The sequence below is a fragment of the Ochotona curzoniae genome, unplaced genomic scaffold (genome assembly GCF_017591425.1).
Source record: "Ochotona curzoniae isolate NIBS_2020 unplaced genomic scaffold, NIBS_Ocur_1.0 scaffold_4937, whole genome shotgun sequence".
Classification (NCBI taxonomy): Eukaryota; Metazoa; Chordata; class Mammalia; order Lagomorpha; family Ochotonidae; genus Ochotona; species Ochotona curzoniae.
This window is the reverse complement of record NW_024467126.1, coordinates 2,948,807-3,014,090: the sequence shown is the minus strand read 5'-3', so window position 1 is coordinate 3,014,090 and position 65,284 is coordinate 2,948,807. Positions and strand designations below refer to the sequence as shown.

The 65,284-nt window shown below is 58.5% G+C and overlaps 5 protein-coding genes across 12 annotated transcripts; 4 read left to right on the top strand and 1 right to left on the bottom strand.

The window, feature by feature from the left end:
- Nucleotides 1-26,075: 26,075 nt before the first annotated feature.
- On the top strand, nucleotides 26,076-29,723 carry CABP2 (calcium binding protein 2). Of its 2 annotated transcripts, none has more exons than XM_040970989.1 (6): nucleotides 26,076-26,240; nucleotides 27,580-27,610; nucleotides 28,199-28,333; nucleotides 28,854-28,963; nucleotides 29,077-29,224; nucleotides 29,645-29,723. In XM_040970989.1, the coding sequence occupies exons 1-6, from the start codon at nucleotides 26,076-26,078 to the stop codon at nucleotides 29,668-29,670; spliced, it is 615 nt and encodes a 204-aa protein (XP_040826923.1). In that variant the 3' UTR covers nucleotides 29,671-29,723. The 2 variants fall into 2 exon arrangements, with proteins under 2 accessions (XP_040826923.1, XP_040826924.1); XM_040970990.1 differs by lacking the exon at nucleotides 26,076-26,240 and adding an exon at nucleotides 26,507-26,563.
- Nucleotides 29,724-34,366: 4,643 nt separating this feature from the next.
- Nucleotides 34,367-36,270, top strand: CDK2AP2 (cyclin dependent kinase 2 associated protein 2). Of its 2 annotated transcripts, XM_040970677.1 has the most exons (4): nucleotides 34,367-34,873; nucleotides 35,047-35,147; nucleotides 35,559-35,691; nucleotides 35,815-36,270. In XM_040970677.1, exons 1-4 carry the CDS (start codon nucleotides 34,792-34,794, stop codon nucleotides 35,880-35,882), a joined length of 384 nt encoding a protein of 127 aa, XP_040826611.1. In that variant the 5' UTR covers nucleotides 34,367-34,791; the 3' UTR covers nucleotides 35,883-36,270. The 2 variants fall into 2 exon arrangements, with proteins under 2 accessions (XP_040826611.1, XP_040826612.1); XM_040970678.1 differs by lacking the exons at nucleotides 34,367-34,873; nucleotides 35,047-35,147 and adding an exon at nucleotides 35,182-35,196.
- Nucleotides 36,271-37,256: 986 nt separating this feature from the next.
- Nucleotides 37,257-47,980, top strand: PITPNM1 (phosphatidylinositol transfer protein membrane associated 1). Of its 3 annotated transcripts, none has more exons than XM_040970637.1 (24): nucleotides 37,257-37,379; nucleotides 38,236-38,353; nucleotides 39,353-39,567; nucleotides 39,639-39,760; nucleotides 39,955-40,179; nucleotides 41,141-41,467; nucleotides 41,548-41,643; nucleotides 41,723-41,830; nucleotides 42,355-42,416; nucleotides 42,578-42,828; nucleotides 43,043-43,232; nucleotides 43,326-43,433; nucleotides 43,673-43,830; nucleotides 43,926-44,116; nucleotides 44,334-44,504; nucleotides 44,815-44,982; nucleotides 45,169-45,317; nucleotides 45,418-45,528; nucleotides 45,883-45,999; nucleotides 46,097-46,245; nucleotides 46,340-46,489; nucleotides 46,588-46,771; nucleotides 46,931-47,059; nucleotides 47,527-47,980. In XM_040970637.1, the coding sequence occupies exons 2-24, from the start codon at nucleotides 38,276-38,278 to the stop codon at nucleotides 47,791-47,793; spliced, it is 3,726 nt and encodes a 1,241-aa protein (XP_040826571.1). In that variant the 5' UTR covers nucleotides 37,257-37,379; nucleotides 38,236-38,275; the 3' UTR covers nucleotides 47,794-47,980. The 3 variants fall into 3 exon arrangements, with proteins under 3 accessions (XP_040826571.1, XP_040826572.1, XP_040826573.1); XM_040970638.1 differs by having other exon boundaries at nucleotides 37,361-37,379; nucleotides 38,240-38,353; XM_040970639.1 differs by lacking the exons at nucleotides 37,257-37,379; nucleotides 38,236-38,353; nucleotides 39,353-39,567; nucleotides 39,639-39,760; nucleotides 39,955-40,179 and adding an exon at nucleotides 40,716-41,052.
- Nucleotides 47,981-48,455: 475 nt separating this feature from the next.
- On the bottom strand, nucleotides 48,456-52,093 carry LOC121150011 (aryl hydrocarbon receptor interacting protein). Of its 2 annotated transcripts, none has more exons than XM_040970641.1 (6): nucleotides 51,852-52,093; nucleotides 49,974-50,153; nucleotides 49,444-49,632; nucleotides 49,164-49,340; nucleotides 48,938-49,079; nucleotides 48,456-48,753 (listed from the first exon to the last, which is right to left on the bottom strand). In XM_040970641.1, exons 1-6 carry the CDS (start codon nucleotides 51,948-51,950, stop codon nucleotides 48,548-48,550), a joined length of 993 nt encoding a protein of 330 aa, XP_040826575.1. In that variant the 5' UTR covers nucleotides 51,951-52,093; the 3' UTR covers nucleotides 48,456-48,547. The 2 variants fall into 2 exon arrangements, with proteins under 2 accessions (XP_040826575.1, XP_040826576.1); XM_040970642.1 differs by having other exon boundaries at nucleotides 48,946-49,079; nucleotides 51,852-52,087.
- A 7,494-nt stretch (nucleotides 52,094-59,587) lies between these two features.
- Nucleotides 59,588-62,658, top strand: TMEM134 (transmembrane protein 134). Of its 3 annotated transcripts, none has more exons than XM_040970727.1 (7): nucleotides 59,588-59,807; nucleotides 60,433-60,496; nucleotides 60,656-60,719; nucleotides 60,807-60,883; nucleotides 62,069-62,113; nucleotides 62,263-62,316; nucleotides 62,387-62,658. In XM_040970727.1, exons 1-7 carry the CDS (start codon nucleotides 59,634-59,636, stop codon nucleotides 62,467-62,469), a joined length of 561 nt encoding a protein of 186 aa, XP_040826661.1. In that variant the 5' UTR covers nucleotides 59,588-59,633; the 3' UTR covers nucleotides 62,470-62,658. The 3 variants fall into 3 exon arrangements, with proteins under 3 accessions (XP_040826661.1, XP_040826659.1, XP_040826660.1); XM_040970725.1 differs by having other exon boundaries at nucleotides 60,433-60,497; nucleotides 60,630-60,719; XM_040970726.1 differs by lacking the exon at nucleotides 62,069-62,113 and having other exon boundaries at nucleotides 60,433-60,497; nucleotides 60,630-60,719.
- The last annotated feature ends 2,626 nt before the right edge of the window (nucleotides 62,659-65,284 follow it).

Genomic DNA, 65,284 nt, shown 5'->3' with positions numbered 1-65,284 from the left:
GGGGCAGGGCCCAATGCTACCCGGCTGTGCAAGCCACCCACAACTGCTCACTCCTCTGCTTTCCCACGCGATCGCAAGTCACCTGCTCACTCCCGGATGCCATCACATGCCCAGTGCACCGGGGCAGCCTGTCTGGTGAAGGGTCCCATTCCCAGGGGTCTCCTCCCCAGCTTGCAGCATGAGGCCGGGCTAGCCAAGCTGCTGGGGTTCTGGCCCGGCGCCAGCCACCCATGCCCCTCCTTTGCTGCCACCACCCAGCTCTGCTCTCTGGCCTCCTCTGACCTCCTCCACTCCAGGAGTCTGACGCCACTCCCAGCTGGCACTGCTTGGGCAGGTGCAGTCCCCACCCCTACTGTCCCTGTGCCCTGCAGACCTGGGATCACGGCAGGCATGTCGTCACCTGCCTTCCACCATGAAGTCACAGCCTAGGCATGGGCTGTTCTGCCTGCGCGTGCTGAGAGCTCGGATATGTGTGTGTGTGTGCACCTGCGTGTGTTGGAGGTGGCCAGGGGTTCATGTTGTCCTCAGCTGTGCCCCCTTTCCTGGCTGCCTGGGACAGGATCTCTCTTGCCCTCTTGGTTGGGCTCACTGTTTCTGTCACTGCCTCCCACTTATATTTCTGTCTTCTCTCACCTCTGCAGGCGGTGTGGGTCTGTGAGATGCATACCCCGGGCGGGAGCCACAGTCTCCCGAGTACGGGACTTCGGATTTCCAAGGTGGAGACTGGTGGCCCTGCAGGAGAGGTAGCACACACACAGCTGTTCCCTCAGCGCACACACACACACACACAGCAGCTCCCCCAGCACACACACACACACACACACACACACACACACACACCCAGCAGCTCCCCCAGCACACACACATACACACACACTTCACTTTCCCCTTCTGGAACTGCGAGCTCACATCCATGGCTGTTTTTCTTGACTCGCTGTCTGCTTCCTGGAGGCCACCTCCGTGTTAGACACGACTCTTGTCCCTTGCTGTCTCTCTGCATCCCGATGCCTCCTATTTCCTTGCTCTCCTTTCTCTTTGCGCGGGGTGTGTTTCATTCAACAAAGCTCCTTGATTTTAGTGCAAATCCATTTGGTCTTACTTATTTTTATGAAACTTGGGGTTTATTCTCTGCTTTTGAGACTTCGCTTAAACTTCTGTTCCGTCTGCTCAGTCACAGAGTTCTCCTGTGTGGGCTTCTGTTAATTGTGTCTTTAATTTTACTTTTTAAGAATTGATTTATGTGAGCCTGGCATGATAGCTAGGTGGTTAAATCTTTGCCTGGCATGCACCAAGATCCTATATGGTGCTGGTTTGTGTCTGGCAGCTCCACTTTCCATCCAGCTCCCTGCCTGTGGCCTGGGAAAGCAGTCGAGGACGGCCCAAAGCCTTGGGACTCGGCACCCATGTGGGAGACCCAGAAGCTTTTGGCTCCTGGCTTCAGATTAGCTCAGCTCTGGCTGTTGCGGCCACTTGGGGAGTAAACCAGCAAATGGAAGATCTCTGTCTTTTCTTCACTCTGTATATCTGCCTTTCCAAATAAAATTAAATAAATCTGTAAAAAAGAATTGATTTATCTGAAACTCAGAGATTTTCCATTGCTAGTCCACTCCACAGATGACCAGGAAAGGCAGAGCTCGGCCAGGCTAAAGCCAGGAGCCAGGAACTCCTTCCAGGTCTCTCCCGCGGATAGCAGGAGGCCAAACATGTCAGCCACCATCTGCTGCCCCACAGGCGCATGTGCAGGGAGATGGGTCTGAAACAGAGCAGCCAGAACATCCTGAGGGGCAGCTTCCTCTGCCACCACTAATTTTGTCTTGTCTTTTAAGAAAAAAGTCTCTATTCGAGGGATGAAAGAGACAATGGGGAGAGAGAGGGAGCAAGATCGGTCCCATCCGCTGGTTTACTCCCCGGGTGCAGCCAGGGCTTGGGCTGGGCCAGACTGAAACCAGGAACTCAATCCGGGTCTCCCATGAGGGCGGCAGGAACCCAGTGACTTGATGCCATGCAGTCTGCAGTGTGGGGGCTGGGGAGAAAGCGGGGATACTCTGAAGTGGGGGTGTGCAAGGCTTAGCCACTGTTTGGGCTAGGGAACACTCACTCTATTTGTGTCTTAATGAGAACAATTAGGAGAGAGAGAGAGAGAGAGAGAGAGAGAGAGAGAGAGCTCTCCCATCACTCCCTAGATGGCTGCAAAGGCCAGGGCAGAAGGCAGGAGCTTCTGGGTCTCCCACGTCACCGCAGGAGCCCAAGGACTTGGGGTCGTCCTCTGCTGCGTTCCCAGGTCGTAAGCACTCCCTGTCTCTTTCACTTACTTGTACTCTGGACTCCACTCTGGCTAGTGAAGGCCGTGGGGAGCAGCAGGGATGGCTCAAGTGACCAGTTTTCTTGTCATCAAGTGGGGGACCTCAGAGAGTGAAGCAACAGCATGGGGCTGTGGTCTCTGCCCTTCAAAGAAATGAATGAAAAATAAGCACAATTTATACTGTTTAAAAATTCATGCAGTAATTACTCTTAACCTAGAGACTTAGTAGAGGATATATATATTTTTTTGGTAAGTCTAGGGGATCACCAGGGACATATAAAAGCTGATGCCTCCTCCCCATACTAAGATTGTTGGTCCCATTTCGTCCCATAATACGGATATTATCTAGAACTCTTCTCCCGGACTATGATGGTTTTATAGCCTTTCTTTGTTCCATCTTTGAGGCTTTAAAAATTTATTTTCTCCATCTTCATTACATGGGAAGGGTAGAGACGCAGAGAAGCAGACATGGGGAGACCTTCACCCTGGGCCGGGCTGAAGCCAGGAGCCAAGGACACAGTGTAGTTTCTGCATGGGGGTGGCTGACACATGACCTTGAGCCACCACGACTGCCCCCCAGGATGCACATGAGCGTGTCTCTCTTTGATTCGCTTCTTTCCTGAAACTCGTGTCTCCCGGTGCAGATTCCCTGGTATGGCTGGGCCGCCGCTGAACGCAGGCTCTGTGTACCACGGACCTTGGCCCACTGCATCGCTTGTAAATGAGATTTTATTGGCGCTCAGCCAGAGCTGCTCATTTACACAGTATCTGTTTGGCTATCAGAATCTCAATTACAGTAACTAATAAAAGATTGAAAAGAACCCAAATGAATGGGCTAATAAATAACAAAAGGGATCCACCATCTGTGGTACCTGCACCCCAAGTGGGCAATGGTTTGAGTCCTGGCTGTTCCACTTCTGGTCCAGCTCCCTGCTAACTCACTTGGGAAAGTGTGGAATTAAGTCACAAAATGGAGTCACTTTGGTTCAGGCCTGTATAAGTTTGTTAACTTGCTCATTATGCTTCTGTAAAAAAAGCTTTGCCAGCTTCCTGCTTTGGGGGCCAGGCCACAAAGTTGTAACATGCCCAGCCAGCAACCCTCAGTCCCAGAAGTTTGTGTCTAGCTACCTGCATTGTCCTCGCGGCTGCCCTGTTTCCCTGGTTCCCCTGGTTACCTAACTCACCCATTCTATAACAACTCTGTAACCTTTATCCCAGAGTCACTCTCTGAAGGAAAGGAGAGCTGGCCCCAGCCGGTTGGTCTGTTTACCTGCCTCCTCCACAAACCCGGCTGCTTAGCAGTTGTTTGGGCTGCACTTTAGTGGAGAGGCTCAGGTTGGATACAACAAAAACAGAGGGGAGATGGCCCCAGTGCCTGGGCCCTCGACCCCACGCTGGAAACCCTGATGGAACTGTGGGCTCCTGGGTCCAGCCTGCCCTTTCCTGGCCATTGCTGCCATTTGGGGAGTGAACCTGCACAAGAAAAGATCTCCCTCTTTGTCTCCCTCTCGCTGTGTAACTCGGCCGTTCAAATAAACAAATCTTGTTAAAAATAGTGACAGAGAGAGAGAAGCTCTCGGAGGAGAATCAGACAGAAATAGAGAGTTTGTCTTCAGGAAGTGGGACGAGGCGGGATGGGTGGGGCGGTGGAGGAGTTCTGGTCCTCGGCTCTCACCTGTGAATGAGTTTTACAAAACTAGCTCCAAGACAGGAGCTTCCAGAACATTCCTGAGACTCTGGACCTTGTCCCATGCTGCTTGCTCAGCCTGGCCGTCTTTTTAATTTTATTTTTAATGGCATTTACATAGTTGAGAAGGATGCATGCTCATGTGGGGTCTCCGATTAGGGTGACAGAGGCATGGAGGAAGATGAGTGGGACATATATTTAAAAAAATTTTTTTCTGGGCCCAGCACAGTAGCCTAGCGACTAAAGGCCTCGCCTTGAACGTGCCAGGATTCCATATGGGCACCAGTTCTAATCCCGGCAGCCCCTCTTCCCATCTAGCTGCCTGCTTGTGGCTTGGGAAAGCAGTGGAGGACGGCCCAAAGCCTTGGGAGACCCAAGTGGAAGACCTGGAAGAAGCTCTTGGTTCCTGGCTTTGGATGCACTGAGTGTAAAGCAAGGTTATGGCAGAGTCCACCCCCGGTCCCAGCCTTTGTTCGTTCTGGTGTGTGCTGCAGCCAGGCCTGCCCCTGGATCCAGTTCTCAGCTGTGCCTGGGGTGCTGCCCCCTGTGCCAGTCCAGCCTGCTCCCAGCATCAGTTCCCATGAGTGTGTATCAGCTCTGTGGTCATGCTGAGCTTGAAGCATCACCAGCCCCAGCTCTCACTGCAGTACCACAGGGTGAACCCACAGATTCTCTACAAAATCTGCCCCAGACCAATGATTTCACGTGCTGGATGGTGTCATGCCCCAGCACGCACTGGCAGGTACTGTGGTCTAGCCCTGCCAGGCAGACCCTCTAGCCCTACTTTTTGTATGTGCCGGTATGTGGCAGGTGATGCCAGCTCAGGTCCCCCACGTCTTTGGGTGCATTGGTCTGACCCAAGCAGGTCCTCCAGTGTCCCTCTCTAAACTACCCGGTTTTAGCCCCCTTGTTCACCTGCGAGTGCAGTGGCCTGGTCTGTGCAAGACCCTGTAAGACATTGCACACCTATAAAACACTCCCTCGGCACTCCCCAATCCCAAACCCCCTAACCCAGGCAAACCCCCAGACTCTGTACCTGGTGTGAGTCCTGGGCCTGGTGTCCCAGTGGTGCGCTGGCCTGCCATGTTGTTGGTAGTGCCAGCAGCTGCACCCGACTTGACTCGGCTTGGGTTGGAGTCAGCTACCCACAAAGAGTGAGAACAGCTCCAGAGTCGGTCCCAGCTTCTGCAGCAGAAAGGACAGAGGGCATGAAAGTGCCAGGGCACCCCCATCCCTGGCCCTGGGCATCTCTCCACCAGAGCTGAGTCCTCCATCACTCACGGAGAAGTGTGGGTGAGGTGCCAAGTTCTAGCAAACTCCAGAGTCCAGAGGATGAACTAAAGACGCCAGCTCCTGTGGCTGGGGCCAGGAATGGGGGAGGGCAGATCTAGGAGCTGGGGCCCTACACCTGTGGGGCCCGAGTGAACCTTAGCTGGGAAGCAGCAGAATAAAGTTGAATTGTTAAAACCTCAGCAGGTCTCTGGGGAATCAGACAACTGATCTACCTGTGTGAGCCTGCTGACTGTGAATATGATTAAAACAGAGTTTTCATAGCTTGGAAGGTTCCCAGTCCAAGACAGGGTAGATCCCCTGGGCTTGTTCACCCGGGGAGGCCATGGGGTGATGGTGGATGGAAGCCATGTGGAGCAAAGTCACACGGCCAACCAGCAAGCAGAGTGACCACCAGGCCCTGTGGCTCACTCAGCTGGTACGACCAACCGTCCAGCCACCTCCCGACAGGCTGGAGCTGTATCACATCTCCTTCAACCATCAACCACCGGCACGGAATATTACAGCCCGAGCTCTCAGGGCCAAACTGTAGCACACCAAGACCACAACCTCGCTTTACACTCAGAAAACATGGAAGAAACGATGACCTATAGAGCTCTGCCCTCGGTCAGTGTGAAGGCCAGCTCCCAGGCCACTGGAGCCCGCTTCCCTCCTCTTCCTGGGAGCCCATCAGGCCTGCCCTTCCCTCCCCTCTTCAGGCCCTACAATGGAGAAGTCAGGTCTGCATCACCCCCAAGAAATGCTGCTGTGCCAGGTGCTGGGGAGGTGTGCACCAAGGGCCGGGCACAGCTCGCCCCCTCCCCGGGTCCCATCCACCCCAGGAGGACTGTCCACCAGACGCCCAAGACCCCGGCATGCAGACACTGCTCTCTGGCCAGTCTGCAGTCTCCCTAGGAATTCTGCATGTCACAGCTCAAATCGGAGAAGGGCCTTGGCTTGAGGTCGATGGGCCAGATGGCACCTGAGGGCCTTGCTGGCCAAGTATCCCCTGTCCCTTCCCTTGCCACCAGCACTGCTCTTTCCCGGGAGGAACCAAATCTGCGTGTTAAACACAAATTTCTGTCGTTCCTTTGGAAGTCAGACGGGCATAGAGAGCTCTCCCATGCACTGCGTCCTTCATCCATCACCCACACCAATGACAAGCCCCATCAGTTGTCACTCTCTTTGCCCCTGCCACAGCAGCAACTGCCCATGGCAAGGTAGCCCCCCACGTCCTTGACCCTGCTTTGATTCGCTGCTTCCCAGTTCTGGAACCCTGAGCAGAATCCCATGGGAGTCTGTATGGCTGTAGTCAGTTTTGGTGTTGGAACCCCTGGATGAACCAGCCTGTGGCAGGAGGGACACTGGAGGAACCCCCTCATTCCCAGCAAAGACCAGGAATTGCTTCCTGAGGCCAGACCCTATTCTCTTGGCAACGGCCTCTGAGCTAGTCCCGAATTAGGCTGCTGTGAGCCACAGAGCGAGCAGGTGGCTTTAAGCAGGTGTGGTGGGTGATGAGTCATTGGGCCGTGACAGAAGCAGGCTGGGCAGGCAGGGCAGGAGGCTTCAGGTATCCCATAGGGTCCCACAGAAGCAGATCTCGGTTCAGATGGCCCAGGAGAAGTCAGAGCCAAAGATGGCAGGCAATGGAGGAGGTGGCAGCTTAACCCAGTATGCCCCAGTGCCAGCCCCGAAGGGCAAGAATTTCTAAAATGATTCTGCAAAAAAAAAAAAAATTGTTTTTCTCTCTTTTTAAAGATTTGTTTGTTTTCATTGGAAAGGCAGATGGACAAAGAAAAAGATCTTCCATTTTCTGGTTCACTCCCCAAGTGGCCGCCAACAGTCGAAGCCAAGCTGATCTGAAGCCAGAAGCCAGGAGCTTCTTCCATGTCTCCCACGTGCATACAAGGCCCAAAGGCTTGGGTCATTCTCTATTGCTTTCCCAGGCCACAAGCAGGGAGCTGGATGGAAAATGGAACAGCTGGGACTCAAACTGGTGTACATATGGGATGCTGGCAGCACAGGTGGGTTAGCCTGATACTGTCAGCATACTGACCCCTAAAAGGCTCTTTACAAAATGCAAATAAACAGCTTAAGCCTTAAGGGGCTCAGTGCTGTGGCACAACACGTTAAGCTGCCACTACAATACCTGTATCCCATAGGGGCGCCAGGTGGAGTCCAGCTGCTCCACTTTCCATACAGTGCATTGTCCATGTATCTGGGAAAGCAACAGAGGACGGCCCAAAGCATTGAGACCCTGCACCACGTGGGAGACCCAGAAGAAGCCCCTGGCTCCTGGCTTGGGACCTGACCCAGCCTTGGTCCCTGGGGCCTTTAGTGAGGGAAGCAGCAGACGTGTTCCTCTTCGTGACTCTGTAACTCCGTCTTTCTAATGAACACAAATGAATCCGGAGGAAAGCCTAGGGCAGTCAGCTGCCGGGGGAACCTGGTGCACAAAGGTGGCTGTGCTTCTGGTCTCTCTGACCTGCTCCACCTGACCCCATCCCGACAGCGCTCCTGCCTGACTTGCCCAGCGTCTCTCTGGAAGCCGAGCCCACCGAGCGAGCGCCGGGATCTATGCCTTGCTGCCTTGGTGGAAGCTGCCAGCTCAGCACAGCCGGAAGACTCTGTCCTCGAAAGCAGTCTCACCTTTGGCCGTGTGCTTTTGCTCGGCCGACCTGGAGAGAGGTGACCGGACCTGGTATCTGACAGCTGCTGCAGCAGAGCTAATAATTGCTTAGGGCAGGAAAGGAGCTGGGTGGATCGCAGGAGGGCGGCGGCCCGAGACTCCACCTGCTTTCAGGAGGGAGGGAGGGTCCACGCAGGTATGGTTTTCTGAGACCTCTGTGCCCCCAGTGGTGCCTGCCCGGCTCTGCCTGGGCTGTGCTGGGACCTGCTCTCCTGTAGTAAGCGTACCCTTTCGAGGAGCTACGAGCTCCAAATATCACTGGTTTTTTTTATGTACAGACTACTCCAACGTTGGTACTTCAATTTATTTACTCTTATTGGAAAGGTATATTTACAGAGAGAAAGTGGGACAGAAAATAAGATCCGTCCACTGGTTCACTCCCCTGGCAGCCACAATCTGCGGAAATGACCTGATCCGAAGCCAGGAGCCAGGAGCTTTCTCTGTCTCCCACATGGGTACAGGGTCCCAAGGTCTTGGTCTGTCCTCAGCTGCTTTCCCAGGCCACAAATTGGAAGGGAAGTGGAGCATCCAGGACATTAACCAGCATATATATGGGATCCCAGTGCTGGTATGCGAAGGATTAGCTTGCTATACTACAACGCTGACCCCCAAAAGTTACTTTGTATTTGGAAGAAGTGCCCGGCCAGTTGGGTTGACAAGCCACATGGGACCCCCATGTGGGCTTGAGTCTCAGTTCTGCTCCGTTTCGGCTGTCACACAGCATAGCAAGCAGTACTCAAGCCTCTCTCACTGGGTCCCTGGCAAACACAAAGAAACCTGTGGAGTTCCTGGCTTCCACCTGATGCACCCAGCGTGGCAGGCATTTCAAGGAGTGAACCGGCAGGTATGAGCTCTCTCTCTTAAAGAAACACGTTATTAGGCACCACATGGTGGCCTAGCGGCTAAAGCCCTCGCCTTGCATGCGCCAGGATCCCTTATGAGCACTGGTTCTAGTCCCAGCAGCTCCACTTCCCATCCAGCTCCCTGCTTGTAGCCTGGGAAAGCAGTCGAGGATGGCCCAAAGCCTTGGGACCCTGCACCTGTGTGGGAGACCCAGAGAAGCTCCTGGCTCCTGGCTTCGGATGGGCTCAGCAACAACTGTTGCGGCTACTTGGGGAGTGAATCAACAGTTGGAAGCTCTTCCTCTCTGTCCATCCTCTCTGTCCATCCTCTTCCTTGTATATGTAACTTTCCAATAAAAATAAAATCTTTTAAAAAAAAAAGAAAAGAAATGCATTATTTAGAGCCAACACAATAGCTCAATTGGCTAGTCCTCTGCTTATAAGCATCAGAATCCCATTTGTGCACCGGTTTAAGTTTCAAACCTAACTAACCAGCAACTAACCCTGACCTGCAGGCCAGACACCTGCCCTGAAGACCGAGTTTCTTTGTAGAATCTTGCACTCAGCACCTCGGCCCACATGCCTTCTGTCCCCTGTGCTCCAGTGTGTGTAAGTTCGGGGGTGGCATTTCCTGAACACCTTCCAAGCCGTCCTTGTTAATAATGGCAATTAAATCCACAAACGGGGGGGGGGGGGCGACTCTGTGTGCAAAGATTCCCCCAAGGCATGCTGGGAGGGGGGAGTGATGCGCCCTTGAAAGGGGTCCGAGTGTGATGTCATAGCGGGAAGGATCACCATTGTTTCCAGGGGAGAGAAAAAGGAGGGGCATCAAGAGCTGACCTGAGTGTGACCATGTTGGGATTCAAGTGGTCCCCAGAGGTGCATGGGCTGGAGCCTGTGGGAGTCGTTGGGACCCCCTCCCGGGCGGTTATGGTGATTCTTGGGGGGCTCTGAGCCTGGCTCCCACCTCCTTCTCCAGCTCCCTGTTCTGTGGTGTGACGCCCCACTCCACACGTCTCAGGGAGCAACGTGCGGTGCTGGGGCTGTGCCTCCCGGACTGTGAGCCAAAAAAAACACTCCTCCTGCTGCTCGATTCCTTATTGTTGTTTATTTAAAAAGCAGAACAATCTAGAGAAGGAGAGAGACAGGTCTTCCTCCTGCTGCTCCCCTGCCCACACGTCCATCACAGTGAGGGCAGGCCAGCACCGGAGCCGGGAGCTTCCTCCGGGTCTCCGACGTGAGCAGCAAGGTCCAAGGCCTTGAGTAGCCACCTGCTTCCTCCAGAGTGCACATCAGCAGGAAGTTGGAGCGAGAGTGTAGGGTGCTGGGAGTTGAACCAGGCTCTCAACCCCTCTGTGCAGACACTCTTATGGGCCACGCTGTCCGCCCCTAAACCTCTTTTCTCTATAAAGCTCCCAGCCTCACTTTGTTGTATAGTAGAACAAATCCAGAACTACTCATATGTGGTTCTGAAAATTGAAATAGACAGTGAGAAACTGTCTCAGTTGGCCGTACAGAGCTGCCCCAGGGGACAGAGCTGCTCCTAGCGGGAAGCCTGCGGGGCCATCACAGAGCTCGGGGTTACCGGGAGGACCCCTCTCCCTGCCTGGCTCTCCCTGGGCTGATGCTGAGAGCACAGGCGTTGCCTGCAGCTGGGAGCCTCTGCTCCCCCCCATCTGTAATTAACGCTGGGTTCAGCGAGCAGCTGATTTCACGGTGACCTGTAAATTGATTCGGATCACGGGTTTGAAGTCTTTGATGTCCCTGATGGATTTCCTGAAGTGTAATTCTACATTAAATCTTTGACCTCAAATTACCACTGGGATTTAATATTAAACCATAGAAGCTACATTGCCAAAGAGTGGTAATATCTTTCTTGAGTTTTAGCTGTGACTAGTATGAGCTTCAGAAACGTAAAATTCATGAAAATCCCATAGTCTTCCTATAACAGGAGTCATACTCCTTTTTAATTGTATTAATTTTTTTAGATTTATATTTTAGTAGTGGAAGACTTGCAGAGAGAAAGAGCTTCCATCCACTGGGTTCACTCCCCAAATGGCTGCAACAGCCAGAGCTGGGCTGATCTGAAGCCAGGAGCCAGGAGCTTTTTCCAGATCTCAAATGCAGATTTCATCCTGTCCACCTCATGGAGTTGGATATGAATTCTCATCACCTATACGAAGAAACCGATTCAGAAAGCTTGCGAACTCAACATCACGCAGAGCATGACTTTGCTCCAGCAGAAGGAAATGCACCGGCCGTTTTCCTGATATCAGCCGGTGCTGACGGTGCTGACGTAGCTAAGATACACATCTGGAATGACCTCAGCAGCCTCAATCCACGCTGAGATAACCTGCGCTGCCGGAACAAAGCTGCTGCATTTAAAGGGTGTGAACGCAGCGCTCAGCGGCTGCGCGGGGTTGCCTGCCGCCTGCCATCTCCCGGATCCCCAAGTTCCCATCACTGTGGGTTCCCTGCTCCGTAAGAAGCCATTTTGTCTAGTGACCCCGCGTCCCCGTGGGAGCCGCTGGCCAGCTTCCCAGGAACACAGACCCTGGGAAGTGACTGATGGCTCAAATAGTTGAGTCCCTTGAGCTGGCATGGTAGGTCAACAGGCTAATCCTCTACCTGTAAGCACCATCACCCCATAGGGACATGAGTTTGAGTCCCAGTTGCTCCACTTCCCATCCAGCTCCCTGTTTGTAGCCTGGGAAAGCGGTCGAGGTCGGCCCAAGCCTTGGGCTCCTGCATCTGTTCCTGACTTCTGGCTTTGGATCGGCGCAGCTCCAGCTGTTGCAGCCATTTGGCTAGGGGTGTTCCCCCACCACACGTTCCTCGCTCTGTAACACACGTGTCCCATGATTACACTCTCTGCAGGAGACGACACCCTCCAGGCAGGTAACCCCAAGCCCCCAGGCACCTCCCACTCACGCATTCCCACTTGGCTCAGGCGAGCCCAGCTCTCACGCGCTGTCCACAGTGCACAAGGAAGCGTTCTATGAGCCCTGGCTGCCACAGCCGTGTTCCTCCAGAGCCTCAGGGCTGGGAAGACACTGCCCTGGAATGCCCGGGCCATGGTCTTCACCGGCTTCAGGATCCAGTTTATACGTGTCAGAATACATCCGAGCCTTTATTATTATTATTGAGAGCTATCTTCCGTCCACAGGTTCACTCCCTGAAGGATTGCACTGGCAGGGACTGGCCCAGGATGCAGCCAGGACCTTCTTCTGGGTCTCCCCAGCACTTGGGCCATCCTCTGCTGCTTTCTCAGGCACTTTCAGGGAAGTGGAGCAGCCAGGGCTTTCGCAGGTTCCGTAGTACGGATGCCAGGCCTGCAGGAGGTGGGTTCATCTGCTATGCTGCAATAGCGGCCCCCTGCTTCAGTCTTTTGATGTTGTTCTCCTCCAGGCTATGAGAATAGCCCCCCAGCACATTCCATCCTCTCAGAGCCTGAGTGTGGCCATCTGCTGACTGCCTCGTGGTCGCATGCAGCAGGCCTGGAAAAGGTCAAGAACTGCGTGATAAGGAAGACACTGTAATGTGTGGGTGACATGCTGATGGGTCACGCACCTTCAGGACCAAAGGGGGTGAGCCATTCACTTAAATTTTTTTTTTAAGGATTTATTTGTTTTTATTGGAAAGTCAGATTTGCAAAGAAGGAGAGACAGGAAGATCAATCAGCGCTGAGCTTATCTGAAGCCAGGAGTTCTTCCAGGTCTGCCATGCGGGTGCAGGGTCCCAAGGCTGTGGGCCACCCTTGACTGCTTTCCCAGGCCACAGGCAGGGAAGTGGGGCAACTGGGACACGAACCACCACCCAGCGCTTTCAAGGCAAGGACTGTAGTGTCTAGGCCATGTGCCGGGCCCCTAGTCACTTAATTTAAAATCAGGCCTTTGTATTTGAGCCCTCATATAGCAACCCTCCGCCCCGACCCCCCTACTCAGGGCAGGCGAGTGGTCAGCCGGAGCTGAGCCACAGGTCCTGTGGACAGCTGATGGACACACAAGGCAATGCCGAGCAGTAGTAACCAAGTCGGCCGTCCAGGAAGTCATGTCCATTTGCTGCAAACTTGAGTGAGGGTAAGGGAAGGCCTTCAAGTTTGCAGTCATATTGGTCTGGGGAACCTTTTCTGTTTTATGGTTGAGACACACACAAGGTTAGAAAGGAAGAGGACTCTTTTGCTGGCTCACTTTCCCCAGGTTGCCAGGGCAGGGCCAGGCTGGAGCCAGGGACCCACCCGGCTCTGTCTCTAGGTGTGTGGCATGGACCCAAAGACTTGAGTCATCCCGGCCACCTCCCAGCAGGAAGCTTGGCTGGGGATTAAAGCTGTGGAGAGTCACACATGGGAAGCCCACCTTCCACGCAGAGGCCAGGATGGAACTCCAGACTCCCAGCTTCTGCCCGGCCCCGCCTGGGCTGCAGTGGCCATCTGCGGGGTGAAGTCGCACACAGAGGACCGGGCTGCCGGTGTCCGCAGCATCTCTCCGCCTCTGAGAAGGTTCCATCCTTCTCTGCTGAGTCAGGCCCCTGCAGCCTCTGCGTCTGCTTGGGCGGGGTTTCACCACCCAACGGAAGTTATCTTAGGCCGAGGGCTGCCCTAGAAAGCGGGCTCCGGCGAGCCTGTCCACGGGCTCTCGCTGAAATCTAAATATTTGCTCTGCGGCTCTCGTGGTTGCCTCAGACTGCACTCATCTGCTCTCAGTTCACCCGAGGGCACCGACTTCCCTGCAAGGGTTGGCCAGCAGTTTGGGCTCTCCACACAGGCCCCCGCACCTGGGCGTGTACCTGCGATGGTGAATTCTGAGTGTCAGCATGACTAGGCCGTTCTGCTGGGCAGCTGTGGTCTATGCTGCCTAGTTGGGGCATTTTTGCATTTACCAAACCTTCACAATGCTCAATTTCTCTCTCTGTCTGAAGAACCCCGACCATACAATGCAATACTCTGCAGAGTGCAGACGACCAGCAAAACACCTGGGCATGAATTCGAATTCTCTGTGGCACTGTGACACAGTGGATGCGGTGCCAGAATCCCGTGTGACACTGGTTTGAGTCCCAGCTGTTCCACTTCTGGTCCAGCTCCCTGCTAAAGCTCTTGGAGAAGCTTCAGAGGATGCCACAGGTACTCAGGCCTACACGCACACAGGAGACCCTGGCCCAGGAACACACACACACACACTGACTTTCAAAATAATTTAATTTTTAAAAAAATAGCAGTGTTGGACCCGGCAGCATGGCCTAGTGGCTAAAGTCCTCGCCTTGAACGTGCTGGGATCTCATATGGGCGCCAGTTCTAACCCCAGCAGCTCCACTTCCATCCAGCTCCCTGCTTGTGGCCTGGGAAAGCAGTCGAGGACGGCCCAGGGCTTTGGGACCCTGCACCCACGTGGGAGACCCGGAAGAGGTTCCAGATTCCTGGCTTCAGATCAGCACAGCACTGGCCATTGTAGTCACTTGGGGAGTGAATCATTGGACAGAAGATCTTCCTCTCTGTCTCTCCTCCTCTCTGCATATCTGACTTTGTACTGGAAATAAATAAATCTTGTAGAAAAAAAAATAAATAAAATTAGCAGTGTCCTTTATATGTGCAATAGAATTCAACAACAACAGATGCTAAATCAGATCTCTAGCACCCGGAAGCGCCCTTTGAGCTCTGCAGCGAAAGGTGCCGCCGTGGTCTGGCCTATTCAAGGATCAAATCAACACGTGGGCTTGGAAAGAAGCGGTGCTCAAATGTTTAATATTCTGACCGTGTTCTTTGTTCCATCATTTACTGACTGTAGAAGGACACTGTGACTGTAGAGGGACAGTGAGCACAGGATTACAGTTGATAGGATAACATTTATATGAGGACAACTGAGGGATGCCATTTGTATAACTGACTGGATATTACGTGCATGAGAACAGCTGAGTGGACAGCGTGTGAATGAGAACACTCAGTGGGACACACAGAACGAAAGGAGTTCCAGACAAGAGTGTGGGGACCATTGATGGGGCCGTTAGCTCAATACCTCCTCGCTTATCCTGCGTGACCCTCAGTGTGTGAAAGTCTGATGGCCCTAATCAGCTTCGGCTACTGACCATCAGCCCGTAGTTCACGTGTGTTATAATCGCCTCCGAGCACCAGGTACACTGCTGTAGGACAGTGAAGAACTGACGTGTCAGAGACCCCACTAGCAGGGAGACGGGGGAGAGGCAAAACAATAACACAGAGACACAGCCTCAGCCGCGGCATCGTCACAGGGCGAGTTGCCGTGTTATGTATGTCTCATCCTAACCCTGCTGTTTCCTTGTATAGTTTGTAGTCATGCTACTAGGAGAATTTTCAAAACTTCCTGGTAAAGATTGAACTTTTTCCATCGTCAAAGTCTCCACAAAGTATCTTTGTTTAAATTTTGTTTTCTAAATATTTATTTCGGAGGCAGTTACAGACGCACACGCACACACAAAGAGATCTTCCGTCTACTGCTTCACTCCCCGGATGGCCACACTGGCCAGGACTGGACCAGGCTGAAGCCAGGAGCCAGGAACTCCTCCCAGGTCTCCCACGTGGGTGCAGGGGCAGGTCCTGTGCTTGAGCCGATCTGCCGCCTGCCAGGAGCATCCGCAGGAAGCTGGGTGAGAAATGGAGCAGCTAGAACTCTAACCGCGGGGGAGTGGGGGGACGGAGCAGACACCCCAGAGAACCACGGGGGGCAGACACCCCAGGAGTGCTTGGCCAACTTCAGTCTCTGAATTCTAACTGGATCTATTCAATCTGTTTGCATGTGTAATCTTTTTGAGATAACAACTTGAGAAAGCCTGGTGCCAACCTTAAATTGACATTGGTTCAATCAATCTATCGATCTTGTTCGGATTACCCTGATTTTGCTTGGATATGTGTGTGTGTGTGTGTGTGTGTGTGTGTGCGTGTTTAGGTCCAGGCAGCTCTGTCACCTGGGGAGGCAGGCACTCCCACCACCACAGCCCAGACACTGAGCAGTTCGGTCCCCACTCGCCCCTGCTCAAGGTCCCTCCTCTCCGCTTCTCCCACCCTTGGCCTCTGGATTTCCACCCTTTCCTCGAGCCCCGTGACACCCTGGAGATCCGCATTAATCTGCTCAGAGCCGTCCCAGAGGTTCAGCCCACTGACTCCGTGTCCGTGCTTTATTCCGGGCAGTGCTGTGACCAGTAGAGTAAGCCTGGCCTGCAAGCCCGCATCTCCTCTGTCTGTGCACCTGCGAGAGAAGCAGAAGATGGGCTAAGTGCTCAGCCACTGCCGCCCACAGGAAACAGGTGGAAAAACCACCTGGATCCTGGCTTCGGATCAGCTCAGCTTGGGCCACTGCAGCCATTTGGGGAGTAAACCAGTGGCTAAAAGATCTTTCTGTCTATATCTCCTTCTCTCTGTAAAAGTAAATCTTAAAAAAAAAAAATAAAGAACTTGCTATTTTTGTTACTGAGTAGATGAGCAGTTGGCAAAAGTTGGTGGACAAAATGCGTTTTGGAAAAAAAAAATACACAGATTTAAGAACCTTTTGCATACCAACACACTTGTTAATCTCATTCTCCCATCAACTCCCCACTCACTGAAGGACAGCTGAACTTTGCCCACTGCGGAGCTATTGTGAGTAAAACTTCCGGGATCATAGAGCCAACACTCTCACTTTCAGGAGATGAAATTTCTCCATCGTTCCTTTCACGTGTAGAGACAAAGGATTCTCTGCCCGGCTCTCATGCCTGCACGTGGGTGCTGGTCTTCTCCCTGTAGGCCGTGGAACCTTCCAGTGCCCATAAATAAATAAGACGTATTCATGCACCTTCGGAAAGGTGGAGAGACGCGGAGAGCGCTCCTCCGTCTGCTGGTTCACTCCCCAAACGGCTGCAACAAGCAGGACTGTGTCAGGCCAAAGCCAGGAGCCAGACGCTTCTCTGGATCTCCCATGCATTATGTGTGTTTCACCAAAATTCAAAAAAAAAAAAAAATCGCACTTGCCTGGACCTTCCAGCAGCCGTGGGTTTCTGCACCACCTGTCTCAGGCATTGCTGGTGTCCCACCTGCCTGGTGTGCACTCCTGCCACCTTCACCGGCCGCCCCTGCCCCCTGCCCCCTGCCCCAGGACACAGGCAGTGTCTGTCCTCACAGCGCTGCCTGAAAACCACCCACCTTACCCTCCTGTTCACATCCTTTCTTAAACAGTTATTTTTATGACAGATGATGGAGGCGGGAGAATTAGCCATCTGCTGATTTACTCCCCTAAGTGGCTGCAATTGCCAGACCAAAGCCACATGCCTGGAGCCCCCCTTCCAGGTCTCGCACATGGGTGCAGGGCCCCAAGCACTTGCACCATCTTCCACTGCTTACCAGGTGCAGAAGCAGGGAGCTGGATTGGGAGCTGAGCAACCGAGGTTCAATCCGGTTCTCCGTCGCACCAGGACGTGGCCTAACACCAGGACGTGTGCCACATTGTGAGGCCCTTTCTGGGTTCTTTGCTTCTTTTTTTTTTAACAGACACGTTTTTTTTTTCTTTTTCTTTTTTTCCTGAGATTTATTTATTTTTATTGGAAAGGCAGATATAAGGAGAGGAGGAGAGACAGAGAGGAAGATCTTCTGTCTGATGATTCACTTCCCAAGCGGCCGCAATGACTGCAGCTGAGTCAATCCGAAGCCAGGAGCCTCTTCCACGTCTCCCATGTAGGTGCAGGGTTCAAAGCTTTAGGCCATCCTCAACTGCTTTCCCAGGCCACAAGCAGCAAACTGGATGGGAAGTGAAGCCGCTGGAATTAGAACCAGAGCCCATATGGGATTCCGGCATGTTCAAGGCGAGGACTTTAACCACTACGCTATCACGCCAGGCCCACATTTTTTCCTAATTGTAAAGTCAGATATACAGAGAGGAGGAGACACAGAGAGAAAAATCTTCCTTCCGATTATTCACTCCCCAAGTGACCGCAACGGCCAGAGCTGAGCCAATCCGAAGCCAGGAACCAGGAGCTTTCTCTGGGTCTCTCATGCAGATGTAGGGGCCCAATGCTTTGGACCATCACTTTCCCAGGCCACAAGCAGGGAGCTGGATGGGGAGTGGAGCTGCTGGGATTACAACTGGCGCCCATATGGAATCCCAGCACATGCAAGGTGAGGACTCTAGCTGCTAGGTTACTGCGCCGGGCACAGTTCTTTGTTTCTTTATGCCTCTGATCTCTCTGTGGTCTTTCACCTTGTGTCTGAAGACTCTCTGTGGCCGGCCGCAGTGGCCACGTGCCCTCCACATTCCTGTGGTCAAGCCTTGAGTCCTATGACTCCAGAACCGAAGTCTCTCCACCTGCTGAACCAGGGGTAAGTCTCGGAGCTTTGTGAAACGGGTCTGTGCCGTTCCACTGCTCACCTGGGAGCTGGAGCTGGGGACGGGACCAGGAAGGGGTGGGACTTCCAGCCACGGTGGCTGGGAGGCCTCGGGACAGGGGCATCTCATGCCTGGATCACACGTGGCAGCTACCACGCGCATGTGGGGAGCTGTCCCTGGGCGGCCATTGCGCCATTTGGCACTAGGCTCTGCCTGCTGACCATCCGGCCAGGGAGCTCTGGGATTTTGGTTCTTTGCTGCTTGGATAGCTCCATGCTGAACCCGCAGGGCTTTGGGGACGTGAATCAATCCTAAGGACTCCCAATGACAGTAACTCTTCCTCAGATGAACCTGTAATTAATACTGCCTCAACCCATGTGTTTTGAAAAATTGTAAAACCTGATATACTTTCAAAACCTTGTGCTACTCAGAAATGGTGTGGGGGAGCAAAGAAATCTTCCATCTCCTTTGAATGTGTGAGGAAGCCGTGTAGTGTAACCTATCAGGAACGTAACAGGTAACTTATAGACAATAGATTCAAGACAACATTAGACAACAGTAAAACTATAAAAACATACAGGGGGAACCAAGAGCGACCCTGACAACCTATTAACAGGAGGTCACATGCACAGAGCAGGGGGGGGACCACAGAGTGGAGCAGGTGGACAGGAGGAGGCTTGTATCCCAACCCTGGAGACTCCAGGATCCCCACCAAGACTCAGCACGGGCACCAAGGACCAACTGCCAAAGAGACCACGGGGGACTGGAATGCCTTCAGAGGCCGAGAACTCAGAGGACATCCCCCCCGCTTTGGACCTACCACATGGGATGGAAGAAGCCCGAATCCTTCCTCATAGGATCTAAGGTCATAGGAACAACAGCCAGGAACCCTGAGAGGTCCTCAGAATCAGAACAGTAAACTTCCTTCGTGACTAGGGAGAGGAGCTTTCTCTGGTCCTTACTTAGTTCCAACTTTGGGTCCCCACCCTCTCTGCAATGACCATCAGGGTCGCTCCAGAGCCCCCCAACACACACACACGCACACACACACAAATTAGAATAGATAGGCAGAGAACAACAAGGAAAGCTTGGTCAGCATGGACTCACACACACCTTACTAGGTAGGACACAAAGAGTAAGTACTCCTCACCAAGGTATTGAAGATTTCTCTGCACACCCCTCCTAAAACTGTTTTGTATCTCAATTGTTGAAATGTCATTGAAGTAGTCACAGGATGTTGTTAAGAACTTGCATTTAATTTTAACATATTGTTTACTCAATACTATGTCAATTAATTCTATAACTTATATATTGTTGCTGATGTTATGTTGGGGCTTTTAATTGATTGGGATTTTACTCTGATGGCTCTACCTTCAGACCAGAGAAGGTCTCCCCAAGAAGCAGTTGAACTTATCTGGACAATAAGATGCTGGACTCTATGCTTGGTATATGCTTGCAATGAAAGAATCTCAACTGAACTTGAACTGTGGTTATGCAACAAGGTGGAGGAATCCACCATGGGGGGAGGGTTAGAGAAGGGATGGGGGGAATCCCAGTACCTATAAAAATGTGTCACATAATACAATGTAATTAATAATAAAAAAAAAATTTAAATCTGCCCCTGGCTTAGTATCCTAGTGGCTAAAGCCCTTGCCTTGCATGTGCCTGGATCCCAAGGCTTTGGGCCGTCCTCGACTGCTTTCCCAGGCTACAAGCAGGGAGCTGAAGGAAGTAGCTGGGACACAAAATAGTACCCAAATGGGATCCTGGTGCTTGCAAAGTAGGGATTTAGTCATTGAACCATTGCTCTAACCCTTCTAGCAGCCTCTTGACCAACCTTGCCACTCCTGGCCACGCAGGGAGCTCCTGGCCAGTGACTCCGGGCCGGGCCGGGGGGGCACTACCGGGCTCAGCTCTGTCCAACCCCTGCTGCCAGAGCTGAGGTTCTGAGACTGGCCAGGGCATGGGTTGCACATCCACGCCCATGTCTAGAGGACCAGGCCTGGGACACTGTCTCCTAGGACAGTGTTGTGGGGCAGTGGGGGTCGGGGGAGGAAGAAACACGGCCAGCCCCGAGCTGGGTGGCCAGGCCTGAGGTGGCCAGTCCCGCAGCCCAAGGTCCTAGTGACCTGTGTCAGCAACAGCAAGAGAAAGTGACTTCCAGCCCCGACAGTGGGAACTTCCCAGGTCTGTGGGAAGGTTCAATGGCCCTGAACTTGAAGCTCTGGGGAGGCAGCAGCAGGGGACCTCGGGCAGGGGTCTTTGTTTTAGCTTCTCTCCTGAGTGGGGGGAGAGCAGGCTCAGCTCTCAACCCCAGGGGGAAGGCTTGGAGTTGGGGCGGGGGGATACAGGGACAGGAGCTGGGGAGTTGGGAGCAGCAGGTCTCTCTAAGCTAACATCAGCATTAGGGAGAATGTGGGTCTTCCCCTTACCCAGTGAACCCAGCATGGCCCTAGTCCCCTCCCCAAGTCAGCTGGCGTCCCCTGCCTCCTGGGCACTCATAGGCCCAGGGTGCCTCCCCGCTCTCAAGGCTGCATGACTGCCACCCGTGCCCTCTGCCACTCCCAGTTCCCGCCCAGGCCTGGGTTCTCTCAGCTCTGCTCCCAGACCCCCTCCCAGCCCCTCTGCCTTTCTGAAGGCCACCCACGAAGATTCCATCCCAGCTCTGCCATGCCTGCGCTGTGTGCCCCACAAGTCTCCTCGTGTTAGATGAAGTCAGGATTACCGCCCATCTCCCCGGGGCCAGGCCAGCCCGGGGTGGGGACAGACGGCCTGGGATCCAGGGCAGGGCTCCGTGAGAGACACTGAGAAGGGGGGAGGGAGGGGGCGAGCCGCCTTGCCTGCCGCAGGAGAATGCCAGTGGCTGCAGGGCCGGGTCAGCTCTCACTGATAGGTCAGCATGAATCAGCAAACTTGTGGCGAGAGACCCAGAGATGAAGCCGACCCTGACAGGGTGTGGTGGAAAGAAGCTTGGTGAGCCAGCCGGCCTCCAGGGGGAGGATGAGGGAGCCACAGACACCTGGTCAGGGGGAGTGTGTGCAGAGGGCACCCCTGGGACCAAGGCTAGGAGGCCAGCTGTGGGGCTGTCTAGAGAGAGGAGCTCAGAGAGGGATCTAAGACTGAGAAGAGCAGAGAATGTTCTGGAGCTTTCTGGAACTGACTCCGGAATGTCCCATAAGCCAGCAGCAATCCAATTTGGGGGGACCTCAGCAGCAGGTGGTGACATCCATTCAGGAGGGAGGAGTGGGGCTGCTGCAGGCTCCTTGGAGCTGGGGTACCCGGGGTGCTTCACAGAAGGCCATGAAGAGCTGCCGCCCTGCCCTCGCTCCCTGCCACCCGGCCCTGGGCAGCAGGTGTGACCGTGACCATGACGCATACCACACGCGGTCCCTCCTGAGGACACCTGTACACACTGCGTCTCAGTGTGCAGGGGGCCATCCTGGGTGTGTCCCAAGGATGGGATGTGACTCATGCTGTGGCGGGTGGGGTGGCGCAAGACTTCCTCTGGGGGGGCTCTGCAGCTTTGTGGGGACTCACTCCTCAGAATCTACACTTGCCTAGGACCACAGCTGGGTCCCTGACACATGAATGCCCTGCCCACACGACACCAGGCCATGGCCCCAGGTCTATCCCCTCACCCAGGGACAGCCAAGCCTCAGCTGTGCACCTCAGAGGCCAACACTTGGATGGTGTCAGTCGAGAGGGGGACGGAGACAGATGCCAACGCCACAAGCAGCCTGGAGTGAACCCGAGCCAGCTGTGTCTCAGGCCCCTGCAGGATTGCAAATCCTAGCCCCGTCCAGCTGGCACAGGCCCCGCCCCTAGTCGGCCAGTGCCCACGCATGGTCCTTTCCTAGAGATGGGCCCGCGCCACCGATCGGGACGTGGACGGCCGCCCTGGGAGAGTGGGATGAACACTCAGGGCCCAGAGCAGGCTACGTAGACCCCGTCTGGTCCGGCCGGATGGTGGCCCTGGTCTTTGGCTTTGTTCCCTGGCTGAGCTCCGGGAATGTGTGAGTCATGTGCTGGAGCTTAGCAGCTAAAAGTCCTCGCCTTGCATGCGCTGGGATCTCATAAGAGCACCAGTTCTAATCCTGGAGGCCCTGCTTCCCCTCCAGCTCCCTGCTTGTGGCCTGGGAAAGCAGCCGAGGACGGCCCAAGGCCTTGGGACCCTGCATTTAGTTGGGAGATGTGGAAGAAGCTCCTGGCTCCTGGCTTCGGATTGGCTCAGCTCCAGCCGTTGTGGCCGCTTTGGGAGTAAACCATCAAGCAGAAGGTCTTCCTCTCTGCCTTTCATCTCTGTATATCTACCTTTCCAATAAAAATAAATAAATCTTAAAAAGAAGAAGATTTATTGTTGGAAGGTAGAGGCAGAGAGGAAGGCAGAGCTCTTCTAGCCTCTGGTTCACTCCCCAAATGGCTGCAGCAGTCTGAAGCCAGGAGCTCCTTCCAGGTCTCCCGCCTGAGTGCAGGGTCCCTAGGCTTTGGGCCGTCCTTCCCTGCTTTCCCAGGCCACATGAACAACGAGTTGGATGGGAAGTGGAGCAGCCATGACATGAACCGGTGCCCACATGGGATGCTGGCATTGCAGGCAGTGGCTCAACCTGACCAGCACAGCGCCCGGCCTCCAGGGGTCCTCACTTTGGACTCCCAAACGAGAACCCGTCATTCTACAGTGTGCCACGTGCCCACTGCTCTCCTGAGGCTTCTGTGAGGCACACAGGTGCACAGGGCACCCCTCATCCTCCTGCTGTGCCATCCTCGTTCCTGCCACGTGCCCACTGCTCTCCTGAGGCTTCTGCCTTAAGCAGGCTTCTCCCTCATCATTCCCGCAGCTTGCCTTCCTCCCGTCCAGGTTGCCTCCACCAGCTTCTAGACCGAGCCTGTGCTTCATGTCCTTCCCATAGGGCTGAGCCCAGGGGACCCTGGCGGGACACACAGGCCAGAATGGGCAGAGCCTCGGTGACCTGGGCAGCCTGCCCCACTCCCCAGACCTGGCTGCCCCCCAGCACAGGGGGCGGAGCCTGCAGTTGAGTGGGTGTTGGGGGGACTCCGGTGGGAAGCAGTTTCCAGTCCTGAGCCTTGTGGGAGCCCCCAGCTGCCAGGAGGGGGCGCAGGGAGTGCCAGAGCTCAGCTCTCATCCCAGACTCGCAGCTGAAGGAACATCTGCCCAAGCTTGGAGAGCTTGCAGGCAAGCCGGGGGAGGAAAGAGCGGGGTCTCTCCCTTCCTTTATGCTAAAGCATCCCACCCTAGGGCAGGGGAGGGGAGGGGAGCTCCCCTGGCGTCCTGCTGTAGACCTGTCCCTGCAGACGGAAGGGCTGTGCTGCTATTTTGACCCACAGACCCTGTGGCCAGCCTGCAACCTCCTCGGTGAGCCAGGTCCACGGGCCAGGCGCCTGCCTTCAGATATCCCCCGGCTCCACTCTGTGTAGACACGGGCACTGTCATCGCAAAGCACAGAAACAACCTACCATGGAACACACACACGGAGTGCTGTGGTCATCCTGGTGTCTTATTCCTGAAGGTTCCGGCACACTAAGGAGAAAGGCCACCTTCCTGTGCAGGCACACTCGCTGACAACCGGAGAGTCTAGCCCTGTGGATGTGCCACGTGGAGGAATCCTAAGACATGGGTGCTTGTGCCCGGGGCTTCAAGCATGCATGGGACACGTTTCACTTCCTGTCAGTGCGAGTGTCGGCGCTTGGCTGTTGTTCCAAGGTGCCTCCGTGGACAGATGGCTGCATGCTCGGCCTGTTTCTGCCCCTCCACGACCACTGGAGTGGACATAGCGCTCTCCACTCCCTCATGCACAGGATGGCATCATGGCATCGGACGCTACAGCCTTCCAGAGGCTGCCCAGCTTTATCAGAGCGTCCCTAGCCTTTGGTAAGCCCTGCAGGTGTGCAGTCCGCACAGCCTCCCCAGCACTCGTTGCTGTCTTCCGTGGCAGCTGTCCTGGCGATTCCGGCCCTGCGGCTCTCTGAGTGCCCAGCCCTGGGTTCAGCTTTCCCGTGGGGGTGGTCACAGCTCGGACAGAAGTCTTCAGGCGAGGACCTCGGAGAAGTTCATTGCAAACCCACGCTGTGGAAAAGCCATGCATGGAGTTACAAATGTGTTTTTGCAGCTCTGAATTCTACTGTTTTTCCTCTCTCTCAAGACACAGAGATGGGTCAGTAACTAGCTAACCCTCTACCAGTAAGCATCGACATTTCATAAGGGCCCCAGTTCATATCCAGGCTCCACTTCCTGTCCAGCTCCCTGCTTGTGGCCTGGGAAGGCAATCAAGGACGGCCCAAAGCCTTGGGACCTGCACCCATGTGGGAGACCCGAGAGAAGCTCCTGGCTCCTGACTTTGGGTTGGCTCAGCTTCGGCTGCTGCAGCCACTTGGGAAGTAAACCAATGCATGGAAGATCTTTCTGTCTCTCCTTCTCTCTGTATATCTGACTTTCTAACAAATATAAATAAATCATTTTTAAAAAGAGAAGAAGAAGCCAAGAGACAGAGAGAGAGCTGCCTTCCTCCCAGGCACCCCCATACACCCACCCCAGCTGGGACAGGGCCAGGCTGTGTGGGGATGTATGCCAGGCCACCCCTGACCCTGTCAGGCTCCGACTGTCTCAGGTGTCAGCCGTGCGCTGGGCGTGATGCAGGCTGCAGCTCCCGCCCGCACAGCCAGTGGCCTGCTTCTTGGCTCGCTCTTGCCGCCAGCAGCCTCTGATCCCCCTCATCACACCTGTGGGTCCTGGCAAGCAGCCCTGCCTCAGGCCGTTCTGCGGGGCCACAGGCACATCCCCACCGAGGCACCCAGGAAGCAAGGAGGCACAGCTGGAGTTTCTGGTCCCCCTCCCTGCTCCAGAGGCTGCCAACCTCTGCCCTCCCTCCTACACTTCCCTGCCCCCACCGCCTCCCCACCCCCCACTCCTGCCCCAGGGCCTTTTTCATCCAACAGGCCCTGTAGGCGTTGGATCACTCCAAGTTCATGGCTGAACCAGGGCACAGGTTAAACACAGATGCTGATGCCTGGAGCTTTGCCTCCTCCAGGAAGCCCTCCCCCAAGCCTGCGTCGGGGGTCCCCAGCACATGCAGCCTGTCCAGTGGCCATGGTCCAAGTTAGATACTCCCCAAGAGCGGTGGGCTCAGGGCAGGTGGCAAGATGGACCAGGTGCCTGCTGTGCAGGGCTGGCTCCCAGTGGGCCCCAGGGCTGGGTGAATGGTGGCAGCACATGGCCGGGAGGCAGAGCTACCAGCTCAAGTGGCAGGTGTCTGGCCAGATCTGGTTCCTATAGACAAAGGCCAGTGTTGAGGGGGCGGGGGAAGGGGACAGGTAAATAAATCATGAGGGGCCTGGCTGGCCAGGGGCAGGGCAGCTGGCCTCATTCGGGGAGCCAAGGAGCGGGGCACAGAGTGGCCCCACAACAGGGCACGGGGAGCACAGGCCACCAGGACCACTTCCTGGAGAAGCCAGAGGCCAGAGGTGGGTATGCCCAGGTGGGAAAGCCTAGCAGGATCAGGGAGGTGGGCACCCTGGCACTGCCTGTCCAGATCCCTGGAGCTACTTGGGAGGGGGCGGCAGGCACAGCTGGGGGGTGGGAGAGGACCCCAGAATGGAGGAGGAGACTAGAGCGAGGGCTCCCGAGAGGGCAGGTAGAGCAGGCCACTGGGGAGGGCACGAGTGCAGGACCCCGGGGTCGGGGAGCCAGAGTGTGGACGCTGGGGTGGGACGCAGCCAGGGCTCCGTGTGGCAGGTATACAGACTAGCAGGTGGCAGCATGGAGCGAGGCAAGGACTCCGGAGAGGGGGCTGTACCTGCCAGCAGGCTGTGTGAGGGCTGGAGGGAGGGACCAGGACAGGAGCCTCAAAGACCCCGATACTGGAGGTGTGGGAGGAACGGCACACAACTTGCCCTCTAAGTTGTCCTCCCACAGGACCAGGAGGCCCAAGGCAGAGGTGCCAGGCCCGTGCCCATGGCCCTGCCTCAGGACCCAGCAGATGGCAGCCCCCCTCCAGAGGACCCCAGCCCTTCTGAGGGAACCTCGGGGCCTAGCCAGGCCGCAGCCAGCCCAGCAGCCAGCAGGCGACGGGTACTGCTCCGGGAGCTGGAGGCGCAGGTGCAGGCGGCCTACGGGCAGGTAACGGGCCAGGCTGTAGGGGCGGGTCCAGGGAGGGCCGGTAGCCACGTCCCCCTCAGCTCCAGGGCGCCTTGGTCCCCAAGTGGCCCCCCTCACGCCAGAAATGCTAAAAGATAATCCCGGATTAGGACCTGGGGCCCCCCGCCCGCCCACCCGCCCCCGATCTTGCCCACAAAACCCTGGGAAAATCCCCAGTGCTGCTCGCTGGGAGTGGCTGGGGGCTGCCAGCGTGCACAGCCTCTGTGCCGTGGGGCTCCAGGCCGGGCATGGTGCAGGGGCCCATGGGGAACTGTGCCAAGTGGCCCCGGCGCCGAGGGCCTAAGGTAGGGGGACCGTGGGGCGGGCGCAGGGCCAGGCTAGGGTGGGAGCAGGGTGGGGCCACAGGCTCAAGGGGTTGCTTGTCCACCGCCCTGGAGGGAGGGTTTGTTTTAATTTTCCTGAATGTTCCTACCCCCAATTCCAACTGGTCATGGTTCATGCAGACCCCTGGGTCTCCCCGGTGGGCTGGAACAGGGGCCCTGGCCACCCACCATCCTCCCCAGCAGACAGCAGCCAGACTTACCATCCACCATGCTGCTGGCCTGGGTGACCTCGGCCTAGTCCCTCCCCTTCTCTGGGCCTTGGTTTGTCCAGGAGCAGAAAGAGACTTCTATTCTAACTGTTCGTGGGTGAGGAGTCTCTTGCCCACCAATGCCCGCTGGGCTCCAAAGAACAGGGCAGCTGCCGAGGAGTGCCAGGCAGGGTCTGCGCCTGCTCATGGCCCACTCTGCCGCAGGACCGCCAGCAGTGGTCCAGCCTCTCGCCAGGGAGCTCCCAGCCCTGGCGTGGTCCTGGCCCCAGCTCCAGCCTCAGCCCCAGCCCCGAGGAGCCAGGGGGCGTCCAGGGCTACTCGGTGCTTGGCAATCTGGTGGGGCCAGCCTGCATCTTCCTGCGGCCCAGCATCGCCGCCACCCAGCTCGTATGTACGGCCACAGCCGCCAGCCCTGGGCTCTGCCCCTCCTTGGCCAGGAGGCAGAGGCTAGAAGCTGGACCCACCAGCAGACACACGGACCCCGGGGCTGGGGGCGTGGGATCCATGCCAAGAGGGGACCCAGGGTCAGAGAGAGTCCCAGAGGGGAGGTGTGGGGCACCAACAGAGGGTCCTGACCCCTCAATCCACCTGCTGTAAAGGGAGCTCTAGGGATGGAGGCCAAGAGGCTGGGGTCATGGCTAGGTGTAAGCAGGTCCAGATAGACCATATTCAGGGGTGGGGGTCCCCCAAGGAACAAGGAGGAGGAGGACAGACTAAGTGGGGCCACCTTGTGCTCCAGGCAGCCCCTAACCCTTCTGCATCCCTCAGGACCGAGAGCTGCGGCCCGAGGAGATCGAAGGTAAAGAAAGGGCACGGGTACAGACTCCTGGAGCCGGGGCTGGGGGTGGGCAGGGGCTAGAGGACACAACAAAGAGGGGTCAGCAGAAACTACCCCCCAATAACCACCCAGCTGGCAGTGCCTCAGCCTCGTTCTCAGGCTCCCCTGCCCCACTTCTGGACACTCCCTGAAGGGCTGGCCCACTCAGACAGATGTGCCCCCTGCCCTCTGGGCACAGCCAACAGCTGCAAGCACAGAGGGTGCCAAGCCCCCTCAGGCAGTGCCCAAGCAGGCTGGAGGTCTGCCAGAAGCAAGTGACAGAACCGGAGAAGAGAATATTCTAGAACACAGGTTTCCATGAGGTCAGAGACTTGCTTTCCTTCCTTCCTTTGCTTAATCCTTAGTGCCAGGACTCAACACATTGCAAATGCACTCAATAGTTTGCTGCAAGAAGAAATACAATTACAGCACGTGCAAAGGCCCTGAGGCATCCAAGAAGGGGAAGGAATAGCAAGATTGAGGAGAGAAGGGTGGGCTGGGCCAGGCCAGGATTGGGGTCAGGGGTGGGAGGAGAGCAGGGGACAGGACTGACCCCACCCTGCTCCGTAGAGCTGCAGGTCGCCTTCCAGGAGTTTGACCGGGATCGGGACGGCTACATAGGCTACCGGGAGCTGGGTGCCTGCATGAGGACGCTGGGTTACATGCCCACCGAGATGGAGCTCATCGAGATCTCTCAGCAGATCAGTAGGTGTCACGCCCCTGCCCAGCCAAGCCCCGCCCAGCCCGGGGAGGCCCCGCCCAGCCCGGGGAAGCCCCGCCCAGCCCGGGAAGCCCCGCCCAGTCCAGGGAAGCCCCACCCAGCCCGGGAGGCCCCGCCCAGCCCGGGGAGGCCCTGCCCAGCCCAGCCCAGCCCCGCCCAGCCCGGGGAGGCCCTGCCCAGCCCAGCCAAGCCCCGCCCAGCCCAGGGAGGCCCCGCCCAGCCCGGGGAAGCCCCACCCAGCCCGGGGAGGCCCCGCCCAGCCCTGGGAAGCCCCGCCCAGCCCGGGGAAGCCCCGCCCAGCCCGGGGAGGCCCCGTCCAGCACAGGGTAGCGGGGTAGTCTAGACCCAGAGCCCAGGACCCCCTGTTATAAGCAGCCTGTTGACCACCATCCATGGAGCAGGTGAGGCTTCTTCCTGCAGCCCCTGGCCACATCCCATCAGGCAGTGGGCCTGGCAACACCAGCACGTGGGTATAGAGGGGTCTCTGATGGGCGTGACCCCCAGGTGGCGGGAAGGTAGACTTTGAAGATTTTGTGGAGCTGATGGGCCCCAAGCTGCTGGCAGAGACAGCCGACATGATCGGGGTCAGGGAGCTACGGGACGCCTTCAGGGAGGTATGGCAGGACTGTGGGCGGGACAGGGCCGCAGGGGAGGGCCGGGCAGGGTGGGCTGAGTGAGGGGTCGACTGGGACCCCACTCCCACGGCCGACCGTGGCCACTGCCACAGTTCGACACCAACCGGGACGGCTGCATCAGTGTGGGCGAGCTCCGGGCAGCACTGAAGGCCTTGCTGGGGACGCGGCTCAGCCAGCGGGAAGTGGACGAGATCTTGCAGGACATGGACCTCAACGGGGACGGCCTGGTGGACTTCGAAGGTACAGCCGGGACTGGGGCTGGGGAAGGAGTAGAGGACGACACAGCCCAGAAACACCAGAAAAAAGGGCCTGTGACTGTCCTCATCCGTGGGAAAGAGGATCAGTTCCCAGGAAACTTAGGTCTTAGCAAAAGATCACTCAAGGAAAGGAAGTCAAAGAAGAAGTATAGAAACGGAGTCCCCAAAGTCAACTTTAAATTGCACCTTGAGCATCCTAGCAGCCCAAGCAAAGAAGGAAACAAGTTCCTTTTCTGTTATTCTTACTATCGGCCATGACAGACAGCCCTGGTCTCCCAGCCCTGCCAGACCCAGAGCGCCCCAGTGACCCTCCCCTCAACCCTGTCCCTGCCCACCTGAGGCTGGTGAACTGGCCTATGATCTCTGAAGGAACAGACCACCCACCTTGGCTTTGTCCCGGCAGAGTTTGTGCGAATGATGTCTCGCTGAGCTGGTGCCCGTGGCTGGAGGCGGCAGACAGGACCAGGAGCACAGCCCTGCCCGTCCGTGCCTTCCTCGGAGTCTCTGGTCTCCCGCCCCACCCGTAGGCACCACCCTTGCTTCTCTGGTGGACAATAAAATATTTCTAGGTCTGGAGAGCTGGCTTTTGTCTTTGAGGTCCCCAAGAGCTGTGTCCAGTGCTTCAGGTAGATGGAGATTCTTTTCCTCTCTCGACCCTGGGCCTGGCCCAGAGCAAGCCCCGCTGCCCGACCTCTCCCAGGGCCCAGAGATGCAGGACGTGCCCTGCCTCTGCCCCACTCCTCTCCTGCTGGGACCCCTGGCCCCCCACGGACTGAGGGGTAACGCATGCAGGAAGTGCCATGGCCAGACAAGAGTTGTTCTCAAGCTCGCTCCAATGGACTCCGGCCATGACCTTGGCATGGGGGCTGCTGGGAGCTCAACTGGAGGCCCTGGCTGAGATAGTTGGGGTCTCGAGGTTGGCCCCTGCAGGAGACCCCACAGCTTCTGAGCCAACGTCCTAACTCCTCCCAGGAGCCCCAGCAGGGAGCTGGACGATTCTGCCCAATACGAAGTCCTTCAGCGGGTCAGCTGAGGCCGGCCAAGGCCAGCCAGGCAGGACTGCCTCCACTCGGAATCAGAATTTCTCTGCCCTTTCTCTATTTTAAAACACTGCCTTCTGTGAGAGGCGGAGTGACAGAGAGAGAGAGAAGGTGAAACCTCCCAATTCTGTCTCAGTCCCAAAATGGCCAGCCAGGGCCAGGCCAGGTGGAAGCCAGGAGCCCAGCACTCCCTCCAGGTCTTCCATGTGGGTGGCAGCAGCCCAAGCACTTGAACTTGGCTGCTTCCCTGGGGTGTGTCGGCAGGGAACTGGATGGGAAACAGAGCAGCCCTCCCCTCCCATCTTCTGGCACCTGCCTCCGGAGGAACCCCCCACCCTGGCTCGGGCTCCCAAGCCTGCCTCAGGCCCGGCTCACAGCCTGGGGCATCAGAAGGGGCCATGTCCCTCAGTCCCCACTGCTGGCACGGAGCAGCTCAGGCTAGATGCACCCAGTTAGCGTAAATCTCCCGCTCCCCTAGCCAGGACGCTCCTCCCATCACCACTCAGATTGACCCAGCCCCTTTGCCCCACATAGGAGGCTCCAGAGCACCAAGGATGGCATAAAGTCATGCACCACTGGCCGAAGGCAGGCAGAACTTGCACTCAAGCCTGAGTGGCAGGCAGGGAGGTGCCTCACACCCAGGGTGAGTCGGCCTGGGTCTCAGCCTCCTCCAGCCACGGTGTGGGAGGAGCCCCAGGCCCCCATTTCCCCTGCTCCGGGTCTGGTCCTCACAGCAGCACCACCGCCCACACATGGCTCTGCATGACCTGGGCCTGGCTGCAAGGTGCCCAGGGCTGGCTGCAGCCGCCTCAGCACCACTCGCCTGGCAGATTCCAATTAATCCTTAATCCTCAATTAGGCGCGTGCTCCTGCCAAGCAGAGTCTCCCCAGGGAGCTCTGCCCCCACCACGAATGGCGCAGATGGCACCAATGCCCTAGACAATGGCTGTGCCTCCAGCAGGGGCTGGGTGGGGAAATGGACGCAAGCCAGGGAAGACGGAAGCCTTGGCATGTCCACCCCGCTGCACCCCCTTAAGCCCCAGCCCCAGCCTGGCGAGCCATGTGGTGAGGAAAGCCAGAGTGGGGCACTAATGGGAACATTTTAATCAGCTGCAGAACACACACCCCACCCCCAGTCTCAAAGTCTTAACCGAAGAACCACCGGAAGGAGCAGGGCCAGGCAGGCACACACGCTGACCCAGGAGCCCCCTGAAGGAAGCACTGTCACTGGCCCAACAACCCCAGCCAGCTCTGGCAAGAGTGGGCTGAGCCGTGAGAACTCACGGCGTTCCAAGCTTGTCATTTGAGAGACCAGAAGCATAACTTGCACGGCCACGACAGCACGGCCCCTACCTTAGCCGTGCAACCCGACGGACGTGACTCACACACATCCTCTCACTGCAGAACAGCTTTAGGCCTCTGGAGCCATGCTGGGGGCTGCCCAAGGAGCATCTCCAAGGGGCACAGCCAGCGTCTCCAGAAAGTAGCACCCACAAATTATCTGTGGACACCAGTCACTCACTGAGCTCTTTCAATCGCCTCCCTTTCCACACTCCCCCCCACGCACCCCACACACACACTCTCCCCCACACACACCACACACACACACACACACACCTTGCCACTGCTGGCCTAGACGAGGCCACTTCTGGCAGGAGCCCTGCTGTGTGTCCCCAGGTCTGGGAGACCCACATCGAGGCTGGCTGTGGCTACCAGGTGGGGATGACGGCTTCGAGGCACTCCTAGCAGATACAGTGAGGTATGGATGCATGTGCAGACCCGTGGTTGCACCCTACTAAGGCACACTTACATTTTTAACAATTTATTTATGGCCGAGAAGCAGAGTTACTGAGACAGGAACACACGGAACGAGAGAACACAGCCGTGGCACAGCGAGTTAAGCCGCTGCCTGCACTGAAAGGCCGGCAGATCTAAGATTTCCCTCTCTCTCTCTCTGTAACTCTGTCTTTCAAATCAATAAATCAAACAGGACCCAGTGCAATGGCTTAGCGGCTAAATCCTTGCCTTGTAGGACCTGGAAGAAGCTACTGGCTCTTGGCTTTGGATCAGCTCAGCTCTGGCTCTGGCAGCCACGTGGGGAGTGAACCAGCAGATGAAGATCTTTCTGTCTCTCCTTCTCTTTGTAAACTTCCCTTCCCAAGAAAAATCAATCAGATTTTTTAAAAAAGGGGGGACTTGGAGCTGGTGCAATAGCCTAGTGGCTGAATCCTTGCTGTGCATGTACCAGGGTGGCATATGGGCACCAGTTCGTACCCCGGCATCTCCACTTCCCATCCAGCTCCCTGCCTGTGGCCTGGGAAAGCAGCTGAGGACGGCCCAAAGCCTTGGGACCCTGCACCTATGTGGGAGACCTGGAGGAAGTTCCTGGCTCCTGGCTTTGGATCAGCGCAGCTCTGGTTGTAGCAGCCACTTGCAGAGTGAACCAGTGAATGAAAGCTCTTTTTTCTCTGTCTCTCCTTCTCTCTGTAAATCTGCCTTTTTGAAAAAATAAATAAACAACAACATAAATCTGAGATAAGTCTACCTTGCATTTGTGGGTTCATCCACATCCCGTGCGGGCTGCAGAGACCCCAGGACAGCATCAGGTCTTGAAGAAGCCACAAACACCTCCACAGTTACAGCACCAGGACCCCCACCCACAGCCACGACCGTGACTTCCCGCACTGCAGGCACTGGCCAGCGGTGGGCGTGCTCAGCTCTGGGATTTAGTTGCTCTGACAAGTGTGCACAGAGATCTCTGGGTAGCATGTCCATTCATTTTTCACCTTTTATTAGGAAATGTTTCAAACGCATAGTTGAAAGGATTTTATAGAAATACAAGGTTAGGGCCCACCACGGTAGCCTAGTGGCTAAAGTCCTCACCTTGAACATGCCGGGATCCCATATGGGCACTAGTTCAAATCCTGGTGGCCCTGCTTCCCGTCCAGCTCCCTGCTTGTTGCCTGGGAAAGGAGTGGAGGACGGCCCAAGGCCTTGGGCCTTTGTACGCATGTGGGAGACCTGGCTTTGGACAGGCCCTGCTCTGGCTTAGCCTTCAAGTGGGGGGTGAACTAGTGGATGAAAGGTTTTCTCTCTCAGCAATTCAGACTTTCAGGTAAAATAAATGTTTTTAAAGTACTTATTCGTTTATTTGTTTATTCACTGATAGGCAAAGTGACAGAGAAACCTTTATCTACTGGTTAAGCTGCTGTACCTCAATGCTGTCCCTAAACCCCACTTTCATTTTCTGATTTTAAGGCTGCAATGCTGAAAGGTTCCAAGATCCAGGCAGAGGGCGCCCCTGACACATCCAGTGCCCATCGCCTCGAAGGCAGAGTCCTCCCCGCAACAGGCCCCAGTGAGTCCCCCTTCCCCAGGAGCGCGCCCAACGAGGCTGCGAGCAGGGTCCGGAGCCGCAGCCCCCGCCGCCAGCACGCCCAGCTCGGGGCAGGCAGGAACTGGACACGTCCTAGCACAACCTCCGGTGCTGGGGCTGGGCTGCGAGGAATCACCCTGGGAAGGACCACTCCCTGCTTTTCCCTTCCATTTAAAGTTTTCAAAACATGCGTTGCCTTAAAGGAAAGGCAAGCAGACAGCAGCCAAGACTGACCAAGGAGTTTCATGCCTAGTTGAAGTTGGGCTCAGGCCCAAAGCAAGGTTAACTGAGCAGCTTTCCATGCCGGCTCCAGAAAAGTGAGCGGCTCGCCCCCTGACGTGCCCACCGGACAAGGCCCCTCCGGTCTGAGCTCCCACTGAGGGTACCTGACCTAGCCGGTTAAGCAGACCAAGCGCCGGGGCCGGCACGGTGGCAGCCTGGCTGAGAGGCCGGGGCACACGGTTCTGGGGTGCAGGTGGAAGGGCTCGCCGAGGTCGCCCCGCGCACCTCGCGTCCTCCCGAGAAGGCCGACGTGAACGAGGAACGAGGGACGCGTTACCATAGAAACCCACGCCGAGGGTGCGTGCGCATGCGCAGACCGCGTGCGGCGCCGATGACAGATGACGTCAGAGCGCACGGGGTGGAGCGCGGGGCTCGGAACGTCAAAGCGCTGCGTCCGTCCGTGGGCGCCGGGCGCGGAGAAGCGGCGCGCGGGGAGGCCTGAGGCGCCCGGCTGGGGAGCGGACGCGGCGCCCCGACTGCGAAGACCCTCCCCGGCGCGCAGTCCGCGGCCGGCCTGGCCCAGGTCCGCCTCTCGGGCTTTGGGGCTAATCGGAGTGAGAGCGCGCCGGCCTCGGGCCGCGAACTTGCCAATTGAGGAAGGGAGGCGGCCACCGCCCAATCGGGAGCAGACAGGTGCGAGGTCCGGAAGACGGCGGCCAATCGGCAGGCGTTGCGGCTCGAGTGACGTCTCGGCGCGCCAATCGGGAGTGGCCGAACATCCGTGCCCGCCGCCCTTCCGGCCCCCCGGCTCTATTTACCAGGGGTGTGCGCTCCGCTTTGGAGTGCCCGGCGGGACCCCCGGGAGCCGACCCCCGAGGAGCGGCCGGTGGCCGCCGCACCCAGGCCCCGGGCATGTCCTACAAGCCCATCGCCCCCGCTCCCAGCAGCACCCCGGGCTCCAGCACGCCCGGGCCCGGCACCCCGGTGCCCACAGGTGAGGACCCGGCTGCGTCCCTGCGTGGTGGGGATGGGAAGGGGCCCGAGCCCGCCGCTCACCCGCGCAGGGGGCGTGCACGGAGCGCCTCCGGTTGGTCAGCGCGGGACGAGGCCGCAGGGAGGCGGCGTTCCCGGTTCCGCGTTGACCTCTCCCTCCACGCCTGCTTGCAGCCGGAAGTGTCCCGTCGCCGTCGGGCTCGGTGCCAGGAGCTGCTGCCCCTTTCCGACCCCTGTTCAACGACTTTGGACCCCCCTCCATGGGCTACGTGCAGGTGGGTAGTCAGGGGGCTTGGGGGACCTCTCTCCATGGGCTACGTGCAGGTGGGTGGTCAGGGGGCTTGGGGGACCCCCCTCCATGGGCTACGTGTAGTAGTCCCCCTGTACTTCCTGCCCGGGGGTCACTTTGGTTTCTGGGATGGTGGGTTGATTTTTGGTTCCCATCTCCTGGTTCGCTGCCCGTGTTGCCCAGCATGGCCAGCTTTGGGCTGGGGGAGCTATGTTCAAGTCCCTCCACCTGGAGGAGGGGTGGGGCAGGGAGCCAGCTACTTGAGAGCCCGCTGCCCCTCCGGGTGTGCATGGACCCGAAGCAGTCTGATACAGAGCCATTGGGCATCTGAACCAGTAGCCTGCCAGGTCCAAATAGCCACCTTCCCCACCGCACCCCACTTTCTCCTTGGATGTAGGCCATGAAGCCCCCCGGCGCCCAGGGCTCCCAGAGCACTTACACGGACCTGCTGTCGGTCATTGAGGAGATGGGGAAGGAAATCCGGCCCACCTACGCAGGCAGCAAGAGCGCCATGGAGCGGCTGAAGCGAGGTGAGTCACTGGGAGAGCACCATGGACCGCTGGCCAAGCCGCGAGTCTCCTCTAGCCCCTTCTTCGAGGAGGTGGGCAAGGGGTATTGGGGTGCCGCTGATGCCCTGCCTGCCCTCCCCTCAGGCATCATCCACGCCCGGGCCCTGGTCAGAGAATGCCTGGCCGAGACAGAGCGGAACGCCCGCACGTAACCGGAGCACCTCCTCGGCCCCTTGCACACAGCACCTGCCCTTCCAGGCCTCAGCCCCAAGTCGCACGTCCCGTCCTGGGGTGGGGAGCCCAGAAACCAGGGGGCGGCCCTGGCCGCAGCCCACAGCACTCACCGGGCCCCCTTCCCCACGGAGCGGGCAGTGAGGTCACCATGTCCCCTTGCCCAGGTGACCTACCCACAGTGTTGATTCTCACCCGCCGGCCCCTCTCCCACCCCAGCTTTTCTCCTGCTCCATCTGGGGCCTGGGCCGGGGTTCAGCAGGCTGGCACCTCCCTGCCTTGCCTCCTGGGTCACAGCCCCCCTTTTGTTCGTGTGTCTTTTGCTAAATATTCCCCTTTTTATATCAATAAAAGATGATTTGCAGTTGTTCTCCGTGTTCTCCCAGCCTTCCTGGGTCTGGTTTTTCTAAGCCTCGAGGGGGGCAGGGGAGGCAAGGCCGCTGGACTTGGGGGTCCGCTGGCCTGCGTGGCGGCACCCTGCTGCCCCAGCGCTGGGCAGGGAAGGAGCTGACCCAGTCGGGGGTGGCCAGGCACCCGCTGACCTTGACGGGCCACCGCCAGGGGGCAGCGCCGGCCTGGGAGCCGCACCGCTGGAGGCACTGACCGGCAGGAGTCCGGTGGACCTCTCCAGGCAGCTGGGCGTTGGCACCGGCAGGGTTCAAATGTCAGAATTGGGAGCCAATGGTGCCCCAGCATGCGGCCAACATCTATGACAACCTCCCAGGGGCGCTCTGAATATGCACCCCACCTCTAAGTGCAGGGGCAGGGGGGAGCTGGTTTTGGACACGGGGAGACCCAGCCCAGCCCGGGGCTGCCACTCGTGTGCCAGCACATTCTGGCCGGATGGGCATGGTTGCATGGCTGGTTCTTGGGGTCTCAGCCTTTGCCCAGAGTCTAGGTGGCTCCAAGGAAGACTTTAGAGTACTCGCTTTGGTGTGTGTGTGTGTTGGGGGGATGCTAGCCCAAAGACCTGGAGGCACAGCAGTGGCACTGGCGCCCTGGAACCCCCAACCCCAGGTAAGAGCAAGTCAGACCCTGGCCCTGGTCCCGGGGTTCGGGGGAGGAGACAGCGAAGTAGGGCCCGGGGCCCCCCCCTTCGCTGCCCCTGGGAGGGCCGGGTCAGGGTGCAGACAGCTGCGGGGGCGTCTCGGGGACTCGGGAAAGGTCACCAAGCTGCGCGTGTGCGTGTGCCGGGGAGGCCCGAGGCCCTCCTCCGCCGCGGGGCGGGGCGCCCGGGACCCTGCCGGGCCCAGGAAGGGGGCGGGGCGGCCGCAGTGACGCGGCGGGGAGGGGCAGCAGGGGCGCGGGCGGGCGGGCGGACCGGGAGAAAGGTCGGGGCCATGGGCCCGCGCTGCGCCTCCAGAGGGTCCGGCCACCGCTGGAACCCGAGGCCTGGGCTGGGGGCGCTCGGGGCTCCGACCCGCGGCCCGGCCGCCCCCGCATGAGCCGGCTGAGGGGCGGCCTGCGGCAAGCTAGAGGTGAGCGTGCAGGCGGGCCGAGAGCCCGGCAGGGGACGCGGGGACGCGGGGACGCTGGGGCGCAGAGCGAAGTGGGGACAGCGGGGCCTCTAGCCCGCCCGCTGGGAGAGGGATGGCGGTGCGCAAGAAGGGGAAGCAGGGAGCCCGTGGCGGAACCTTGGCCCTAGTCAATTCGCAGGTAGGCGGAGCGGCCTCCCAGGAGCCGCTGGTGCCTGAGCCCAGAGCGGAAGGGTGATGGGGTGGATGCTTGGGCCAGGGAAACGTCCGCCTGGGGTGGGCACGGGTCCTGCAAGGATGCTGGAAGGTGGGTTCGGGCGCGGCGCGGGGCGGGGTCGCAGCCCCGGATGCTAGGACACACAGGAGCACTCCATGGGGAGAGACGGAGGCAAGGTTTTGGGGTGGACACCGGATCCCTCAAACCCAGGCAAGGGGGCGCAGGGGGCCGGGTCCCCGGGAGGCTGGACTGGGAGGGCGGGCCCAGAAGGAGGGGCTCGGGGCCTTCTAGGTGCGCGCCCCCAAGGGATACTGTTCTCAGGGGGGCTGAGTGCAAGGCTCTCGGTTGGAGAGACCAGATCAGTTGCTTCCCCATTTGCTGGCCCGCGCCCCGCGCCCGCGGCTCCAGGAGCTTGGGGGGGGGCGCGTCCACGCGCCGTTGCCATGGCGACAGGCGGGAGGGGCGAGGGCTGCGTGGAAAAGAGGTCAGCGCGCTCGCCCTGGAGGCAGCCCCGGCCCCTCTGCACCTCCCCGCGGAGGACCGGGCATGGGCTCCTGCGGCCCGAGCCCCTCGGCCGGGACGCAGGGCTCGGGGCCACGCGCCGCCGCCCCGCACTGACAGCTGCGCCGTGCCCTGCGCCAGACAGAGCCGAGGCCGTGCACGGCCCGCGGGTGCCTTCAGGATGCTCATCAAGGAGTACCACATCTTGCTGCCCATGAGCCTGGACGAGTACCAGGTGGCCCAGCTGTACATGATCCAGGTGAGGGTGAAGGGAGGGGCGCCAGGAGGACCGAGTTGGGGGGCCTGGCCCAACCCCAACCACTCCTGCTGCGGGGCTTGGGGAGGGCTTGGAGCACCAAGGAGGCAAAGCCCCTGTTGGATGGGGGGTAAGGGCTGAGGAGAAAGGGGCAGAAGGGCCGGGTGGCAGCCCCTACTGCTGCTTACCCACATCTGATCCCCTCTAATCCCCTGAGCTATAATCCCTAGGGACGGGCAGGCGCTGGGGAGTGGGCCGGGTGGGGATGAGAACCAGGTCCCCAAACAATGACAGGGAGGTGCATGGGGTTTAGGGGGACCCTGGGTGGAGGGAGGGAGAGAGCAGAGGATTGCCTAGGTGGGGCTGGAGGAAGCAGAGTCTGGGGTACACAGTGGGTCCTCCCAGAGCTGAGAGAGGGTGGGCTCTCCAGCTGTGAGCACAGCCTGAGGCAGGAGCTGGGATTGGGGGCCCAGAGAGACGAGGGACCTGGTCCGGTGCTCCCCGAGCCTGTCGCCTCCCAGATCCTCCCTGCAGCAAGCAGCTTTGCACCCCAGGGCCTGCACCTGCTGTCCCCTAGGTCTTCAGTACTGCCTCCTGCCCTGGTCATGTTCACAGCAGGCTCAGGTGGTCATGGCAATGAGGCCTTCCCCTTTGTGCCAAAGCTGCAGTTCCCAGCTCTGAGTGCCCGTCTGGGCTGCCCTGCCCGCCTCACCTCCCATCCCGTGTTCTGACTCCCTCCACTGCAGAGCAGAGACCTTGATCTGCTCTTTGGCGAGATCTCAGATCAGCAGGCTCCTGGCAGTGGTGGGGATGGAGCACAGCCCAAAACTTGAATGACTGAGCTTAGCATGCTGGGGACGGAAGAGCCAGCAGCTCCCCAGAGAGTTAGAAAGTGAAAAGGCTGTGCAAGTGCAGGGGCAGGGAGGGTCCAGGCCAGAGTTGGGGTGCTGAGGCGCCATGCTGAGGCTGAGCTGCCTGCCCTGCTGTGCCCTTGGGCTGCAGAAAAAAAGCCGGGAGGAGTCGAGCGGTGAGGGCAGCGGCGTTGAGATCCTGGCCAACCGACCCTACACGGACGGGCCTGGGGGCAGCGGGCAGTACACTCACAAGGTCTACCACGTGGGCTCCCACATCCCAGGCTGGTTCCGGGCACTGCTGCCCAAAGCCGCCCTGCAGGTGGAGGAGGAATCGTGGAATGCCTACCCTTACACACGGACTCGGTGAGTGGACAGGGTGCGGGGATGGAGTGTCCTCGGTGGGCACAGGTGTGTGACCCTCGGCCTGTGCCCAGGTACACCTGCCCCTTCGTGGAAAAATTCTCCATTGAGATTGAGACCTATTACCTGCCCGATGGGGGGCAGCAGCCAAACGTGTTCAACCTCAGTGGGGCTGAGAGAAGACAGCGCATCCTGGGTAAGGCCTGCGGCTGCGGAGATCTCTCCATGCCCCCTGCTCCCCCCTCTCCCATCCCTGGGAGACCTCTGGACAAGCCCCAGCAGCCTAGGGACCTGGCCACCTCCCTGTGGAAGGGAGACAGGTCCTGTTCAGGGTGGGCATCTGCCAACACCTGCCCGCCTGACACCCCCCCACGCATTGCTCTCCACCAGACACCATTGACATCGTGCGTGATGCGGTGGCCCCGGGCGAGTACAAGGCAGAAGAGGATCCCCGGCTGTACCGCTCGGTCAAGACGGGGCGGGGACCGCTGGCGGATGACTGGGCCCAGACGGCGGCTCAGACGGGGCCCCTCATGTGCGCCTACAAGCTGTGCAAGGTGGAATTTCGCTACTGGGGCATGCAGGCCAAGATCGAGCAGTTCATCCATGATGTCGGTGAGCACAGGGCACAGGCGCTCTGAGCCCTCGTTTCCAATGGGGTTGGTGGAGTGCTAAGCAGGGGGCTGGGTGGGGTTGGAGGGGCTAGGCCACCCTGATAGAGCCAGATGGAGAGTCTCAGAAGGGCCCCGTGCCGAGCAGTGCCAGCCAGGGCACAGCCTCTGCATCCTTCTCTCTGAGTCCTCCCGCAGCCATTTCCCGAACCCCGGGTCCTGGGCCCTGGTGAGCACCATTGTGCCCCTGCCCTGGACCTGACCCTGCAGCTCCTGCAGTGCAGTCCTGCCTCCTCACCGAGGGCCACTGCCGACCCCATGTGCCTCCTCCAGCAAGCCGCAGCCTGCTTGGGCACCCTGGGGAGGGGGTTCAGACTCACATGACCCCAGGATCTCCATACACCCAATCCATCTCACATCAGGAGAAATATCAAAAAATGAAAATCAGAAGATGCAACTCGGGCATGTATGTAACTGCCATCAAGACTCGACTGGACTTCCTTCCGGAAGTCTATAATGGGAGCATTGCTGCTTTGATTATCTCGGAATGTGAGGCGTTTAAAAGTTTCCTTATCCCTCTGCCTGAGATGAGAAAACCAAGTATCATCTTTCACTAAGATGCTCATTGAGTGCCCGTGTCTCCATTAACCATGGACACCCTCATTAACTGTTAACACCTTAATTGACTGTTAACTCCTCAGAGGGAACTGACAGGAAAACAGCGCAAAGCACACAGGAGCCTGGGGTGTGATGGCAGGTGTGGTCAGTGCTCCAAGTCACAGTGGCCAGAGATAGACGCGGCAGGAAGACAGATGGCCCACTTTCCACCCAGTGTCCCCCGGAGAGTACCGGCCTCTGTCGTACTTCATGGCTCTGGGTGGGTCATGTGCCCACAACCTCAGGCTAGGCAAGTGACTCGGGTGAGGAAGGCCCAGCCTTGATACCTCTGCCCTGGACACCTGCAGGGCTACGCCGTGTGATGCTGCGGGCCCACCGGCAGGCCTGGTGCTGGCAGGATGAATGGACGGAGCTCAGCATGGCCGACATCCGGGCACTGGAGGAGGAGACGGCCCGAATGTTGGCTCAGCGCATGGCCAAGTGCAACACGGCCAGTGAGGGGCCCGAGGCCCAGCCCCCGGGGAAGCCCAGCGTGGAGGCTCGCCCAGGAGCTGGCCACTCTGGGACCCCGGATGGGCCGGAGGCGGTCACCGGCCCCGATGCCTCACCGGACACCAGCTTCAGCAAGCAGTGGTCCTCGTCTTCCCGCTCCTCTTACTCCTCCCAGCATGGAGGTGAGGTCGGGGTGCCCAGGAGCCACAGGGAGGGAGCCCCCTCCTAGGCTGGGCTGGGGGCTGAGGTGGGGCCTCCGCAGGGGGTGTGTCTCCCCAGAGCCTGTCTGAGTGGCGCATGCAGAACATTGCCCGGGACTCGGAGAACAGCTCAGAAGATGAGTTCTTTGATGCCCACGGTGGGTATGGAGGCCCTCCTGGTCGGGGAGGCACCCCCCCAATGCTGCCCGCCCCTGACACAGCCGCCTGTCCACGCAGAAGGCTTCTCGGACAGCGACGAGGTCTTCCCCAAGGAGATGACCAAGTGGAACTCTAACGATTTCATTGACGCCTTCGCCTCCCCGTCGGAGGCCGAGGGAGCAGCAGGTAGGGAGCCCAGCCAGGACCTGGTCCCACCCCGGATGGGATCCTCAGACGGGGTGTCAGCCAGGAGAGGACACACACACGGGGACTAAGGAGCCACCGGGGAGGCCGCCCTCCGTGCATAGCGGGGAGTGTGATTCGGGAGGCAGTCTGAAGGAGGTGGTGGGCATCTGTGCCGTCTTCTAGAACCTTCTGTGATGCTGGCAATGCTGTTCTGCCCCCCACCCCACCCCAGCATAGGAACACCTAGCCCAGCATGGTTCTCACACACTTTCTGCATGGCTCATGGGACCAGGGCTGCTAAGTGTGTGGGGTTTCACGTTTTCATGTATTTAAGCTAGGAAACCCACATGTTCCCCCCTCTTCTCCTGCAGTTGCTCCAAGACAACTGCTTGGGGGATTTGGGGGATGAGGGCGAAGAGTCTGGAAGAAAACGGGGGTGGGAGGAATGAGGCCCACCCGCAGCCCTGGGACAGTTGCGACGCCTCTGCCCCACACCCCCCAACCAGGCTCTCTCCTGCCCCTAGAGCCTGGAAGTGAGGCCTCCAAAGGCCTGGAGCATGGAGCTCGGGCACCCCGGGACTCAGAGGTGAGTGCACCCCACACTCTCACTGCTCCCCTGCAGGGCCCCATGGAGCCCACGAGCTTGGGGCTGAACCTGTGTGGTACACACTTGACCTGACCCCGCCGGCACCGCTCGCTGGTCTGGCAGCCCCCTGATGCCACGGTGCCCTCACTGCTCCCCTGCAGGGCCCCGATGGAGCCCGCGAGCTTGGGGCTGAGGCCTGTGCAGTGCACGCCCTCTTCCTCATCCTGCACAGCGGCAACATCCTAGACTCAGGCTCCGGGGACGCCAGCTCCAAGCAGGCCGATGTGCAGACACTGACCTCGGCCTTTGACGCCGTCACCCGCATCCACTTCCCCGAGGCCCTGGGCCACGTGGCTCTGCGGCTTGTGCCCTGCCCGCCCATCTGTGCCGCTGCCTATGCGCTGGTCTCCAAGTACTGGCTGGGATGTGGGGGGAGGGCAGGGGGCTTTGCAGGGTTCCCCAAGGCAGGTTGGGGTGGCCTTCATGGGGAGGTGGGGGAGCCTGCACCTGCTTCTGCTCAGATGCCTCTTGGGCACAAGCAGGCGAAGAACACTTGAGTGGCAGTATTGGGTCTGGGGATCCCCCCCCCACACACACACACAGCTACCAACCCTTCCCCATTGTAGCCTGAGCCCCTACAGCCATGACGGCGACAGCCTCTCCCGCTCGCAGGACCACATCCCGCTGGCCGCCCTGCCACTACTGGCCACCTCGTCTTCCCGCTACCAGGGCGCTGTGACCACTGTCATTGCCCGCACCAACCAGGCCTATGCAGCCTTCCTGCGCTCCTCGGAGGGTACCGGCTTCTGTGGGCAGGTCAGGGACTGGGGAACAAATGCTGTGCCCCCAAGCCCGGACCAACCCAGCCGTGGTGCCGGACCTGGGCACTGACCGGGCCTCTCTCCCCAGGTGGTGCTGATCGGAGACGGTGTGGGTGGCATCCTGGGCTTTGATGCGCTCTGCCAAAGCGCCAGCACGGGCAGCGGGAGCCGGAGCAGCAGCCGCCGTGGAAGCATGGTCAGTGTGGCCACACCCCCACCTCCTCGGGAGGAGGTGTCGCTGGCCATCTCTGTAGGCCTTTGCCCCCAAATTCCAGTCGCACCGCCCACATGGGCAGGTCTCCTGTGGCCCCTTAAATCCCTGTCACCTTTGGGGTTATGCCCTGCCCACTGCATCCTCACTCACCACCTCCCAGCCCCAGTAGAAATAAAGGCGCATACAGGCTTCAGTAGCATCGTATCCTTTGTTCCACACAGAGCAATGAGCTGCTGTCCCCAGAGGTGGGCCCCACACGGGACCCACTGGCAGATGGGGCAGCAGAGGGGCTGGGCGTCGGGCGGGCCAGCCTAGAGCCCTCCACCCTGACTGTCCAGCGCACCACGCCCACCACGGAGCCCGAAGGCGCTCCGAACAGGTGAACTTTCCCTCGCCCCTGTTCCCAGGCGGGTGGGCCAGCTGGACACGGGACACAGCTAGCCTGAGCGCCCCATTCCCCACCCTGACCCACAGCCTGCAGGCCGCCCCTGCCTCCGGGGAGCCCAGGCGGCCCAGCACAGTCTCCTGCCCAGCTGGTGCTGAAGTGCCCGACGGCCCCACCAGCACTGCCCGCCTGGACTTCAAGGTCTCCGGCTTCTTCCTGTTCGGCTCCCCACTGGGCCTGGTGCTGGCCCTGCGGAAGACTGTGATGCCTGCCCTGGAGGGTGAGTCCCAGGGCCTCACCTTGGCTTCTAGCCACCTCCACCTCCCCCAGGGCTCCCCCTGTCTTTCCTGCCCCCCATGCTGCTGGCTTTTTATGGCTACTCCCATGACGCGCATCCGGGTGGCCTGACTGGAGAGGCACCTGGAAGGGCTGCCCCCATGTCGGGGTGTAGCTCCTCCCACTGACTCTGCCCACCTGCCCTGTTTTGGGGTGCCCAGTGGCCCAGATGCGGCCAGCCTGCGAGCAGATCTACAACCTCTTCCACGCTGCTGACCCCTGTGCCTCCCGCCTCGAGCCCCTGCTGGCCCCCAAGTTCCAGGCCATCCCCCCACTGGCTGTGCCCCGCTACCAGAAGTTCCCCCTGGGAGATGGCTCATCTCTGCTGCTGGGTAGGAACCCCCCCAAAGGAGGAAGAGGAACAAGGCTTGGGGATGGCCCCGATGGGGGAAGGAAGTGGTGGCTAGAGATAAGCACGCATTGCTGCCTCGTGGGGTCCTCTGGGGGTGTATGTGTTTGGAATGATGACAGGAGATGCTTCCTGGGGGTGAGCCCAGGGGAGACAGTGCCGCCTCCTACCTCATGCCCTCTCAAATGGGACCGGAAGTGGCGTTGCCTCGTTGCCCCGGCCAGGACCTGGCCCAGGGATGGCAGGTGGGGGAGGGAGGGAGTCCGCCACTGAGGCCCCCATGTCTCTGCCAGCTGACACCCTGCAAACACACTCGGGGCTCTTCCTGGAGGAGCTGGACATGTTGGTACCCTCAACGCCCACCTCAGCCAGCGGCGCCTTCTGGAAGGGCAGCGAGTTGGGGGGCACGGAGTCCTCAGCCCAGCCGGCAGCTCCCAGCACCACCACTGAGGTGGTTAAAAGTAAGCTGGTCCCTGACTGTGCTCCATGCCTAGCTGGGAACAACCCTCCGGCGGGCTGCTGCTCTGTATCTCCACCCTAGCACGAAGCACACATGTGGCCAGCGGGGACGGTGGGCCCTGCAGCTCCCAGGCTGGGCAGGAGGCCGCCCTGCCTGACCACCCGACGGGTTCTGTCCTCCCGAGCAGTCCTGGAGCGCTGGTGGGGGACCAAGCGCATCGACTACTCCCTGTACTGCCCCGAAGCGCTCACTGCCTTCCCCACCGTCACACTGCCCCACCTCTTCCATGCCAGCTACTGGGAGTCGGCCGACGTGGTGGCCTTCATCCTGCGCCAGGTGGGGCCGGGGGGTGTATGGGGGCTGGAGGCCCGCAAGGCTGGATGGCACCCCTGCCAAACCCCTTCCCACAGCCTCACCCCGTGCTCATCCTGCGCAGGTGATTGAGAAGGAGCGGCCCCATCTGGCCGAGTGTGAGGAACCGTCCATCTACAGCCCGGCCTTCCCCAGGGAGAAGTGGCAGCGGAAACGGACGCAGGTCAAGATCCGGGTATGCGCCTGCCCCCTCACCCCACAACCTTGGCAACCCTACCCAGTCCTGGCCACTGCAGCCTCAGCACGGCCCCTCACGCCAGGCCCCACCCAGTGCAGATCAGCCACGCCCCCTTAGAACTCAGTCCCTCCCGCCATGGCACCGGACCCGCCCCTTGGTACCAGGCCCCACCCACTGCAGACTGATCACACCCTCTCACCAGCAGCTCTGGGTCTGCCCCTTGGAAACAGACCCCAGGCATGAACTCGTGACCGAGGGTGGGGTCCACTGTCGGGGTCCACTCTGGCCTCAGGGTGTGGGCGCCAACCCCTTCGGTTCCCATCCTCTTCTCACTCTGTCTCCTCCTGCCAGAATGTCACTTCCAACCACCGGGCCAGCGACACCGTGGTGTGTGAGGGCCGCCCACAGGTGCTCAGCGGGCGCTTCATGTATGGGCCCCTGGACGTGGTCACACTCACAGGAGAGAAGGTCAGGACCCTGAATCGCCTGGCTCCCCCGCTCCAGCTCCCCGCCTGCTGGGGGTGGGACCATCCCCGAGCTCCCCGTACCCACTCCTCCACCCTAGGTGGATGTGTACATCATGACCCAGCCACTGTCAGGCAAGTGGATCCACTTTGGCACGGAGATCACCAACAGCTCAGGCCGCCTCACCTTCCCCGTGGCCCCTGAGCGCGCTCTGGGCATCGGCGTCTACCCTGTGCGCATGGTGGTCAGGTGAGCGTTGGGTGGGGGGTTGGGATCGGCAGGACAGGCTTGGGTTGGCCGCAGCCCCCACCACTCACAGTCCCGTTCCCCTGGGGGCCCGCAGGGGCGACCACACCTACGCTGAGTGCTGCCTGACCGTGGTGGCCCGTGGCACTGAGGCGGTGGTCTTCAGCATCGACGGGTCCTTTACCGCCAGCGTCTCCATCATGGGCAGCGACCCCAAGGTGCGCGCTGGCGCTGTGGATGTGGTCAGGTAAGTTCCACCAGCCCCTTTCACTGCCCAGGCCTGCGCCTTTACTCCAGGAGCAGCAGTACTGACCCCATCCTCCTGCCAACCCCGCCACCCTGCAGGCACTGGCAGGACGCCGGCTACCTGATCCTGTACGTCACAGGCCGCCCCGACATGCAGAAACACCGCGTGGTGGCCTGGCTGTCACAGCACAACTTTCCCCATGGCGTCGTCTCCTTCTGCGACGGCCTCAGCCACGACCCGCTACGCCAGAAGGCCATGTTCCTGCAGGGCCTGGTGCAGGAGGTGCGGCAGGGAGGGGCCCCTGCCCACCCCGCCCCTTCGCCCCCAGCCCCTGACCCCTAGTCCTGCCCTGCACCCATCTTGCCCAGCCCCGCCCAAGCCTCCCGCCTTGGGGTCGCCCACCTGCTCACCCCTGGCAGCTGACTGGCCTTTCGGCCACAGGTGGAACTGAACATTGTGGCCGGCTATGGGTCCCCCAAAGACGTGGCCGTGTACGCGGCACTGGGCCTGTCCCCCAACCAGACCTACATCGTGGGCCGAGCCGTGCGGAAGCTGCAGGCACAGTGTCAGGTGAGGGCGAGGCTGCTTTGCCGCCAGGCGCGGGGACCCTCAGTGGCCTCAGAGAACAGGGGTTCCTCCTAGGACAGGGGTGATCTTGACCCCCTTGGAACAGAGTACCAGCAGTTGGTTGGAGTACCAACAGAGGTGTTCCTCCAGGCTGGGCAGTGCTGGTGGCGGTCACCATGCCGTCAAACCTTCCCCAGCCCCAAGTTCCTCTGTGAAATGGACAGCAGAGGGCACAGGTGCAGGGATGGGTGTGAAGCAGGTGCCCACCAGACATTAGCTGCTTTTATTTTTCTGTTAAGGTCCCAGGTGGTTACACAGGCAGCTGCCCTGGTCCGTGCCTGGGCCCTTGTGTCTCCAGAGGGCTTTGGGTGGGGCTATGCCAAGACTACCCAGGACCCTGGGGAGAATAGGAGAGTACACTGCGGGACCCTGAGAGACGACCCCTCATCCCTGCCCACCTCTGCCTACAGTTCCTGTCCGATGGCTACGTGGCCCACCTGGGCCAGCTAGAGGCGGGCTCGCACTCACACGCTCCTGCAGGCCCCCCGAGAGCCACCTTGACCAAGAGTAGCTACGGCGTGGCTGCCCCCGTGGACTTCCTAAGGAAACAGAGTCAGCTGCTGCGCTCCAGGGGCCCCAGCCAGGCGGAGCGCGAAGGCCCAGGGACGCCACCCACCACGCTGTCCCGGGGCAAAGCTCGCAGCATCAGCCTCAAGCTCGACAATGAGGAAGAGTGAGCCGTGCTCAGGGCAGGACTGCGTCATCCACCGAGGCGCTCCCAGCACCCAGGAGGCTGCAGGGGCGCCAACCTCAGGCCCCCACCCCACCCCCATGTCTGTTTACTCCCCCCCTTTCTTGGGGGGCCAGGTGGCAAGGAGGGAGTGGGCAAGGGCCCAGTGGCTTCTCCAGTGTGTGTGAACCCACGAAAATAAACACCGCCTGCAGCCCACCCGACTGTCCCCTGCCTGGCAGCACAGGGCAGCTCCACACAGCCTCTACGGGGATGCTGGGGCATGGATGGGAGCTGGGGGCTGCCCGGCAGGACAGAGGCCAGGCCACAGGCAGCCTCCCCCAGGGCTCTGGCCACCCTTCATGTGGAATATTCTGGATGTCCAGCCCACACCGCCCCTCACCACTCCAGTGGCCTCTGTCCTGGGCCTCCTGCTGAGCTGCTTTCCCTCCACACGGAGGCCCGGGACTGCAGGGGGAGGTACGGCAAGCGGGGCTGCCCTGAGAGACGGGAGCCCTGCAGGTAACAGCCCCACCCCCCGTGTCACTTATTCACACAAAGGGGACACAGAGCCTGGGGGGGGGGGGGTCTGTTCCCTTGCACAACCCCCAGAGGATCACCCAGGCAAAAGGAGATAACCCCACCCAGGATCAGGCAGCAAGACCCAGGGAGCGATAAATAAGGCCTTTATATACAGAGAAGCAGGGGTAGGGTGGCAGGGCAGGTGGCGGGCAGGGCCAGCTGGGCAGCCTGGGTCCCCGTCAGTGGGAGAAGATGCCACGGAAGCGGGCCTTGTCCTCCTCATCCTTCTGCCGGATCCGCGCCTCCAGGGCCCGCAGCTCCCGGCTCACGATGGGTGCCAGGGCCGGGTCCAGCTCCAACACCTTGGCGAAGTCGGCCTGGGCCTCCTGCGCATTCCACACAGCCGCATGGGCCTTGCCCCGCTTGAAGTACGCCTTGACGTTGTCTGAGGGGTGACACGAGTAGACACAGGGACATGAGTGGGGACCAGCAGCTGCCTGGCAAGGTGGGCTCAGAAGAGGCTAGGGGTGCTGGGGGGACAGCCCCCTCTCTGGACCCTGGAGGGCCTGCCTGTGTGGGAAGTGTAGGGGCAGGGAGCCGCACGCCCGGGGAGATGGCCTAGCACTCACCGTCGTACTTGTTGAGGATGGAGGAGCAGTGGTCCAGCACCTCGTAATATTCTTCAGCCACTAGCTTGCACTGGCAGTAATTGAGCAGCAGGGGGGTGATCTGCTGGTCCAGCTGGATCCAGTCCGGGGACCCAGGCTGTTCCTGGGGGGACAGGGGAGGATGGGAGAGACGCTGGGATCAGCCCTGCCTCCCTGCCTGCCACGTCCAGCTGCCCGCCCGCTGCACCTTCATCTGTAGGTTCTTGAGGCAGGCGATGGCGTCGTAGTACTTGGCGGCTGCCTCCTTGACCTGCCCCTCGCGGTACAGCCGGTTGCCTTCTTGGTGGATGAGTGGTACAGCCTTGGCCTTCTCCTCGTCTGTCATGGCCCATGGGTCCTGCTGGTACGTGCCAGGGCTCTCCACCTGCAGGGTCAGGGGGTGCGTCACACGGACAGGGCGGAGCTGGCAGCCCCGCCCCATGCACCCTGCACCCTGCACCCCGCACACGCGCACACGCCGCCCTCACCTTCAGCATCTCAAAGTGGAAGATGAGCGGCTGTGGGTTGTGCTGCAGGGCGTCCAGGTCGGCATGGCCCAGCGAGCTGTGTTCATGCATCTGCGCCATGCCGCAGCAGTGCCGCTGGCCCTCCAGCGGGTCCTTGCCTGCCGCGATGTTGCGCAGGCTTTTGGCCACCAGCGGGTACAGGACCACGTGCTGCAGAAGGCACCCCTCGGGTCACCATGAGGACGACAGCCTGCCCTCTGCCCACCCCACTGGTGAAGCCCTCAGCTCTGCCACACTCTGCCAGTCCTTCCCTTCCTACTGAGCCCCGCCCACCCCCCACCCAGGCTGGACTTGAAGCAGGAGGGAGGGGTCTGAGGAGGAGAGAAGGGACCCCAAAGGGCCACACGGGCAACCCCAGCCACAGAGGGCTCCAGTGGAGAGGCCCACAGGCCACTGGCTGCAGACAGGCAGGAGGGGGCAGCAGAGAAGCCATCTGTCAGCCGACAGGAGCTGGGGTGGCCTGGCCAAGGCCGTGGGGTGGCCAGACCAACCTTGACGTCGCAGAGGAACTCGGCAGTCTCCCCTTCACGCATGGAGCGCACGATGGTCTCCCACACGGGCAGCTTGAACTTCTTGCCAATGATGAGCTCCATGGGCTTGCCACGGACCCTGCTGTCATCCAGCACCGAGCCCTCATTGTCACTGTGCAGTGTCCGGTAGTGGAACGTGGCCTGCAGGGCCACACGCACAGTCAGGCAAGACCACCAGCCTTGGGGGCAAGCCTAGCCCTCTGCCCTCCCCCTGCAGCTTGTGCAGGTGGGTAAAGGCTGGAGCCAGCAGGGGGTGGGGGTGGAGGGCACAGGGTAAGGACTGGCCGGGCTGGCTCTGAGCACTCATGTTCAGCAAGTGCCTACTGTGTGCGTGCACGCCATGATAACTGCCAGAACATCCCGGTAGACAAAGCCAACCTGGGGCCCAGACACCACCGGCCTTCCAGACGGGGCGCCAGGCACTCTGGAACGGAAAGCAGAGCGTGGCAGGTGCAAAAGCCATACAGTGACCCAGATATGGCGCATTCCAGAGGCAGCATGGCCAGCGTGGCAGAGCACACGAATGTGCTGCCACGGGGTCCCCAACCCACAGCTGCGGTAACGATGGTGGGTTTTTCACCCGGTGGTTTCAAGCCCACGAGGCTCAGGAGGGGACACAGCTGGGTGGAGAACAGGGCAGGGCAGGTGGCTCGCAGCAGTGCAGGGACGGTGAGTGGGGACCGTGAGGCACTTGGACAGCCTGTCGTAGGACACGCGACAGTAGGAGGATCGCAGGGACCCCAAGGTCCTGGCTGGAAGTGGAGGGTGAGTGGCCAGTCGGCCGGGCAGAGGGGACGGGTGCAAGCTGGAGAAATGCAGTGTCAGTGACCCAAGCAGGGAGGGGTGGATGGAGCCCAGCCGGTCCCAGGGTGCAGACAGCGAGCATGGGCAGGAAGTGGTTAGAGCAGCCCGGGCGGCCGAACCTGCACCTCACAGTGGTTTCCGCAGGACCAAAATGGAGTCAGCACAGGCGGCCATGTCACCCCACATGTTGCCCCCCGCACGGCACTCACACAGAGGCCCAGTGCACACCCTTGCCCACAGCCCCATGCTGCTCTTCCCCATCACAGGTCACCACTCGTCTGGATTCCAGCCAGCAGCACCCCAGCCCAGGGGAGAGACCCCCTCCCCAGGAACCACACCCCTGTCCTGGAGAGGAGGTTTAGGGGCTGTGAGGCTGTGCCTGGCTTCTCCAGACACCGCGCCGGCCAGGAAACAGGTATTCCCGGCCCTGGGCAGCATCTTGCCTTGGTCCCCCTGCATGTCCTGCAGACATGGGGCACTGGGGGCGGTGGCTCTTGGGGAAAAGGGCTGGAGGTTGATGTGTGGTCTAACGGAGCAAGTAGAGGGATACACTGGAATGAGGAGGGGTCTTCCATCACCACAGGAGCACCAACCACTCTTCGAGCTGCAAAATCGGGGCTTGGGGTACCCTCAGTGCACCCTCACAGCCTGTTTCCCCATCTAAATGACAGGAGTGGGCACTGTATTTCCAGAAAGTCAGTCTGCTTATAAAGGACCAGGACCTGGGACCACACCAGCCTGGGCTGGGGCAGAGCGGGCTCCAGGGTTCCCCCTTCTCTGGGTCTACCCCAAACCCGACAACCCGATGACACTGACTGACGGCCTGCCCGACCAATGCAGCCACAGAGCCGAGCCTGGAGGCGGGACTGACGCAACCGAATCCACAACGCAGACCAATCAGCGTCGAGCTCCGCGTGTGCGAGGTAGGCGCCCTGGCCGCTGCTCTCTGGGCATGCGCAACCTCTCGCCTCCGGCCTGCTCCCGCCTCGCATGCGCACCGCTGAAGGGGGACGGGGGGCTGGGGCTGCCACGAACCTTGGTTCCGTCCTCGTAGCCGGGGAGCTCGCCTCGGCCCTCCTGGATCACACGCTTTTGGATTCCGTCCTCTCGGAGTCGTGCGATGATATCCGCCATCCTCCTGCCCCGCTGCTCGTCTTTCGGCAACTTCCGGACTCGCTCGGTAGCTTCCGGACCTGCTTCGGCAAACTCCTTAAAACGTGGGCGGCTACCGAGCTAGCGCCATTTTGACTGAGGGCAGTAGCCGAACAGGGACTGAACATGGAAACGGGCCGTAATTGGTGGAGCTCCGGCTGATCGTTGGGTCGCCACAGATGGGGCGGAGCCTCAGAGTGTCCGAGGGCGGGACCTTACGCGTCAAGTAGGCGGGGTCGACCGAGAGGGCGGGGCGGGCCTAGCAATTGCGTCATTGAAGGGCTGGGTCCTCGGCTGGCCACTGCGCCTGCGCGTCTCTGTGTGGCTTCTGAACTATTGCGTGCAAAGTGGCTATGCTAAGATAATCCAGTGCAGGCATTTGGGCCCTAAAGAAAAGGAAATATAAAGCAAAAACAAAGGAAATATAAAACAAAAACAAAGCAAAAAGCCAAGTGTATATATTACTCCTCATTCCAAACAAAAAATGTTAACATTCTGCTGTAAACCTTTTCGGTTCTTTCATATCTGCCCACTTAAGCTGTTTTATAATATACATAAAGAATTCGAGGAGTTGGCATGTTACATCTACTTTTAATTTTAACATATTATTTGAAAGGAAGACTTACGGGGAGAGGAAAGAGAAGAACCTTCCATCCACTGCTTTATTCCCCAGATGGCTGCACCAAAAGCCTGGGATTACGCGTGGGTTCCCCAAGCCCAGGCACCGCAGCCGCCTTCCACGGCTTTCCCAGGTGTGTTCACGGGGAGCTGGGCTGGGACACGCACCCATATGGGATGTCAGGGTAGCAGGCAGCAGGTTAATTGTATCAGGATCCTGGCCCCAACACCTATTTTAAAATCCACTTTCCCACTCAGTGTGCTATGATCCTTTGGCAGGTCTTTAATATCCTTTTGAATTTTTTAGAGGATACTTTTAAAATATTGTTTTTAAATTTTTAAAAAATCTTATTGGAAAAGCAGATTTACAGAGAGAAAGATCTTCCTTCTACTGGTTCACTCCCCAAGTGGCTGCAGTGGCCAAGGAGCCAGAACTTCTTCTGGGTCTTCCACACGGGTGCAGGATCCGAAGGCCTTGGGCTGTCCTTGACTGCTTCCCCAGGCCACAGGCAGGGAGCTGGACGGGAAGTGAAACAACCGGGGCACAAATGACTGTCCACCTGGGATCCTGTGTGGGCAAGGTAAGGATTTAACTATTGAGGAATTGCGCAGGCCCTAAAATATCCTTTTTGATAAGCAAGTACAGCGCCTGGCATGATGACCTAGTGGCTAAAGTCCTCGCCTTGAACATGCCGGGAACCCATATGGGCCCTGGTTCTAATCCTGGCAGCCCCACTTCCCATCCAGCTCCCTGCTTGTGGCCTGGGAAAGCAGTTGAGGACGGCCCAAAGCCTTGGGACTCTGCGCATGGGAGACCTGGAAGAGGCTCCTGGCTCCTGGCTTTGGATAGGCACAGCTCCGGCCACAACGCTTGAGGAGTGAATCAACAGATGGGGGATCTTCCACTCTGCCTCTCCTTCTCTCTGTATATCTGCCTTTCTGATAAAAATAAATAAATCTTAAAAAAAAAAAAAAAGAAAAAGAAAAGCAAGTACAACCCAAGATGTCCTATAACAAAGTTGCAGATTTAGGAAAACAGGAAAGAAATTCACCCATCATTTCACACTCAAAAACTAATTATTATTGTATATTGTCGTGGATTTTTTTTCTTTTGATATCTGGTATAATTGTCAAGATTTTTATTTCCTAGATTTTATTATATTTGATTGACTTTATTTGGAAGAGTTAGAGAGAAGGAAAAATTGAAAATTTCCATCTGCAATGACTGGAACTGGTCCAGGCTGAGTCCAGGAGCCAGCAGCTTCGTCCGGGCAACCCACATGCGTGCAGGAACCCAAGCACTTGGGACCATCCTCCACTGCTTTCCCAAGCGTGTTAGCAGGGAAAGTAGAGCAGCCAGACTTGAGCCAGTGCCCCTGTGGGGTGCCAACACCTCAGGCAAAGACAGCCTTGTAACACCATGGCACCTGTCCCCAGCATCGTCCTTTGCTTTTTCTTTTTTTTTCAGATTTAAGTTACACAGACAGGAGAGACAGAAAGAGATGATGTTACACCTCTTGGCCCAGTCCGGGGCCTCGGCGGAGAAGGGGTGGCTGCTACTTGTAAGCCATCTCACAGCTCACTGCCTCTGTCGGCCGGGCGGAGCCGACCTTGGAGTCGCCATGACAACTTAGGCCAAGCAGCTTCCCTCTAACTTCTCTGCCCAGACCTAGGGAGTGGGAGGACGCAGGCCTTGCTCCCAGCACAGGACAGGATAGTCAGTTGAGTATTCTCATTCTAGACACCTGCGGCCCCTCTACCACTCCCTGTGGTTCTGATTATGAAAAGAACGAAAATAAAATACGACCCAGCATTGTAGTCTAGTGGCTAAATCCTTGTCTTGCGTGTGCAGGTTTATATCCCAACTGCTCTTTTTCCCAGCCAGCTCCCTGCTTGTGGCCTGGGAAAGCAGCAGAGAACGGCCCAAAGCCTTGGGACCCTGCATCTGCATGGGAGACTCAAGAAGCTCCTGGCTCCTGGCTTCAGCTCGGCGCAGCACTGGCCGTTGTGGTCACTTTGGGAGTGAATCATCTGATGGAAGATATTTCTCTCTGTGTCTCCTTCTCTCTGTATATCTGCCTTTCCAATTAAAAATTAATACATGAAATAAATCTTTTTTTAAAAGGGAAGTAAATAAGCCTAAAAAATCGCAAGCTGCTTCCCCTGAAGGCAGCACTCAATGGGCCACCCAACTTCATGCTTCTCCCTGGGAAGTGCTTTTGTGTCACCTGTTATTGCTTCCAGCTTTTTCTTTCTTTTTTTAAATTCATATAGAATTTTTTTTAATTTTATATTATTTTATGACACAGTTTCATAGGCTGTTGGGATTCCCCCAGCCCCTCCACAAGCCCTCCCCCAATATTGAATTCCTCTGTATTGTTACAGTGGTACAATTCATAACCAGTCATGATTCCTTCATTGCAGGCCTGGACCATGCGGAGTCCAGCATCCCATTGTCCAGATAAATTCAGCAGTTTCATTGGGAGACCATCCTTGGTCTGAAAGTAGAGCTGGTAGAATATCATCCCCTCCAATGAGGTATCATTACACATTTTCAACAACAGGAAAAAACATTGAAATTAACCACATCATGAAGCCAATCAACATGGTATTGAGTGACTAACATGTTAGAAAATGCAAGTTCTTAACCACATCCTGTAACTACTTCATTGACATCTGAATTATAGTATTTACACAACCAGTTTCTATAAACCCTGTTTTTTTTTTCTCCCAAGCTAACATGTTCTTGAGTTTAACCTAAATCAGAGTGGCACAGGAACAGTGAAAGGACCAGCATTAACATCCATCATATATAACAGCTGAAGACAAACTGAACATCAAAGTTTCTATACTGTTACATCTTGTTTAGTATTAATAGTCATAAACTGATAAAGTTTTTTTGGGGAAGAAAATTAAGCCATAATCTAAACTTTGCAGTATATAGTGATTAAGCATGGCTTTACAGAACTTTGCATTTTAACAATGGAAGAATAGAAAAGTTTTAGGCACGTGAGCAGGGAAATCCCCAACAACCCAGTGATTGAGGAAGAATTTAACTCTACATCCTGCCTAGTAAAGTGCAGGAGAAGCAAATAGGGAGCCTGACCAGTAAGCACAGGCTGAGCAATTATAGGTTAATTGGCCTTTTCCCTGGCTGTTCCAGACTCTCTATATCTAAATCTATGTCTCTATCTGAGAAGCCAGATGGGAAGCCTGATCAGTAAGGTACAAGCTGAATGATTATCAACCAGCTGACCTGTGACTCACAATCAACCCCGATGGTTGGTGTAAGAGAGGCCTGGGAGCCAAGGCTAGAGCTCGATAAGGACCAGAGAAAGCTCCTCTCCTGAGTCCAAAAGAGATTTACAACCCTTTTATCTCTGAGTACCACCACTCCTGGCTGTAGTTCCCATGTCACCAGACCCTATGAGAGGGTTTGGGGCTGCTACCATCCCATGTGGGAAATCCAATAGGGAATGAGTGACCTCAGAGTTCTCGGCCTCCGAGGGCATTGATATTCCCTGTGAGCTCCTGGCAGTCGGGACACGGTTCTTGGTGTCCAGCCTCGACAAAGTATCCATCGCTCTGTGGCGAAAGCACTTGGGAATACACAGTGGCATCACTTTTCCCAAGAGAGATTTGTATGTATTTGATAAAACAACCGAATGATTGATATTCTGGAGCACTAATAACCCTTGGGAAAGGTTATGCTCTCGTCCGGAGGATTTCCTGATGGATCTCAAAACTCTGGGTTTCCCTATGGCTCATCTGACCCTGGAAGTGCAGCAACTCCCTTGAACTCAACTCAACGCTGCCCCTGGAGAAGATGGAACCCCAGTGGAACTGCCTCTAAGAACTGAAAAACTAAATTTGTTTAATATTCCTCTTGTTCCACTACAGGTCAGGAGTGCAGAGAAATTCTCCACTTTCTTATAATGTTTGAGGAAGACTTTAAGTGTAACTTACTATTTATAGATAACAAATCCTTAACAGCCTTAGACATTAGAAAAGCCATAGAAATGTGTGGTGGGATCCAAGAACAATCCTGACACCCTCTTAAAAGGAGGCTGTGTGTACAGAGCAGGAGGGGATCTCAGGGTGGAACAGGAGGAGAAGAGGAGGTCTCTATCCTAGTCCTGGAGACTCCCGGAGGCTTCCCGGCTTTTTATTTTTATACTAACCTGAAGAAAGAACCCGCCAAGCTTCTCTAGTAACAGCCACGATGCCCAGGGCCAGGCTTTTCTGAAACCAGGAGCCCAGAACTTCTTCCATGTCTCCTACGTGGTTGCAGGGATTTTGGCCAGCCTCTGCTGCTTTCCCAGGTACCTTAGCAGGAAGCTGAATCGGAGTGGAGCAGCCAGGACTCAAACTGGCACCTATATGGGATGCTGGTGCCGCGTGCAGAGGCTTAGCCCACTGCCCCCAGTGCCAGCCCCCAGCTGAAAGAAACCAGAGGAGGGGACTTTCTGCATGCCCGTGGTTCACACAAGCTCCCCAGAGGGACAGTCTGTCTGCCGTGACCAGGGAATCCAAGTGCCGGGCACACAGGTGGGTGAGCAGTAAGCATCAGGGCAGAAAGGTGGGCTCACTCCTGGAAGCTGGGTGGGAACAGCAGCTGGAGCCCCCTGTACCCCACTGCAGAGTTGCAAGCCGCAGAGCAAGGGAAGTGTGTGGGGACCCTCAACCTGTGCCAACCAACAGGAAGTCTTCTGAGAGGCAGGGGCTTTGAAGACAAGAGGAAAGAGGTGTGTGTGTGTGTGTGTGTGTGTGTGTGTGTGTGTGTTTAATAAGCAGGCAAGTTTCACCAAATTTTGAAGCAACTGGGCACTGGTTTGTGTCCTGATGCTCCATTTCCCATCCAGCTCCCTGCTTGTGGCCTGGGAAAGCAGTGGAGGACGGCCCAAAGCCTTGGGACCCTGCACCCGCGTGGGAGACCTGGAGGAAGCTCCTGGCTCCTGGCTTCGGATCTGCTCAGCTCTGGCTGTTGCAGCCACTTGGGGAGTGAATCAGCAGGAAAATCTTTCTGTTTCTCCTTCTCTCTATAAATCTGCCTTTCCGATAAAAATAAATAAATCTTAAAAAAAAAAAAAAAAAAAAAAAAAACCATCCCCCGGGTGCTGTTGATGTACTTTAATAGCAAGGAGTGGCAAAAAAAAAAAAAAAAAAGAAAAGAAAATTAAAACATTTGTCCGCCCACCTTCCTCCCTACCTGACCCTCCCCTCTCTAATCGGAGACCCACAGGAGCATGAGTATGTAAACAATGTTAAAATAAATTTCTAAGAAGATAAAAACAAATGCTAAAAAGAAAGAGGCAGCTATTTGTTTATCCGAGGCACCTGAACCAAAGCTAAAGCAGCACACTCAGGCCGGAAGGAAATCGCGCAAGACCCAACACCAGCAAGGATTACTGCTAAAGCAGGTGCAGACCCAAGAGCCAGCCGGAGCCAGCGAGGGTCCGGCCAGGGTGCGAGGGGCTGAGGGCGCGGTGTCGCCACGCAGGCTGGAGGGTCAGCTCCTGGGGAGCACAGCCAGAAGCTGCTGGTAGTTGAGATACACACGGCAAGGGGCAGTCCTGCGGGCAGCAGGGTGGACATTGCCCTGCGGAGGCTGAACCTGGCGTGGCGTGCGTGCAGCTGGTAGACACGCCAGCACGGGGGCATGTGGAAGCCATTAGCAGCAAGTGGAAAAATGCAAACAGCAGAATGAGCTTGATACAAAACACTCTGTAAATTGCAAACACAGCCCAAGGGGAAGGAGGAGGACCCATGTGTGGGGCGCAGGCCAGGCAGGGCGGAACAGGGCTGGGGGACAGCTGAGTACCAGACATGGGGCGTTTGTGGGGGGCCGGGTGGGGTGCAGAAATGTGGGACTTGGCCAACTGCCTGCTCCTTCCTGCTGCGATAATGGGGCTGCTTTGTGCTTCTGAGAATAGGCCCTCGGTACCGCAGGGTTAGCTTTCAGGAACCCCCCACTCTGGATCCCCAACATGCACCCTCCCTTGCCCACTGGACGCCGTCCACACGGGGAAATGCTATGTCGGTACCAGACTGGGTTGTTTGGGGAATAATACCAGGCAAACATCCGTACAGATGACCCTTGAAAAAAAATTTTTTTTAATTGCAAAGGCAATTTACAGAGAAGGGGACAGAGGCCTTCCACCTGCGGGTTCACTCCCCAAATGGCCACAATGGCCAGAGCTGAACCAGTCCGCAGCCAGCAGCCCGGAGTTTCATCTGGGTCTCCCACGGGGGAGCAGGATCCTAAAGCTTTGGGCCGCCCTCCACTGCTTTCCCAGGACCAAGCAGCGAGCTGGATGGGAAGAGGAGCAGCCGGGACACGAACCAGCACCCCTATGGGGCTCCTGGGCTTGCAAAGGAGCCATCGCTGCCAAGTATGAGGGGAGCTAGCCGGCTTGGTGAGGTGGTGGAGGGCAGACAGGCACCCCCAGCACCCAGAGCCCCCGGGGCGTGGGGAGAGTGACTTTCCATCTGTCAGGTCACTCCCCAGATGGCCTCAAACACCACATCAGGGCCAGGCGGAGGGCAGGAGCCAGACAGGAGTGGCAGGAACCCAAGCCCTTTCCAAAAAAACTTTCAAAACGATGAATAACACCCAAAGACGTGGTTTAAAAGATCCCCTTAGTCGTGAGGTGGAGCCTGCGTGGGAGGAGAGCGGAAGTTGGGGGAAAACCAGGGGCCTCAAGGCCTCCACCATCGCCGGGGCAGAAAACAGCCCCGCCCCGTCGTCGGCTCGGCGCTTGGCAGCTCTGGTCTGCTGGGGCGGGGCCTGCTGGCGGGGGCGGGGCCTCACGTGGGGATGACCTAGGGCGGGGCGGGACCTGCTGGCGGGGGCGGAGACTCGCGTGGGGCTGGCCTAGGGCGGGGCGGGGCCTGCTGGCGGGGGCGGGGCCTCACGTGGGGATGGCCTAGGGCGGGGCGGGGCCATGCCTGCGGGGGCGGGGGCGGGGCCTCGCGGGGGGCGGGGCCGGCGGGCGCAGATGGCGGCGGCGCGGCGCGTTTGAGCGGGTGCCCTGGGGTTGGGGGGCCATGAGCGCCGCCCGGCCCCAGTTCAGCATCGATGACGCCTTCGAGCTCTCCCTGGAGGACACGGGTCCCGGGCCCGAGTCCAGCGGGGTCGCCCGCTTCGGGCCGCTGCACTTCGAGCGCCGGGCCCGCTTCGACGTGGCCGACGAGGACAAGCAGTCCCGCCTGCGCTACCAGGTGAACGGCCGGGCGGGCGGCCCACCTCACCCTCCCCGACCCGGGCCGAGCCCTGGAGGACTCCCCACACACCGGTTCCCGGCTCATTGAGGGAGCCGCCCCCACACGTGGGCCTGGAGGCAGCGTCCAGTCCAGACCTTGATTTCAGAAGCCCCAGATGGGACAAGGGCTGGAGCTCAGTCCTCGAGCTGCCCTCGGACAGGGCACCCCGGTGCCTGTCCACCCTGGGCACTGAGCACGCGCCTTGCCTGGCCCCGGCCCAGCACACGCCCACCTGCCTAGCTAAGGGCAACTCCAGGCAAGGCCCCCATTCACATGACTGGTCATCAACCCCAGGTTGGCCTCCTTCCGTCGGAGACCACCTCCTCTGTCCCTGGGAGGGTCCTGTCTCGGGGCTGGGCCCCTGCCCTTCCCTCCACGCTGGGAGCCCCTACCAGGGACCTCTGCCTCTCCTGTTCTCCGAAGCCCCCCACTCTCCTTACTCACCCACCCAGCCCTCACTGGGTTTCAGTTTCTGCGACTCATCAAACCCGTTCTGCCGGGAGGGCGGAGGCCTGGGAGCCTGGCAGGCTGCCTGCCGCAGCCTGGGCCCTGCCCCTCTCTAAGCCCCTCTGTCCTGGACCAGAACCTAGAGAACAGCGTGGACGGAGCCCAGGCCCCACCTCAGCCGGACAGCCGAGTCAGCACCAGGTCGGGGCTCCGGGCAGGGTGGGGTGGGGAGTGGGCATCCCTCGCCCGTGCATCTAGCAGCATCACCTACGAGGCCCCACCCCAGGCCCGGCCCTGCCCCACCTCCCCATCCCCACCTGCCTCCACCTACAGGGATTCCGGCCGGACATCCGTGCGAGGCTCCCAGTGGTCTTTCAGCACGGGCAGCACCAGCACCCAACGCTCCTATAACGCCTGCTGCAGGTGAGGCCCCCTCCCCGCCAGCCACCTGCAGCCCCGCCTCACCCCTGCCTGCCTGGACCCCTCTCACTGGGCCTTCCTGCCTTCTAGCTGGACCCTGCACCCTCTAATCCAGAAGAACCGTCGCGTTGTACTGGCCTCCTTCCTGCTCTTGCTGCTGGGGCTGGGTGAGTGGCCCCCAGGGGGAGAACCCTGTCAGGGGCCCCTGGCTGTCGTCACTTCGCCCCCATTGGACAAGCCAGGCAGCTGAGGCCAGAGGGGTGGGCCTGTGCACCTGGCGATGCTACATGCTCAGTGCCCGAGCAGCTTACCCTTTTAATCCATCAGGGGGCCAAGAGTCAGTGTGAGCCGCCACTCACGCTGGGACTGCTTCAGGCACACAGGGCAAGTTCATTGTCAGGGTAGGCCTATGGTCAGTGAGGGTTGGGCTGGCACCTGGGTGCCAGGGCAGGCATTCATGATGCAGTGGTCCTCTGCCTGCCGCCAGGCTTCAGCCCTGAGTGTTGGAGCGTATGGAGGAACAGCCGCTATGACCAGCTCCACAGCTGGCCTAGCCCTCTGCCGCCTGCTATCTCCACACTTGGGGACACAGGCTGGGGCAGGCAGGCCCATCAGTGGTCCTTGTGGAAATCAGGGTGCTTGGCCCCTGTGGGGCGTGCAGGGTGTGCTCCAGCCCCCAGGTGGCCTTTTGCTGGGCCTGGTGGGCCCTGAAGCCCCCAGGCTGCCTGGCTGACCCCAGCACTTCCCCACTGGCACCCAGGACTCTGGGGTGGAAGAGTGGGTGTGACCATGGCTGCACCTGCCCCACTGCCCACTACCCTCTGCCAGAGTCCCCATCCGTCCCCGGGGTCCCAGGCCCCTCTACTCAGCCCCCAGCCGCTCCTAGGAAGCTCCAGACCCTGGGCTGAGGCAGGCCAGCTACCCTGGGCCACAATCCTCCCTCTGCCAGGACCGTGCCCACGACACAGCGTGGTGGGTGGCTGCCCCTCTGGACCCCACGCTCACCTTCAGTGAATTGGGGGCAGTCAGGATTCCGGGTCAGTAGGGCAGCTGGTTAGGGCAGTTCCCCGGGCCTACATGCTGCTCGTCTGATGCCTGCTGTGCCCTGATGATCAGGCATTGGGTCCTGACTGCCTGCTCCACTAAAGCCAAGCCACGCACAGGTGTTGGCTGGTATCTCCTGGGGGCCTGCCAAGTGCCCTGCGCTGCACACAGAGCTTGGTGGGCCGCAGGCAGGCCCCGGGGTCCAGGGGTGCCCTGGCGGCAGGGACCTGACTCCTGCTGGGGTGGTGGGTAGAAGGCCCTGCCTCGGTGGGCCTGCCCTGATTCCCTGCGGCCCCGTCTGTGTGCAGTGCTGATCCTGGTTGGTGTAGGACTACAGGTGACACCCTCTCCAGGTGAGCGCCCCTCCTCCCACCCACGCTGCGCCCCGAGTCACCTCACAGCTGGGAGCGGCCCCTTTTTCAGCTGAGAGCCAGGCTTGCCCAGAGGGGACCCAACCGGGTTACTCCTCACCCTGACCTGGCCCCGCCTCTCCCTCCCACAGGTGTCTCCAGCGCCATCTTCTTCGTTCCTGGCTTCCTGTTGTTGGTCCCAGGAGGTGAGAATGGGTGCTGTGGGAGGGGCCTAGGCAGGGGCGTGGCCTGGCACTGACAAGCTCCGCCCCACAGTCTACCACGTGATCTTCATCTACTGCGCTGTCAAGGGCCACCAGGGCTTCCAGTTCTTCTACCTGCCCTACTTTGAGAAGTGACGCAGGGAGCCTCGCAGCCGGAGCAGCCCCGTTGCCCACCCAGTGTCCCAGCCTCCAGCCTCGGGAGGTACTTAGCTACGGAACTAGGCCACCGGCCACCTGCCCTGTGCCTTACCCCAGTCCCCAGCCCCAGGGCCGCCCCCGGACAGTGAGCTTGCACTAATAAAAGGAGACCTCATGCAGCAGGAACACCGTTGCTTTTTGCTGTCCCAATTCCTGAGGGTGGCAGAAAGAGCTGCCAGGGCTGCAGACCTCCCCACAGCACATGAACGCACACAGCACAGCCCAAGGTCCCAGCACGCTGGGGACAGAGATGACCCCGGCCCTCCCCTGCCCCGTTGGCCCGGAAAAGGCTTCCCATGCCGCCCAGAGTCCTGGTTCCTGCCTCACAGGCCTGGGCCCTAGAGCCTGCTTCCCTGCTTGCTCCCAACCTGGCTTGGGACCCCTGGGCAGCCACTGCAAGGCAACCGCCCAGCCCCCTCCAGCTACCACCCCGCTGCCCAGGCCTGAAGGTGAGGCGCGACGGGGGTGAGAACGGGGCCTCTGAGATCCAAGATAGAGACCCCAGAACTGCCACCCGGTGGGTGCATCTCAGAACCCTAGAATGCTGGAGAAGCCTGGGATCTGAGCTGTCAGAAGCCTGCACTGCAGGGGCTCTTAGGAGGGAGGCCTTTCGGGGGAGTGTCAATGGGCTGCTTGCCAGACGGGGCCCTGTTGTCCTGTTGGCAGGCGGAGGGAGAGACAGGGTTCCCAGGCCCATTTAGGAGGAGGGCAGGAGGGATCACCCTGGCATGGTCCCCTGGTGGCTGCACAAGTGGGGGCTGCCCTTCCCTTTTTTTTTTTTTTTTTTAATTTTTTTAATTATAGTTTTGATAATTGTTACATAGTTTAAAAGGTTCAAGAGCTACAGGAAAGTGGGTAAGACTATTATCTCTATATTGTTTCCTTCATGTATCTGAGGTAAAGGGGGAATTTTAAGGGAGAAGCCCTACCCAGTCTCCCACCCACCCCAGGTCCCGGATGTGGGGCATGCTCCCAGGGTCTTGCTCAAGTGGTTTTGTTAGTTCAACAGTTATGAATCGCTGCTAATCTCACCACTCCAAGCACGATAAGGTCGTTGAAGAATCCTCTGATTGACATAGTCCATCTTAGAGTCTCCAGTTTGCTCAGTTTTTTACTGCCAATATATAGCTGAGGTGGTTGATTGACTTGTTCTGTCCTCTGTCTTTTCGTGGTTAGGGTTCTGAGTCCAGCAGTTCAATTGGGGAGATTTCAAAAGAAACTTTGTCTGAGGTGTTCCCAGACCAGACTCCTAAATGTACTAGCAAATACAGGGCCCGGCACAGTCCATCGCCCCAATCAGCTGGTGGTTGCAATTGCTGGGTTGGTTCTGTTTCCAGCCCTGTCTCCCAATGGAACCAGTGGGTGTTGCAGTCCAACCTGGTTCTGCCCAGCACACACTCGGCCCTCACATAAACCAGTGGGAGCTGCAGCCTAGTCGGAGTGACCCACAATAGCCCCCACCAGGCCCGCCCCCTACTCTGGTCTACCAGTATGTGTAGCAGACTCTGTCCCACACCCCATTCAGCCCTCATACGTGTCAATGGGTGTTAAAGCCCAGTTCAAACCATCCAGCCCGCACAGATGCTGTTGGGTGCCGTTCTGTCTAGCCACCCCAGCCCCTGTCCTGGTTTTTGTGCTCTCCAGTGGGAGTGGTAACCCAAGAGGGAATGCCCACTATCTCCCTACTAGGCCACTCCCACTCCCGGATTATGCACTCTCCAGGTGGTTCTGCGATTTAACTGTCTGTTTTTACTGACTGCATGCCGCCCCCCACTGCCCAGGACACTTAGATCTCCAGCCCAGGTGCTTTGATGGCCTCTATTGGGTGCAGAGCCCCCCTCCAACAGTGGTCTCCCAGCCCACTGTGACAAAGCCCCGTTTCTGTGGACTGATGGATTGTGCGATAAAGCCTGTCTCAGGTGAGAAGGACATAACGGGTACATGGGCCGTGAGCCCCCAGTTTGTACTGTCAGGTGAACAAGCCCTGGAATTCCATCCCAAGACATGGGACGGGAACACGCGTGGCGGGGGAGGGGGCACATCCCACACCCCATCCCTGGGGCGCACAGATGAGCAGTGCATCCAGGCACTGCGTACAGCCGTCGGTGACATCACAGTCTTCTTAGGCAGGGAGACAGAACCGCAGACAGCTGCACATGTCACCTTGGTCTCCAAAAACAAGAGTTGAGGCAGAGCCAGGGTGGAACACCCATGGGTGGCAGGGACCCAGGGACCTGAGCCAGCTGCCTCGAGGTATGGGGTGTGGGCATCCCCAGGTGCACCCCAACCTGGGCAGTTTTCATAGGGCCACAAAGCGGGTGGTTTTCCCGGCCACTCAGGCAGGTTTGGGCAATAAAAACCTGAGCTCTAGGATCGCAGAAGTGATGTTAATGTGAAGATACGTTAGTAAGGCATGGAGATTCCCTCGGAGCGTCGTGACTCGGTCGTCACAGGCTTGTGCCTCGTAGTCCACCTTTCCGTTCTTAAAAAAAAAAAAAAAAAAGATTTATTTTTATTACAAAGTCAGATATACAGAGAGGAGGAGAAATAGAGATGAATCACTCCCCAGGTGACCGCAACGGCTGGTGCTGCGCCGATCCAGAGCCAGGAGCTTCCTCCAGGTCTCCCACACGGGTGCAGGGTCCCAAAGCTTTGGGCCGTCCTCGACTGCTTTCCCAGGCCACAAGCAGGGAGCTGGATGGGAAATGGAGCTGCCGGGATTAGAACCGGCGCCCATATGGGACCCCAGTGC

What these genes read in the sequence shown, in the direction of transcription:
- CABP2 (XM_040970989.1), top strand. Translation starts at nt 26,076, where the DNA reads ATGGCCCTGCCTCAGGACCCAGCAGATGGCAGCCCCCCTCCAGAGGAC. An exon ending in GCGGCCCGAGGAGATCGAAG is followed by an intron (nt 27,611 to 28,198) that starts GTAAAGAAAGGG and finishes CCTGCTCCGTAG; the next exon opens with AGCTGCAGGTCGCCTTCCAG. An exon ending in TACGGGACGCCTTCAGGGAG is followed by an intron (nt 28,964 to 29,076) that starts GTATGGCAGGAC and finishes CCACTGCCACAG; the next exon opens with TTCGACACCAACCGGGACGG.
- CDK2AP2 (XM_040970677.1), top strand. Translation starts at nt 34,792, where the DNA reads ATGTCCTACAAGCCCATCGCCCCCGCTCCCAGCAGCACCCCGGGCTCC. An exon ending in CGGCACCCCGGTGCCCACAG is followed by an intron (nt 34,874 to 35,046) that starts GTGAGGACCCGG and finishes GCCTGCTTGCAG; the next exon opens with CCGGAAGTGTCCCGTCGCCG. An exon ending in CCTCCATGGGCTACGTGCAG is followed by an intron (nt 35,148 to 35,558) that starts GTGGGTAGTCAG and finishes CCTTGGATGTAG; the next exon opens with GCCATGAAGCCCCCCGGCGC.
- PITPNM1 (XM_040970637.1), top strand. Translation starts at nt 38,276, where the DNA reads ATGCTCATCAAGGAGTACCACATCTTGCTGCCCATGAGCCTGGACGAG. An exon ending in CCCAGCTGTACATGATCCAG is followed by an intron (nt 38,354 to 39,352) that starts GTGAGGGTGAAG and finishes CTTGGGCTGCAG; the next exon opens with AAAAAAAGCCGGGAGGAGTC. An exon ending in GTACCGGCTTCTGTGGGCAG is followed by an intron (nt 43,233 to 43,325) that starts GTCAGGGACTGG and finishes CTCTCTCCCCAG; the next exon opens with GTGGTGCTGATCGGAGACGG.
- LOC121150011 (XM_040970641.1), bottom strand. Translation starts at nt 51,950, where the DNA reads ATGGCGGATATCATCGCACGACTCCGAGAGGACGGAATCCAAAAGCGT. An exon ending in GCTACGAGGACGGAACCAAG is followed by an intron (nt 50,154 to 51,851) that starts GTTCGTGGCAGC and finishes GTGGCCCTGCAG; the next exon opens with GCCACGTTCCACTACCGGAC. An exon ending in CATCCTCAACAAGTACGACG is followed by an intron (nt 48,754 to 48,937) that starts GTGAGTGCTAGG and finishes GTCACCCCTCAG; the next exon opens with ACAACGTCAAGGCGTACTTC.
- TMEM134 (XM_040970725.1), top strand. Translation starts at nt 59,634, where the DNA reads ATGAGCGCCGCCCGGCCCCAGTTCAGCATCGATGACGCCTTCGAGCTC. An exon ending in AGTCCCGCCTGCGCTACCAG is followed by an intron (nt 59,808 to 60,432) that starts GTGAACGGCCGG and finishes GTCCTGGACCAG; the next exon opens with AACCTAGAGAACAGCGTGGA. An exon ending in GCTCTTGCTGCTGGGGCTGG is followed by an intron (nt 60,884 to 62,068) that starts GTGAGTGGCCCC and finishes GTCTGTGTGCAG; the next exon opens with TGCTGATCCTGGTTGGTGTA.